A 68069-nucleotide genomic window follows, 5' to 3' on the forward strand; every position below is an offset into this window, starting at 1 on the left:
ATATGGGATCTGATGGAGCTTTTGCAATCCAAGGGCCTGAAGATTCAAACGAATATTCACAGCCACAGTTTGGCAACGTGTCACCCCGTGCGTAGGGAGCAGAGGGAGGTGATACGGGTTTTACTCCTGCCTCTCTCACGTACTTCCTGCCTGCGGGACAGTTTATCTCTAAAATACCACATACAGTTTTCTGTTTTCCTTTGTTGTTTTTCTTCCTTAGGAGCATTTATTGGGCAACAGATTTGTTTGGACAGCTTTGATTTTGCAAAAGATCTTGGAATTTGTAATTGGGACCAGAGGTTGTGGAGCAGCTTTGTTCCCGTGTAGTCACCAGGGTGAAGATGGTTATTTATGTTGTGGTAGCTATTAAGAAACCCAGTCATTGTCCACAATTACGTTGCGCCAAGGGCTGTACAAATACGGGTGAATTAGGGTGGCTGACATTTTGGATGCTTAGTACTTTGGGGGAAGTAAGACCTTAATCCATCCTGGAATTGGAGAGGGAGGATCAGTTGCTGTGAAGCGGCATCGTGCCGTTGACTCTGCCCGAGCTGTGTCGGATGAAGCACAATTTTGATAAGAGCATTTCTCGTTGATGACTGTGCTAGATTGTTCCTCTCCTTCCTTGCTCTATTCACTTTGTGGTGTTATCCTTTAACCTAGGCATGAATCAGGCCCTCAAACTCCTGAAATAATGCTGAGTGCTGTTGCACTAGTTTTATTTCAGCTCCTATAAACTGGTGGTGTTCCCTTGACTGGAGTGAAATGAGCTCACGGTTTCCATCTGCTCTGAATGGGGCACGTTAGTTTGCAATTGAGTTAATTAAAACAGGAACACGGGAGGATCTTCTCATGCCACGTGCAATCTCATTGCCGCAGGCTGTAGCGAGCAGCACAAATTTAACCGAGGAGTGGAACAGTAATGGGGAGAGAGGACCAGCAGCAGCGGTTAAACGTGCTGGTCAAGATGCAACCTCCAACTTGGGAAGGGTTAAACACCTGATGGCTGGAGGCTGGAGAAATGGCCAGAGGAAGGATCACTTTATAATTGCCCTGTATTTTGGGGCTGGCCAACGTGTATTACTGGCTCAAGATAGATGGACTCTGATCTGACCCGGCTTGCCTGCTCTGTACCGTGTGAGCATCCGCAGAGGTTAGATCAGATCAGCTGTCAGGAACTGGAACAGCCCAACAGATTCAATGGGCAGGACTCAGAAGTTGCCTGTGATTTCGTGGGGACAGAACATGGATTTTCCATTCTCTTCCGAGATGTGCCGTTTCCAGAAAAACTGAGCTCAGCGTTACCAGGCCTTTCACCTCGGCTCTCAGAAATGTAGTGGTTTTTTGTTTGTTTGTTTGTTTTTCCTTAAGGCTTTAGCTGTGGGAGTGACTCTCAACTTTCATGTAAAAATTATCCATGTAATGATGATTATACATAATTATAACTATATTTATAGTTATTCCTTCATGATTTCTTGTAATCATAAGATCTTGTAATTTGGGGGAGAGGGGAAAAAAACAGCTTTAGGTGCATGTAAAATAGGCTGGAGGGGGGGAAAGTCCGTAGCTTGAATGCCTGCACCGTGCGTCAGGCAGAGAGCTCTTCTGATGAGCTGGTGCCCCGCCACGTGCTGTGTCCCCAGGAAGGATCCCCGCGGCCCATCTGCGTGCGCTGGGTTTGCTTGTTTGTCCAGGAGCTCCTGGCAACGTGTGGAGGTTCCCACTGCTGCAGCGTGGGGTGTAAACGCTCCTTCTGCAAAGAGGACGGGGGGCACATGGGGCTCTGTCCGTGGGGCATCGCTGTGCTGAGCAGCTGGAAAATGTTGGAGGGGGAGAGACTCCAGCGGCAGCAATTCCTTTGGGGGGTTCAGGTTGTTCCTGGAGTGGTTTTGTGCTGTCATCTAAACACCTTGAGGTTTAGCCCGATGCTCTTCGGGGATTTCAGCTAACAGAACAAGCGTGGCCAATTCTGAGCTCGAGGCGTTTCTCAGCGGTGGATTACAGAGCCAGCAGCAGGAAGCTTCCCAGGAGTGGCCAGGCAGCAAGGAGCCGAGCTGAGAGCTTCCCAGCCTCAGAGGGGTGGGCAGAGGGAGGAGGGAAGGTGAGAGGCAGCTCCTGGAGGGACAGAAGCTTGCTGGAAGCCTTAACAGGGAGCTGGCTCTGGTCCCCAGCAGGGCTCTGTCACCCCAGGTAAGCTGTGTCCAGCTATTCCTACTGGTCCCAGGGGTGCCCCCTTAGGCTGTTCTGCTTTGTTGTAAAAAGGAGAGGTGGAGCTGGAAGACAGTGTAGTTCAGGTGAGACCCATCATACCAGCCTCTAGCACTGATTGAGACCTGGGGCTGTTACAGCTGCCGGGCTCTAAGAGAAAAATGTGGTTTCCACGTGTGAAACCACATGAAGTTGCAGCGCGAACAACACCGATGCATGTGTCAAGGGCACTGGAGCAGAGAGAGGCCACAGAAGTGATTTCAAGTCCTCAGAAAAGTCACCTGTCTATGAAAGATGTGAGGATTTCAGCCCATTCAGTTTATCCAATGTAAGATGAAAAGGGTGGTGGCTTAACACTAATAGGGGAATGACACCAGGTTCAGGGGAGCCACTGAAGTGCTTTGGCAGTGGGCAGTGGCAGAAAACTAAAGACACCAATTAAACAACTTCAAATAGACATGAGGCCCTGAGTTACAGCAGGAGGATTCCTGTTGCAAGGCAATGAACTGTACCGAGGTACCAACCTTTGGAACAAATGAATCCTTCAAATCAGCCAGCCGTCGCCTTTCTGGAGAAGCCGCTCGTCTGTCGTTGAGATACAAGGCTGAAGAGCTGCGTCATTATATTGAGCTTTATAGCCTGACACAGGAAGTAGGACTAAACCAGTCAATAAAACTTCACGATAGATAGTCACCTCATCCTAACACGCTCTTTTGCGCATCAACTTGTTGACATATGGCGGCTGCATTTGGGACAGTAAGAGAACAAGTTCCCTCTGGAGCAATCGCTCAATATTTGCAGGAATTATTGATGAGCTGGAAATTTTTATTGATGAGCTGGGAATTTTTATTAATGAGGCTGCTTAGATCCTGAAAAGGGAAGGTGTGATCGCAGCGTGGGGAGAATCTTCAGCAGGGCAGTTTTATGGCTGCAGGTGCTGGTGGAAGTGTTGCTGTGTTGGCGTTGCATTTGGGTGTTAACAAGAGTAACAGCTTGACAGTGTTGTTACGACAGCCCCATGAGCGCCCCGTTGTGCTCTTGCGATACCCCAATCATGCGACCACCAAAATACTGCTTATCGTTAGGACACTAATTAATTTATGACTCATCACCAAAGCACTTGGGAGCAGTAATCACAAACTAGGACTGCACTGTGCAAACACAGAACCTAAGGGCACTCCCTGCTCCAGAAAGCTTTCAATCCAAACATCGCAATCTAAGCACACAGCAAGAGACGGCCCGTGGGGTGCGGAGAGAAGATGTGGAAACAACAGGCCGACATCGATCAGCAGAATAACATGTTCTTAACACGCAGTTTCGCTGGCCTGCAAAGATTTCTTCCTTTTCCATTAGGTCATGACGTATTTGATTATTTTTGGTTTTTGCAGCACCACTTTCTGGGCTGGAATTGAGAGCTTGGTTCATTTTCCCAAGGGCTTATGGAGGGATTTATCATTTGTGACTCTTTCATCAGCTTTGTGAGCGTCGGTGCCCAGCAGCGGGCTGTTCCTGGGTGTGCAGGGACTGGGCTGGCTTGTTGTGACACCAAGCACAGCAGTCGCAATGTCAAAGCATTCCCTTCCCCAAGAGGGGTTTTAACCAGTCAATAGTGTCTTCTGTGTTACCAAACCTGAATCCCTGGGGTCATTCTCATGGGCTTGGAAGTATTTACCAGTCCGTGCGGTTGTGAAACTATGCAGTGTTGCCATGGCATCCCAACAACACAAGCAAACTCTGCTCAAGATGTTTCTGGATCACCGGATCCTGCGCTGACTTAACCTGAATTGAAACCGGATTTAAATGGGGAACGTTCGTTTGCAGGATGGGTGCGAGGGATCTAAACTGCCCGGCTGCCACACTGGGAGCTGGGGAGCATATAGCAGCAAGGTAAATGAGGCCTTCCTGAGCCTCTCCTGCAGTGGCTGCGTTGCTGATGGTACAGAAAACTTGAGCTTTGAATGGAAAACAGACTCATCCTTCCCTAAAATCAGTGGTGTTGCATGGCGGTAATTAAGATTAGAGAATGGCTTTTCATTGATCTGGCCTGTGATAGTGCAAGCCAGGGTGAGGTTCAGTTCTCTTACTGCTGAACTGGTGTTTCTGCCAAGGCTGCTGAGAACAGCTTTGCCTTTGTGATAGTTTATCTGTCGGCAGGCTTGTATTTTACCTGGCTGGATTGTTTTCTGCTTTGCGTGTTGTGTTGTGCAAAAAAATCCCTGTCTGCTGATACGAAGGAGTTGAGGCTGGAACGCAGCCGAATAAAATCCAGCGGCCGGGGCTTACTTTGGTGGGAGTTATTCTTGCCTGACTGTAGGACTCTAAATCACGCTTTCAGATTCCATCCCTGTCTTCTCAAGGCAACCCAGAGGAGTTGAAAGAGTGCAGCCTGACTCTGTCTGTGAACTCGGAAGGACCTGGAGCTACACAAAGCAGCTGGAGGCTTCTGCCTTGTTGCTGGCTTTGTACAGATGAAACGAACCCTGGCCTGCCTGCATCAGCCGTCGGGTCAAGCACAGCTGGGTGTGCACAACACGCCAGTTTGCTTTACACTCAACGGATTATTTTTTTCACTGGTGGAAGCCGAGCCAGCTTGAAGGGGAGGAAGGAATCTTGCCTCATATGTCTCTGTCTGGCTCAATCTCCCCCTTTCCCTCCCTCAAAAAGAGAATTTCCTTTTAGTAGCTGGGATCTCCAGCCAACTTGTATTCTTCCCGCAAAGACGGAAGTACATATTTTGAATAGGCTGTGGCCAGAGTACGTAGGCAGTTCTATCTTGCTGTCCTGATGAGGGGAAGAGCTGAAGGGTGACACATTCAGGCCAGACTTTGAAATCTCATGGAGGATTTATGACCTGATAGTAAGGAGACCTGTCCCTTCAAGGATATTTGAAAACGCAGAAAGCCCGTAAAACTAATTTTTGTCTCCGCCTCTTCTGCATAGGAACTTAGAAATTTAATCAGAAACTTGTCCTGTCTCCTTTCGAGTGTGGACTAGCACTGTTGGGTATTTCCATGTGCAGGGTCCAGCCCACCTAATCCACCTTTATTTTAGCACTAACAGGAGAGAGAAGGCAAACCCGAGGTGTCCAGTGATAGCTGTGGCATCTCTCATCTGCTGCCCTCATTCCCCTGCATGGCACAGACTCACTGGGAGAGTAAAGTGCTGGCAGAGCACAGGGTGTGTGTCCAAGGCTTCAGCTGGCTTTGGTTTATATTAAACTAGGCTGGACCTGGCGTTAAGCTGAGGCCTCTCATCTCCTTCCTACTGTTGCACAGGGGAGCTACCTGCTCTGCAATAGAGTTAAAAAATCGATGCGTATTCCCCCTCTTCTCATTTCAGCATCTAAGCGGGGAGGAATGGAGAAGCCTTGAGGAAATGGGATTGGACCTGTCCTGTTAGAACTCTCTGCCCGGGGAGCCCAGAAGAGCCTGTGCTTCATGTCCCTTGGCTGCACATGTGGCAGAGGCAAAGGGAGGTGTGGAACAAAGCCAGGTCTGAGCATGGGGACACGGCGCCAGGTGTGTCCTGGCCCTTCCTGGCCCTTCCCTTCTTGCCTGCTCGAATTCAGGAGGTTGACAGAGGGTGGGAAAGCAGCCAGGCACACCCAGCTCTCCGAGGCAGTAAAATGATCCCTCTTTTGCCCTTGGGCCAAGCCCAGCTTTTCTAACGGATAAAAGGAGAAGCAGTCAGGAGAACTCTCTCACTTCCCTGGTCTCCAGCACAGCTTCCCTGAGCTTTTGAAGGGTGGGGGTACTGCAAACACCCTCGGAGCAGCCATGTCCCGGTCTGTGAGTTTCAGCTCTCGCTCTGCAGCCGTCCCAGGGATCAGCCAAGTGCGGGTCAGCACCGTCTCCTCGACCCGTGGACTAGGAGGGGGTGCCGGCTTAAGCAGGGCAGGTGGCTTTGGCAGCTCCAGCCTCTACAACCTTGGCTCTGCCAACAAGCGGATCTCCCTTGGAGGTGGCAGCTCCTACAGCGTTCGCTCTGGATATGGCTATGGCGGCATGGGGTTCGGTGGGGCGCTCGGCCCTGCAGGCATTCAGGAGGTCACCATCAACCAGAGCCTCCTGACGCCCCTGAATCTGGAGATTGACCCCAATATCCAGCGGGTGCGCAAGGAGGAGAAGGAGCAAATCAAGACACTCAACAACAGATTCGCCTCCTTCATTGACAAGGTGAGGTGTTGGAAAGACTGATAGCTCTGTGGACACTGCTTCAAAGCACGTCTGACCCCAAGCTCGCTTAACCCAGTGGGGGATTCACAAACGTGCTCAGGGTCAGGTGCTCAAGAGCATGGTGTGATTTGCCTACTGCAATCCAATAACTCTTATTGAAGCCCCACTTGCATTGCTGTCAGTAGAGGGTTGTGCCCTGCTGTAGGTCAGCTTTGCACCCCCCTTATTTAGCTGGTTTTGCCCATAATGTGGGTTCAGGCTTTAAAGCTCAAATCTGCACCCAAGCACACCACCACCAAACCCAGGGAAGAGGGGGCCTCTTGGAGAGGAATCGTCCCAATAGAACAGATCTTGACGTGGGTCAGAGTTTGCTGTGTTTGTTTGCTGCCCTGTACCCCTGTGGCTTTACTGTCTTGCACTAATTGATCCCACGTCCTGTGTAAACTTCAGCTCTGGCATCCTGAAAATGCAAGGAATCCAGACCTGGAGTTTGAGTAATTGGCTGACTTTGAGGTCTGTGGATAGCCTCTGTCAAGTGTCAGGCAAGAAGAATCTGCTTATCTTTAATTCATACAAAGCCTTAAAGTCATAAACCAAGCCCCAGAGTAGCAGTGCTCCCTCATGGTCTTTATCACCCTCCAGAGTTTAGGTGCTTCATATGAGCAATCTGAATTCTTCAGATACCGTCGGAAGCCGTCCTTCCCCGGGATCCAAACTCTGGCGTGTCAGCTCCCCCTTCCTCCCGCTTTCACAAATGACCCCTTGGTTGCTTTCCAGGTCCGATTCCTGGAGCAGCAAAACAAAATGCTGGAGACCAAATGGAGCCTCCTCCAGGACCAGAAGACTGCCCGCAGTAACATTGCTCCCCTGTTTGAGACCTACATCAGCAACCTGCGACGTCAGCTGGATGGGTTGCTGAATGACAAAGGGCGTTTGGAGGGCGAACTGAAGAACATGCAGGATCTTGTTGAGGATTTCAAGACCAAGTAACGTATAATCTTCCCATCTAACGGTGTAGTTGAGCTGGCAGGTTGGTCCGTAGCTTGGCAGAGACTTCCCCAGGTTTTCTGCTGGGGAGGGTGATTTTTTCCCAGCCGTGAGTTAGGTGTCTACTCCAGGGAAGCTGCCTGGATTCTTCTTGCCTCAACTGCTCGTTGTTCCTGGCACCTTGTTCCCGTGTGCTCTTCAGTGACTCCATCCTCCTGGCTTTGCTCTGGGGCCTCCTCAGGGCTGGCTTCGTACTTGGGGTTGGACGGGCCAGTTTGGGTCTGTAAGAGCCCCACGGGAGCTCAGCAGGTTGGCAGGCGGTGGGGGAACTGCTGCTTGTTTTGTGGGTGGGTAATGGAGCAGGTGACCTGCAATTTTTAAGCAACTTTTCAGTCCGAATTGTGTCACTTGGGAGGAGTCCCGTGAAGAAAGTAGCCTTTGTCCCAGCCTTGCCCAACCCAGCTCTACAGGGGAATGCCTCTAATAAAAAAAAAAAAAAAAAAAAAAAAGGAAAGAAAGAAAAGAGGGAGCTGGCAAACTGGATCAAGCAGGAACTAAAACCAAATAGATCTGATAATCCCCAGGGTGTGTTTAGGGAAAGTCAATAGCCAGTGATTCCCAAGGAGGTACATGGGAATGATGTTTCCCCCAACCCTGCTCAGTTCTTTCCACTCGGTGCTCACCCACAGTTGTACTGTGCATCTCTGCGAGGCAGCAGCAAGGAGCTGGTTGACCCCAGAGGAATTACAGCCCTAATTTTAGTTGCATGTCACGTGAATACAGGGTGCACAGGGGCATATTTATTCCTCCAGCTTACAGGTCCATGTAAAACCATAAGCCTCCATGTGCTAAGAGAAGGAAGCAGGAATTAGGAGCCTAAGATGCTAGTGCAGCAGCGGGGGGAGGATGTCGTGACTGGATTTCAGAACCTGCTTTTCCCCATTTAAATGAAGAAAATCTCAACTTCTAAGTTGAGTATCTTAAGTAGATATATCTAAAGTAGAATATTTAAGTAGAATATCTAAAAGAAGACCAGTTCTTTATGTGTCTGTTGCCTCTTTTTTGTATGTCCGATTGACAGGGTAATTCTCTCTGGGGTAGGAGAGGAGATGTGTCTGCACGAGGCTCCAGGGCATGAGATTCAGTCCTTGATTCAGTAACTGCATTGACTAAGGGCGCGGTTCAGGGCGAGCAGGGGTAGGAGCAGACTGTTCTGTCCGTGTGGCTTGGTGCAGGGCGTGCCGAGGTGTGATAGTGCACTGGGCTTCCCGAGGCGCCTCAGGAGTTAATGGAGAACATCCAATGATTTGTCAGTTTGTTGACCAGCTTGGTGGAGCTTCCCCCAGGAAATGAGGAGTTTGACAAACCACTCTGAATAATTCAGTCTTTTTACCTACCTCTGATTATCCATTCTGCACTGCAGGCTGTGCGTACGCAGCACGATCGTGTCATTTCCAGGTCATATATTACTCTGCAATAGCAACAAAATCAATTCATTGACCTTGAAAAGGACGTCCATTTATGCCAGCGTGGGTGGGCAAGCTTCCAGTGTGGAGCAGAAGGGGAGGAACATGAAGGCCATTGAAAGTGAAGTAGCTCACGCTTTGGAAGGCAAATTACAGCACTAGCCATGCGGGAACTGTGTAAATAAACAGAGCAGTGCTCTAACTTTGGCAACGGCAATTCCGAAACAGCCAGAGAAAGTGGTTCCTGCTCTGTTCCTTGGATGACTTTCAGGATTCATACAGTAGATTCTGACTTTGTTGCAGCAGGTTGGCTTCTGTAGAATGGTGTAAGGCAGGCTCTGAGATCCAGGCTTGCAAGTGGTGCAAATCTGTGAAGTCCCCTAAAGTCAACAGAGCATGATTGTTACCTGCTGAGGATCCAGCTCATTACATCTAAAGATGAACACCCGAGGAAGGGATGTAGCCAATATTAGAAGTTTGTGTGACTTTGTGCAGAATGAGAATAATTATACTCCGCTCTTACCAGGACAGTGGCGTGGGATTGACACCTGCAAAATGTTCTCAGATGTCTCTCATAAGGAAGTGCACAGTGAAAGTAGTGTCAGCAGGTGCTTTGATCAGCAGAGAGGAATTTGTTGAATCTCCTTGCACCTCTCTGCATTTGTATTTGCTCTCTCAAGGGGCAGGTGACAAAGCTGAGAGCCGCAGGACATACACTGCCATCCTGCAGCTGTCCGTGACGGGGCATAAGGAGCAGAAATCTTAAGTGCAGTGAGTTTTGATGAATGTGGGAAATGCTTTCCAGGTTAGTGGTCATGGTGGCGTGGACCAGGACAGCTTTTAGGTGTCAGCTCATCCAAACTGTACCCTGGTACCTCTTGTGTAAATACTGCACACGCCGCGGCGGTACGGCAAACCTCTGCCGGGGCTGGCCTGCTCGGGGAACTCACAGGCTCTGCTGAGGTGGTTCACAAAGAGGGAAATGAGGGAAAGAGAAGGGATTCAGGGTAGCTCTTCACTGGGACATTTTTTCCTTTTACCCAGGCTCTAACTTCGCTCCAATCCCTTTTTTTCTGGCAGATATGAAGATGAAATCAACAAGCGCACGGCAGCAGAGAACGAGTTTGTGGTGCTCAAGAAGGTGCGTGCCGTGGGTATTAGCTGTGTGTTTGCAGCCCTCCTCCCCCTTTAGCCCCTGCACTGCCTTTGCTACAGCTGTGCCTAGAGACCTGCAGGTGAAGAATTACAGCTCTCATTTCTGGGTAAAGGCTGCCTCAGTGTAGGCACTGAAGCCTCTATGGATATCATCGATTACAGCTAGATCTTTCTTTGGGAAATTTCCAAAGACCTTCCCCGAGTGTCTGAACTGACAGTGGACTTGCAAACCCAGGTCCAGGGGACCCTACAGAACATGCAGGATCCTGCACACCAATATTTAGTACACTGGTAGATAATTTTTAGGACGTGGTGGGTCGTTGGGCAGACGGACATGGAGAGCAGACAGCCTGGGGAATGTGATGGGCTCACGGCTGCTTTTGAAGCCATCAAAGGCTAGGTGGACTTAATTATCAAAGCTATGGCAATCTCAGTGGATTATCACTCTTTTTTAGGATGTGGATGCCGCCTACATGAACAAAGTGGAGCTGGAGGCCAAGGTGGATGCGTTGACGGATGAGATTGACTTCCTGAGGGGTCTCTATGAAGCGGTAAGGTCCTTTCTGCTTCTCGTGGCTGCTGCAGTGCAGCTCCACCCGTGGGTGAAGAGAAAATTAATGTGCTGGTGCCAGAGACAGGGAAGGTGATGGAGACGTGGAGTCTTCCCTTGCAGAAGCAGAAATAAGCCTGCAAGTAAAGTGCACGTCCTGTGAGTTGTCACAGTGATTTCTCCCTATCTGGGATGTGAGATGGATTTGTTGCAAACGTAGCCAGGACATGCATTATTTTTTTGATGCTGTTAGTGTGAAAACAAAGAAAACCGGGGTATTGTAGCCAGTGCTGTAGTGCTGGTGTGTGCTTGTGTGTGTGCGGTGTGAGAGAAAGGAAGGAAAGCTCCTTGTCCCAGAGGCCTTTGTCTTACCCATTATTTACAAGAGAAGAGTTTGATTGAACTGGACACTTGCATCCTTGGGTGAGGTGGTGGAATTTGGCCCTCGCTTTGTTGTGAAGCTGATGCTCAAGTTTCTTGGACTGGGATTTCATGCAGGGTTCTTATCTCAGGATAAACTAACCTGGCTGTCAGAACGTGGGTGATAAGAAGTAGCTCCATTTCTGCTGTTTGTTACTTTGTGCTTTGCAAGTTGATGTGATTCAGTTGGTTTCCTTCGAGTTAATGACTGTTTTGATCGAATTCTTATCTGCCTCCCTTTCTCTTTTCTTCTCAGATTCTCTCTTTAATTGGCTTCCAGAAGAAAGGCCCTTACAAGTCAGTGATTAATGGTATTGTTTTTAATGCAACTGGCAGGAACTTCGTGAGCTGCAGGCCCAGATCTCTGACACCTCTGTGGTGCTGTCCATGGATAACAGTCGGAACCTGGACCTGGACAGCATCATCGCAGAGGTCAAAGCGCAGTACGAGGAGATCGCCAACAGGAGCCGGGCAGAGGCCGAGTCCTGGTACCAAACCAAGGTGAGTTATGGGAGAGATAAAGGCAGTTACAGCTTCTGTTAGTAGGTGTATCTTGTGTGTCATGAGTGGGAGAGATTTTAGCCAGCTAATTGACTGCCAGCCTGACTCCATCCTTTTCTCTTACACTGTCTGATGTCGCAGTATGAGGCACTGCAGCTCACTGCTGGGAAGCACGGAGATGATCTGCGCAACACAAAGAATGAGATCTCGGAGATAAACCGGGTGATCCAGAGGCTGCAGGGTGAAATCGAAAATGCCAAGGCCCAGGTGAGGAGCTGCTCTTGTTCTCCTGCTGCAGAGCAGTGGGTTTAGCAGCAGCACATGTGCCAGGGATCTGGGTGTAACACAACATCTGCAGAAGCAGTTTGGGGGCGGCTGCACAGTGCTCACCTCAAAAACTCTCTGTTCTACTGGAGGGAGAAACTGTTGTGAACAACATAATGCTGAGAGGCGGCTGAAGTAGGTGAGAGCCAGCCCGGCCGCGACCCCAGAGCACAGGGGGGAAGCAATGCAGAGCCCTTTCCAAAGGGCGAGGCTGCCTGTGGCCTCCCTCCCAGCCACACACATTCCTCGTGCCCTCTTGCTTCTGGGCTCTTTGTCCACTCCCTTTTTGCAGAAGGCAACACCACGTTGGGGCACATAAAAGAATTTTTCAGCTATAGGGGAGTTCTGTTTGCTTTCTCCAGGGACCGTTATCACTTTATCAAATGGCTGGTGAAAGCCAGACCAGTGAGTGCTTCAGACCTTGTTCATTTGGGGCTGGAAACTGGCTGTGAATAACCAGAGTGCACAAAGCTGGAGATAAGCCATTGTAATTCATCTGTTTGTGTTTATTTGGTTTCAGGGCAGGGAGGCTTCAACACACACTTACAAGCAAAGAGCTGACCCGGTGCAGCTCCCTTGAATAATGAACGAGAGTATAAAGGACATGTGTTCACTGTGAGCCCTTTCTGCCAAACGTGGGGCATTTTGGAGGTGCAGGGGGCACAGTTGTGGGTGCCTTAGATTGCCAGCTTGGTGTGGCCCCACAGGGATGCTTTTGGGTTAGGTCTGCATTGTTTGTTAACTGCAGGTCTGCTCGAGTCCACGCTTGCCTCACATCAAAGCTTGTTGGAGCCCAACTGGCACTGAACAAGCTCTGGGGCATAATAGGAGGGAAAACCTGAGCTTGCATTAACCCTGAGTGTTGTGTTGTTGTGTGTGGTGTGGGTGGGCTGAGAAGCGGAGGATCACCTGAAGAAAGCCTTCCAAAACTGTAGCTGGTGGAGAGAAATAGGGTCTTCCTTTTGGAATAACATGTCTTGAGATGGAAATGAGTTTCCTTCACAGGCTGATTTCCATCCGGCACCCAAAAAAATGTGTAGGTATGAACTTCTGGGGATCTAAGTTGAGCAGATGGCTCCAGAACTCTGCAGATGCACAGAGATGGACTGGCCAGTAGATATCAGAGGTCCATGGGTTGTAGTGACCCCACCAAGGGGGGAGATGCCCACTGACATACCTCGCTCCGTCCCTGCAGCGTGCCAAGCTGGAGGCAGCCATTGCTGAAGCTGAGGAACGTGGCGAGTTGGCTGTCAAAGATGCCAAGGCAAAGCTGGAGGAGCTGGAGGCCGCTCTGCAGAAGGCGAAGCAGGACATGGCCAGGCAGCTCCGCGAGTACCAGGAGCTCATGAACGTCAAGCTGGCTCTGGACATCGAGATCGCGACCTACAGGAAGCTGCTGGAGGGCGAGGAGAGCAGGTGGGGGCAGCCTGTGGGTTTTACGTGAGGAAGGGTCCAGCCCTTCATTCCCTTTGCTTGGGGACATTGTGAGGGCCCAGTTCCAATTTCTGCAAGGAAATGCAGAAGAGAAAACCTTGCATTTTAAACTGATTTTTGGTCCTGAAAATGCTTTGGCTGAAGAGCCAAACTGGCAAGTTCCGGGGAAAATTTTATACTTCTGGTGAAAACATGCAAAGAAGAAAAAAGTTGTTTTCCATCATATGTTCAGAAAATTTCCAAGTGGCTCAAAGCTGCGTGGAATTAGGGCAGAGCGCCTGTGTTTTTTCAGCCCCCCCAGGTGATAACAGACCTTGTAAATGTAGGGCCAGAACAAAGCGCTGGATGGCACACTTATCTTGTCTGAATTATTTACAACAGCAGTAATAACTCACTGCCATTGTCTTCATCCTCAGCGCTGAGGCCCTGGGGGAACACTGAGTAATGCAGAGTCTAACCCGTCCTCTTCCTTTTTGCCTTTGTGTTTTTCTCCTCCAACAGGTTGGCTGGCGATGGGGTTGGCAACGTCAACATCTGTGAGTTGATTTTCTAATTTATAATAGTTACACATAGCCATGTGCCTCTAGAAAATGGAGGTGAGCACCAGCTGGGTCTGCGTGCAGAAGCCTCGTAGCACCCTGCCGTAGCTTCTGCCACCCAGTTAAGCCCCTTCTTAAATGGGAGCCCCCCGAGAGAGAAGTTTAGAGTGCTGTTGGCTCCATGGCAGCCTTCAGCTCAAACTCACCTGTATGAAATTTAACTTGGGGGAATATTGATCTTTCTTTCCTCCCATTTTTGTATGGAGAAGAAGGTACTAATGAGAAAAGGCATTGCCTGGGTTAGAAGTTAGTGCAAGGGTGACGTTTGAGGGTGTCTCCAGCGTGGGAAGCACTGGGTGCTCACCGTGCCTGGGCCTCAGGCAAATGCTGGTGTCTACAGCTCTAAACCAGTGGCTCTACTTTTCATTGACTTAATTGCCACTGGTGGCTGGTGACCCCCATGCCCACAGCCTCTTTGGTGCCCCAAGGGATGAGCTGGATGTGGTTGTGATACCATGCTGCAGGGGGTCCTGAGCCAGACTGAGTGGTGGAGAAGCAGATGGGCTGCTCAACCCTCACATGCAGCTGGCTTGGCACAGAGAATAAATGCTCTGGGCCAAAATGTAACAAGAGATTAGTGTCCCAGGCCCTGTGTTCTGCAGGAGATCGGAGAGAGTTTTCATCTGGTTACTGCAGACTAAAAACGCCCTTTGTGAGGGTGCCTTCGAGGGTTGGAAGTTTGCTGGCGCTTACGTTGGGTTTGCTTCTCTCTGTGCCGCAGCCGTGGTCAGCTCCAGCGGTGCAGGCGGCTATGGTGGCTCTGGTGGGTTCCTGGGAGGAGGAATCGGCGGAGGCCTCAGCCTGGGAGCGGGCATGGGCAGCGGGGCGCTCGGCTTCTCCTCGGGGGGCGGCTCCAAATCCTACACCGTCACCACAACCTCGTCCAGCAGGAGAAGCTTCAGGAAGTAACTCGAGGAGCGGAGATCAGCGGTACCCATTACGTGGGAGCAGGGAAACCATAGAAAGAAAAGTCTTGTTGCCTTTTATAGGACAAATTGGCTGCAAAACTTCTGCAGTGATGAATGAATTGGAATAAGACATACCAGAGTACCTGACCCTGCCACATCACGCCTAAGGCTTGATCCTGCACTGCTGAACTTAGTGGGAACCATTCCACTGAGAGCAGGTTCAAGCCTGTAGGGTGAAATTCATCCGGTGAAGCAGGCGGGATAACGCTTTTGTTACTTGTGCTTGGTACCCCCTGCTCAGGGCTGGATTTCACCCTTTGAAGGGCAAAGCAATCATTTGAGTGGCAAACTATTCCACGTTTCTGCTGTGGTTTTGCAAAAGAGACCAGAAGATTATCTCCCTCTTAATATGATTTGGAAGACTTAATTCCCTTAGGCTCCTCAGAAAATGCCAACCCTTGTTAAGATTTCAGCCTGGGTTTATTTTCTTAAAGTATACCAAGAAGAAAACAGTGAAACTGTTTTGGGTTTCTCCTTATTTTCTTTGGAAATGGGCTCAGAAATGGAATTCAACAATTCTCCTCTGAATGAAGCTGATTTCTTACCGAAGGCAACGCAGACAGATTTACTTTCAGCTTCTTTATAGCGAAGTGACTCATAAACAAGCTCCCCCACCCATTCCCTCTCCTTGAAAGAAGCCCAAAGCTTAAGGGATATGAAGTTGCTTAAAATTCTAAATAGCACACTAAAATGGGAGATAACATTCCCCATCCCTGCGTGTCTCTGTTTACCACCCCACATTTCAAAGCGTATCTAGTGATATCTGGTGTCATTACTACAGCTAGGGGGAAAAACGTGTTTTGTTGATGCATCATTACAATAACTACTTGTTCCTGCCAAAATGTGTCTTCAACTTAAACATGCCAGGGAAAATAGTTAGGTCATTACTGCAGTAGGAAGAATTATTAGATAAATAACTCGGAGAAGCTGCACAGAATTGTTGTACTGCATGCTCAGCCATGTCCTAGCCGTGTATCTTCGGTTGACGTTTTATGCCTTTGTGGTCTGAGACCTTGTCATGAGGCCATTAATAAAGTTTCCCTGTTGCGTGCTTCTTCAGTCCCAGCTGAGTTCCTTGTCTGTGCCACCCTGGATGCTCAGGAGCTCTGGAAAACGACCAGCGTTGTCACCTTCCTCCTGTCTCCAGAGCCTGCTCGGGGCTGTGTCCCCTGGAGCGGTGCCACACTGTGCTTGGGGTCAGGATTTAGGGTTCGCTGCCTGCCCAGGCTCCGTTCCTGGGGGAGTTTCCCCTGCCCGCTTTGCACCCAGTCTGGGCAGTGGGATGACACGACTGGTTTTGTTCAAGCACTTGGCTTCAGCCCCGCCCCTGATCGGGACTGAAACTGAGACCAATCCCTCTCCGAGCACCATCTTCCTCCGCTGAGCTGAGAGGAGCTAAACATTGGAGGAAACTCCTCTCTTGCAGATGGCCGAAGCTTGGGGAGGTGAATCTGGGCCTTGCTGCGTGTGGGCAACTCCTTCCCGCTCCTGTTGGGGCGGCGTGGGGTGAGAAGGGCTCACCCCAGGGTGGTTTGTGCTTGTTCCCGTTCTTGCAGGGCCACGGTGCAGAAGCTGGAGCTGCTGGTGCAGAAGGCATCGCGCCGGGGGGGATGGGACCAGGCAGAGCTTTTGTACTCACTGAGAAAAGCTGTTTCCTGCAGGGTGAGGATGGTGACGAGGCTGCCAGGGCCTTGAAGGGTGCTTGACCCACCTCTGCACTACCCAGACCTCGTCACGCCAGCCCCGACACAGCCCAGCACCTCGCGCAGCGCTGAGCCCGTGTGTAGTTTCACTACAGAGGCGGCACTAAAGGCAGGGAGGGAGGAAGCCGAGGTGCCCAGCAGAGCCGTTATCGGTGGCCCAGCACACCCAGCTCACCGCTTTTATGTCATGGCCAAAAAGTAGAATGAAAAAAATCCCCTGAAGTTAATTGTAATGAAAAGCTCAAAGACGGACCTTGCCCAGATGTTTTTGGCAGGAGGTGCTGCTGTTTGCTGTCACGATGAATTGTGGGTCTCTTAGCCTTACAGGAGATTAGCAGGGCTCCGTTGCTGTTTCTGCAATTTTCAGGACTGGCCTGGGAAGGGGGAATCTGCAGTCTGTGTGGCTGCAGCTTTCCCACATTAGCAGAACCACGAACACTGCACAGTGCTGATGGGGAAAAGGGGATCTGTGCGCACCAGGAAATGCCGTGACATAGAGACAGATGCCCTTTGTGCTTGTTCTTTGGATCCGATCTTGGCTCAGTTTGGGGTCATAAGTGGAGCTGGTCGAAATTCAGTCTCTGCTCAGAGGGGTTGCTGATATTATCACAGAATCAGAATCATCTAGGTTGGAAAAGACCTTGAAGATCATCCAGTCCAACCATTGACCTAACACTGACAGTTCCCAACTACACCAGATCCCTAAGCACTAAGTCAACTTTACTCTTCAACACCTCCAGGGATGGGGACTCCCCCCCTGCCCTGGGCAGCCCATTCCAACGCCCAACAACCCCTTCTGCAAAGAAATCCTTCCTAAGAGCCAGTCTGACCCTGCCCTGGCGCAGCTTGAGGCCATTCCCTCTTGGCCTGCCGCTGGCTCCTTGGCTCAAGAGACTCCTCCCCCCTCTCTGCACCCTCCTTTCAGTGTAGTTTCAGCCTTCCACATCACTGTAGGTTGGACTGGATGATCTTCAAGGTCTTTTCCAACCTAGACGATTCTGTGATTCTGTCACATCTTGATAGCTCTGCCCTGGCCAGGGCGTTAACGGCTGGGGAGGTCGCTCCATGCGTGCGCTTTACTCACAGAATCGAAGATGCCCAGTTGGTTTCATTTGATGGTCACTAGTATTTCCTCTTTCCAAGCCAACTCTCAAGGAAATCTTGCTGCTTCCTGACCTCATAAAAGCTGTGAAACTGATTTTTTTCCTTCTTACAGTGTTGCTGGTTTCCATGGAGGTGCAAAGCCCAGCTACCCCTGCCAAGGCTCAGAGCACTTCAGCTTCACCCTCTTGCTCTCTGCAGGGTAAAATGCACAATAATTATACATCATAATACTTATTTAAGTATACTTTGTAAGTTTTTATCTAATACTTTAAGCAATACTTCTTTGAGTGTTTCTGCCCTCTGCTTGCTCTTAGCCTCTGTATTTCTCCCCTCCTAGTGAGCTGTCCTGATTTTCTCTCTCCAGTTTGGTGCCCCAGCTGAACGCTCTCTACTTGCTGACTGTCCCTGGTGGTTTCTTCTGGGCAGCGTTGCAGGATGCGGTCGCTCCGCTGCATCCACCTGCCCCTGCGGCACTGCTGTACCGGCAGCTGCCAGCGCTGGGGTGCGAGGTGGACACACGTTATTGTAATAACAGGACTGAGGTCACTGGCAACGCGGTTCTGTCCACAGATGTCAGAGGGTTTTATAAAGGAGGTAAGTTCTGTTCTCTAGGGAAACTGAGGCAGGGGAAGGGTGAGGACTTGGATGCAAGCAGGCTGGGGAAGACAGCTGCAGAAGGTGGGGAGCTTTCTTCTGTTCCACAGTGTTTAAACTGAATTTGCTTCATTTTCCATCATTTTTTGAGTAACTACTAAGGCTAAAACCCTGCTCTGGGGTGGATTGAGATTTTCATCTTATGTTTAAAAGGAATTAAATGGCATGAAACCAGTGTGGACTGGGGGCAGGTAGCATGGGCTGGGAGTTGGGTCTGCTTTGCCTGGGGGGTTACTGCAATGAGCTGAGCGGGGCCTGGTCTGGTGCTGGGATGAGAGGAAGGACAAGGGGGTGTAAAACCATCCAGCAGCTCCTGGTGTCTGACTTTGAGGAGTCCCCAGGCAACTCGAGGCAGTCGGTGATGGTTTTAAGGGAATTTAGCAGTCAGTAATAGTAATAAAAAGTTTCAGTTAGCTTTATGCCAATTGCTAGAGCATCTTTGCTTAGTCAGTGCCCTCTAAATGCTTTTGTTTGTTTGTTTTTCCTGGGGGAAAAATCATTTGGGGCTCCACCCTCTCCTAATGAAGACATCTAACTGAGAAGCACCTGTTTCTCCTGCCTTCTTGGCAGCCATCTGTGTCGTAAACACCCGGCATTGAGTGGAATGGATCCTGCTCCTCGTGTGCGGGTGTGAGGAAGAAGAGAGCTGTGCCTTCAGCTCAGTGGTGCTCTGGAGAGAGGTTATAAGCCCTCTCCTTGCTTAGCTGCTCATGTGCACGGAGGATAGATGCGCTGGGGGGTATGGGAGACCGCTGAGGTGTGGTGTCAGGGTTGGGAAGGAAGAGCTCCCAGCGGATGGAGGGCTTGACCCGGGCCTGGTTTAGACCCCTGTGGGCTTTGGCATTTGAGATCCTGGAGCAGAGACAAGAATTAACCCTCCTTTCCCCAGATGAAGGTAACTAAGTTGCTCTGTCAATGTATTGGAGAAGCAAGACTGAAGTTAGAAGAAAAGCCACTGGCAAAATACATGGTCATTAGAAGTAAATCACTACTTCCCCTTTTCCTTCAAATAGGGGTCATGTACTTAATTAGCAGTTCAGTGTGTTGGGTCCTGGACGACTGGGAAGGGAATTGATGCTGGTCCCACATATTTAAGGTTGGGTTTGGATCCCTTGAACAAGATCACAGAGGAGCTTTGTGTCTTAGGGCCAGACACGCTGATGGATCATTCCCCTCCATACCCAACAGTGGGCTCTGGCCCCCGGACCCTTCAGTTATGACGGCATTTATGGTAACAGAGGAGCCAGGCCGTTAAAAAGCCAGAAGAAAAAGGGAAGTTGAGGATCAGTTTCAAAACAGATAATGCAAGTACATAAGCAAACTGCCTTCAAACAGCAACAGCCCTTGAAATCTGTCCTTAGGTGAGTTCAGCTCGTGCCACGAGTATATATGTAATCTAAAAAACTGACAAAACTAGGTTGATCTGGGGTGGGAGCTGCTAAGACAACTGGGCCAGATAAAGCTCTAGGCAGAAGGTGCCCTCTCTCTCATTTCATTTTAATCCTTGAATGTGTAGGAGTGGGAAGACCAGGGAACTACACCCAAGGCATCTTGTTTTAACTGCATAATGGGAGCGATGAAGGGGATTTTAGCCCTCCCAGCTCCTAGATTCCCTAGCAGAAATAACAAAACTCTTGAGCATAGAAGAGACCTCTTTGCCTTTTGTATCCCCATGTAATAGGACAAGAGGGAATGGCCTCAAGCTGCGCCAGGGCAGGGTCAGACTGGCTCTTAGGAAGGATTTCTTTGCAGAAGGGGCTGTTGGGCGTTGGAATGGGCTGCCCAGGGCAGGGGGGGAGTCCCCATCCCTGGAGGGGTTGAAGAGTCGGGTTGACCCAGCGCTGAGGGATCTGGTGGAGTTGGGAACGGTCAGGGGGAGGTTCATGGTGGGGCTGGAGGAGCTTCAAGGGCTTTTCCAACCCGGATGATTCTGGGATTCTGTAATGGAAAATGGGCATGCAGTCTGGGGTTGCTGAGGGCACACTGGCTCTGGCTTGGCTGTTGCTGTGTGTTGTCAAAAAGGGACGCATGTGGCTTTGTTTTCAGCCTTGCCATTTATCTACAGCTCTTTACATGTTGCTCCTGGCTGACTTGGGCATGGACACCACCTTCATGTGGGAGCTCCTCATGCTCCTGCTGCTAACACCGTCACCGCAGCTCACCGCTGTGCCTCGGGCCCCCACGCTGCTGGTCCAGCATGAGTTTCTGTTGGCTGATGCATGGGCACTTGCAAAGCCAGGCTCTGGGCTGTAGGTGAGAAAGGCAAGAAGCTGCAAAAGGCAGAGCAGAGATGAGTTTTGGCTTCAGGAATTCCCTGGAAAAAAGTCAGAAGATGCCTCAGCTTGGTAGAAGGTGAATACCTCAAGTTCCAGATGTTGATGGCGAAGCGTTCTTCTGCACAGAGCCTGTAGAGCATGGGAGGAGCTTGCACATTATCAATCTACCTTCACATGCAAAGCCCTTTAGCCTCAGATGTGAGCCTGACTCTCTCCAGCCCGTCTCTTGCTGTTTGGAGGCACCAGGGCTGGCTGTTTGGGTGGGTTTGCACCAGTGGAGCTCTGTTAGGACTGATGGCAGGAACTGATCTGCATCAGGACTGTGTGGTTGATTTACAGCATGGCAGCTCTGAAATAGCACTGTTCAGTCGTTTTCCCTTCCAACAAATGCATCTAAAGTAGCTTGTTTATCACCCACCTGCTCTCCTTGCCCTCCAGCATCTTCCTGTAGGTGACAATCTTGACATCCAGGGCCAGCTTGATGTTCATGAGTTCCTGGTACTCACGGAGCTGCTGGGCCAGGTCCGCCTTGGTCTGCTGCAGGGCTGTCTCCAGCTCGGAGAGTTTGTGCTTTGCATCCTTGGCAGTCGTTTCCCCACGCTGCTCAGTGTCAGCCACGGCAGCTTCCAGCTTGCGGCGCTGCAAGGAGCACGACACGGTCAGTCCTAGCTGTCTCTTGCTGTCTTCAAATGTGATGAATTATCAAGAGATGGGTTTAAAGTCTGGTTGCTCATTCAGCCCAGCGGTAAGATGGACACACAGTCCCCTCCAGCAGGGGTTTGAGGGAGCTGGATATGTAGTTTCAGTGCTCCCTTGTGTTGCTCGCAGGGATTGGGATGCTGTAACTGCATCCGCCTTCAGGTACTGCATGAGTTTGGCTTTAACACAGCCCTAGTTGGAGCAGCAGAGTCCCAGCTCGTGAACACCCTTTGTAAGGTGCTACAGCACCATTTAATTTAGTTGTGGGAGCTTGCAGGAACAGCAATTCACTCTGCCCTGCTGAAATAACCAGACCTGGCTGTGCTCACCTGGGCCTTGGCACTCCTCACTCCTCCGTTCAGTCTCTGGACTGTCCGTGTCAGCTCAGCTATCTCGGTTTTTGTCTCTCACAGGCTGTCAGCGCTTCTGCCTGCAGTGACTCGCAACTCCTCGAGCTAAAAAAAACCCAAAAGACATTGTTGCCTATCCCCAAAACTTGAGTTGAATCACAGCAAATCAGGAGAGTGGGGGGTGTTTCTCTAGGCTTGAAGTTGGTCTGAAGAGAGAAACTGCACCCAAACCCTCCCTCTGCCAGGTTTTCTCACCTTCCTTTCATACCAGGCCTGCGCTTCTGCCCGGCCCCTGTGGGCAACGTCCTCGTACTGAGCCTCGACATCCGCAGTGATGCCCTCCGAGCCAAGATCTCGGCTGTTGTCCATCCGCATGAGCACCGAAGTATCTGAGATCTGCGCCCACAGCTGGTGGATTTCCTGCTGGCGACATGGGGTTGAGCTGGGCAGGAGGATGCTGGTCCCGCTGTGCTCCCAGTCCAGCCCCAGACTGGTGTGTCACCCACACTGGGCGCCTTGGTCCCCCTTTGTGGTGACCATGCAGAGACGAATCGCTGATTCTCACCATTCACCCTCGTTACCACCTTTTCCCCTGTCCTTTGGGATAAGCAGCTTCAAAATCCAGCTGGGAAATGTAAGCGATGGCTGGAGCCATAGGGAGGCTTCTTACCTCTTCATAGAACATTCTCAGGAATTCAGCCTCTTCTTTCAGGCTTTCTACCTTGGCTTCCAGCTCTGCTTTGTTTAAGAAAAAACAGTCCGCGCGTCCTACAGACGCGTTGGGGATAGAAGAAGGAAGTTTGTTAGCGAGAGCGGACTCAGGGCTGCCCTTGGGGTGAGGGACTTTCAGTGCTGGTACCGTGACCATGCGCCAGCTCCCAATTACGCCGTTGCTGCTGATTTGAGTTCAAGCAAACCCAAGCACCGGCTCCTGCTTGTACTTGTTTTGTGTGCTGCTTTGGGAAATAAATCACCGCGTGCACCCCAAAGACCTCAACCTGGAGAGGAGAGTTCAAACAGCCCCTTGCTCACCTTCTTCAGGGCAATAAACTCACTCTCAGTGCACGTCCGCTGGCTGCATTCGTCCTTGTACCTGCGTGGGAAAATGGGAGATGTTGTTTGAGTTCGGCTCAATTACATCTTTGTCTGGGTTTCTGCAGGCCTTCTTTCAAGAAGTGAAACTCTTAATTTTTTTCCTTCTCCCCAAACAGTGTTTTGGGATGCTTTGGTCTTGTTTCATAGCCCATGGGAAAGCAAACATTTTCAGAGAGGTTTCTGCATCTTTACAAAATTGCAGCAGAACTGTTTTCATTTGACCTTGGCGACAGCAAATAGCTGCTGAACATTTCTAAATGTTAATTCTTTGAATTAGGAAGGAGAGAAGGAGAACCCGGAAGAGGAACATCCTCTGTTTCCTCCATCTCTCTGTAAATTGGGACCTTGTTTTATATACTGAGATCCTGGTAGATCTCTCCATCTACTTACTAGTTCTCTGGGAACCATTTACTACCACAAAAAGTTCATGGTCTCTGCCTGTTTACACACCTTGAACAACATTTTGAACCCTGCACTCACATTTCTCTGTTTTTTACTTACATTTTCTTGTTGGTTTCCAAAGCCTGCTGTGCTGCTTTCAGGTCTGTTTCTAACTGGGCTCTGTTGCACCCCAGTGCTTCCAGCAACTTCTTCAGGTTACCAATATGAGCCTCCAACCTGGGTGTGAGGGTGTTCCTGCAGTGGTTTTGTCCCTGCAGAAGGTTCCACTTAGTCTCTAGCACCTTGTTCTGCTGTTCCAGGAATCGAACCTGAATCCCAGAAAACAAAATAGGAAACGAGATGAGGATTAAGAGCTCGTGAGAGCCAGTGTCCATGTAACAGCAGTGAAATGTGCTCCTGCTCTTGGTACACGTGAATGCAGTATTTCCTCATCCAGTGTGCTTTTGTTCTCGGGCACCCATGTGGAAATGCACAAAAAAACTAAGCACTTCTAGAAAGGACAGAGTTCCAATAAATTCAGGATGTGCATAGAGGAATGGGAAGGAACTGGAAGGCTGATGAAACTGGTTTTAGCTTGTTCCCTCCCTGTAGTCAGGCCTAGAGGCAATAGTGCCTGTACACTGAAGCTTCCCCAGTGGCTCATAAACACCTCGATGCTCAACCGGCACCCTTATGCGAGTTGCCCTCAATGTCTTACACGGGTTTCCTGCCCTTTCCATGCTAGACACCTCACTTGGACTCTAGTGCCTGCAAACTGGACCTGGGGAGGGTGTTCTCAGCTCACCTTCTCAATGGAAGAAGCAAATTTGTTGTTGAGGGTCTTGATCTGCTCCTTCTCTTGGTACTTCACCGTTTGCATATTGGGATCGAGTCCCAGTCTGAGCGGTTGGAGCAGTCGCTTGTTGATGGTGATGGGTGTGATGGTGCATGGCCTGGAGACTCCACCAACTCCGTAGCCAAATCCAGCACCTCTGTAGCCGAACCCCGTGCCAGCTGCACCAAAGCCATATCCACGTCTCGGAGGAGAACATCTTCCAACAACTGTTCTGGGCCTGGAACACACCAGGCCATCAAGACTTCTGCTGCTGAAGGAACCCAAACCACGGTAGCCCATGCCACCACCCCAGTGACACCAGGCAGCGCTGAAATTACATCAGCTCCTGGGAAGAGCTACAGAGGAAGAGCTGAATTTCCTGACGGCGTGGCCAGAGCTGATGCTGTAGGAGCAGCAGGACATGGCTGCTGGTCGGAGAGGGCTTGAGACAGGCGACGAGCTGGGTGCAGTTCCCTCTGACCACAGTGGAGCACCTTCTTCCTTTTATTTGCCTGGAAAATGGGGCGAGGCTGCATGAAACTTCCACAAAATGTTTATGATGCAAAGAATGTCAACTACTTAACATATATTCTGCTTACCAGCAGAGAAAGCATCAGCATATTTGCCCCATTTACCAGCAGAGAAAGCAGGAGCATATTTGCCCCATAAAGGGTTGAAGAATGCTGTTAAGTCAGAGGGGTCGTATTTAGATCTTGTGTAATAGCAACAAAAATTAGGGCAGTTGGGCTGGGTGAATTGTTTTCAGGACATGGTAAAAATTGCATGTTCCCCTTTTTATAGGTTGGATGGAGCGGCACTGAGACTTTGAAAATGTAAAACACTTTTCTATCAAAGGAGATCGTTATGTTTTGTTGATACCTCAGCTTGTGAGTAAGAGCTTTGAAGGAGAACGTGATTCAACCTCCTGTTTAATAAAAACTATCAGTAATAAATGTGGATTTACTGAGAATTAATGAACGAAGTCTTGCAGGCAGGTTTCTGGTAAATGACCAGGTTTTGTTGGTTCTGCCTGTAAAAGGCAACGAGTTTTAATGATGGCATCTGCAGGGCCAAATCTATTTCTCAAGGTGATTTTGCACAGGTTGCTGATACGTGTTTTCCAATGTGTTAATTTATTGGGGGGGAATTGCTGATTAGTTGAAGTTGAAACCGATACTTGGAACATGGTTGCAGACACTCTTATTGGCCAAACCCTCAGAAAACTGGTGTGTCCTCATCCCTCAGCTTGAAGTTTGGGTTCCCACCTGGTTTGGGGCAGGGCCAGGCTTGGTCCTTCGCCTCCTACGCTGGGCAGGTGCCCTCATTGCGGTGTCAGGGCTCCAACTCTTCCTGGCTTTGCTGTTCACACGCGTGTGTGTCCGGGTCCCTGGAAGGACAGGGATAGCGTTGGCGCCCGCGTCGCTGTGTGGGAGGGTGGCATGGTTTGTAGGGGCAGGGTGGATGTTTCAAACTAATGATTTTGTTTTGTTCACTGCATTTCTTTCCCCTTCCTTATTCCGTGGTTGGTTACAATTGCAAGCTGAAATTACCAGCGTTGCTGTAGGGATCTGGGAGCTCTTGGACACTTTGGCTCCAGGACTCACGGACATCCTTAGGGGAATGGGGCATGAGAAGATCTAGAGCTGATCTTGGGGTTGTCCTCAATCCTGGTGTCAGATCATGTATGTTCTGGCTCTGGCTGCATCTCTTCTCTCCACATTGTCCTCCTAGGAAACACTTTCTGCTTTTGATGAGACAACTGACACCAAATGCAACTGTCCAGCTTTTGGAGAGAGATCTGAGGACAGGGGTTGCAGGAGGCCGAGCTTGGAGGGAGCCTGACCCAAAAGGAGAGAGGGACAGTGGATAAAGCTGAAGGGTCTCCGATGCAACAGGGAAAGGCAGTTGAATATGTTGTTGAACTGACTCCAAAAAACCCCAAAATGTTTTGAGCTAGCTTAATTAAACCAAATAGTTCAAATTGGGTTGAGCATGTTGGGAGTGAGACCTTTTGGTGCTACATTTTATTTTAATGGAAAAATCTTAATTTAAAAAAAAAAAAAAAAAAAAAAAGGTTTCAGAAAAACTTTTTGATGCAAGAATTCCTCTTCTTCCAGCCTACCACAGGCTTCAGAGCAGGAAAATATCCCATGGTTTTGTTCCTGTTCTTGTGATCTCTCGCATCCCAGCTGCATTCCGCACTCTGGCTGTAGCCACTTTTAGCACGTCTGTCATACTGTGGTGATTTTCAGCCCCCAGGGAGTTTCCCCTCCTCTTTCATCCTGGTTTTAGGGGATTAGGTCCAGGGGTGTGATGGTCACTGCGTGATGGACATGGGAGGAGTGTGGTGGGGGAGATGTGCTGTGACCCGATCTCCTCACCCCCTCCCTGTTCCCATGGACCAGCTCTGCACCCACATTTTCCAACAGCCAGTGGGTCTCTTGGGGGCTCTGAGAGATGGTCTCGACCTTGATTTGAGTTTGAGTTTGTTGATTATTTGGTTTTTTTCAATTGTCTCCTGAATGTGTGTTTTGTGACTCTGAAAAGAGGAGCTATATCGTGTGATCTCAGATTTGCTGTGTCAGTTTATTGGGGAGAAATAGAGAAAAAACAAGATAAAGGCAAGATCCAGGCAAGACTCCTCTCTACCCTTTGATTTTTAACTTTTCATTGCAATCATGTCCACGCACTGGAGGAGCAGAAACTTCTATTACTTGGTATTTTTAACCCAGTTATCTTCCCAGGCAAATGGTTCCTTAATACCTATGCTGTGCTAACTATTCACTGCCGTGTTAAAACAGCATTGCTGCCAGGCTTTGCTAGACCTACTCAACCCAGGAGGAACAGGTAAACTTTGGGAAGAGCCAGTTTGTAAGCCTACAGCATAAGGTAATGAAAAGAGCAAGTTTCATACCAGTACTGAATGTTGCAGGGAATAAGCAACGCGGACTGGACTGAAAGCTTTAAAATCCCCCCCATGTTTTCTGTGTGTGTGCTGCTAGCAGGCTGCTGCTGATAGGAACTGGGGGAGTGAGGACCCTCCTTTCAAATGCTTGTTGGTTTTTTAGTATTTTGACATGTAGGAGGTTGTAGAGGACACAAGTTTGACACTGGAGCTCTTCCCACTCCCAGCACTGTATCCTGTGGTGGTACAAGGAGCACGGATGTCTCCAGAGCCAGCGATGCTTTTGCCACAGACGCCTTCTCCGGTCACTAGGCCTCTGCTTCTGAATAGGGATCTGCTGCTGGAAGAGTAGCTGCCACCAAAGCATGGGTCAGTATTGCATGTGATTCTTCCTGGGGATCGGCACACAGCTGCAAAGAAAACATTCCAGCTCAGGATTTCTGTCCTACAGATTAGATCTGGGGGGATTAGTAGGAATAGGGATTTGTCTGGTACTTACAAATACTCACAGGGCAGCCATCATCTGCCTTAGGGGAAAACGGAGATGTGTAAAAACCAGAGTCTGTATTTAGTGTGTGTCCCCGTAACTGGCCAATAACTGGGAAGTCTGGGGGTGTGGGAAGCTGCCGACAGGCCAGGCAAGTGCTTTGGACCTACCATGACTCGACTGCTCAGCTCATGCCTGGGAGGAAGATTTCCCGAGTTCGGTGTCGTGCCCAAGGAGGGAAAGGGGTTTGCTTTGGCTCCATGTGTGTAAGTGCGAGCAAGTCCTCGCCAAGGGCTTTCTCTGTCCCCTCAATTAGCTTGCGTGTGAGTAGGTACCCAGACATTTTGGCTGGAGTGGCAAAGGTGGCCAGGCACGACTGTGGCTGAGCCTTTGGCTTGATGAAACCTGAGGCTACACAAGACGTCATCTTTATTCATGCAAAGTCTTCCATTTGGGGGAAAACCTGAGCGTCTGAGCGCATTAGAAGCTTTTGACGTTGTAAGGCATTTGGGTCCATAAATGCTGTGAGGTGCTTTGGAACACGTCGCTCCCTAGGACGTGGGGTCTCGGTGGGATTTACTACCACTGGGTGGTGGCTCAGCGGGTGGTTGTGGGGTTAGATGTGTTACTGCTGCTTCCTTGCAAACATCCTGCAGGGTTGTACCAGCACCCACCTGCTCTCCCCTCCATCCTGCAGCTTCCTGTAGGTCGCCATCTCAATGTCCAGGGCCAGCTTGACGTTCATCAGCTCCTGGTACTCACAGGCCGTGTCTTGCTTTGCCAGCTGCAGGGATGCCTCCAGCTCAGAGAGTCTGCACTTCGCATCCTCGCCAACCACTGCCCCGAGCTCCTCAGCAATAGCTCCTTCCAGTTTGTATCTCTGCCACTTATTTACATGCGCTTTGAATAGTTCAGAGCTCTTGAATCTGCCTGTCTGTGTGTTCATCCTCCTGCACTTTGTTATATTTTCAGACTCTGTAGGTAAACCTCAAACTCTAGGACGATTCTCTGCCTAGCTGAGACTTTGGTGTATGTGTTGTCTTCTCACTGCAGTCTCTATTGATGGTAGTTCAGTTATCAGTCATAATAGACCATTTTACTCTGTACTTTGGATTACAGGCAAGTCTTAGAGTTGAGCATCTGACATGTATTCCATCAAAACTGGCTTTATTGCTCCCTTGCTCTAGCAGAGGAGTTTTGGAAAGCCACAACCTGGGAATTGCGATGAAGACATTATTGCCCCTGAGTCATCCTAACCTGGACTTTGGTGTTTTCACATTCTCCCGTGAGTCTCTGAATCACCCAATTCAGCTCCACAATTTGATTCTTTGTGTTATGCAAGCTGTCATCATGTTTGCTAGTGGTTTCTCTCAGTTCCTCATACTGAGGAGAGAGAAAACGCAATGAAAATAAATACCAGAGTGAGGAGATGAGTCAGTAATTAAACCTGCTGTGTGGTTCTGGGGCCACAGTCCCGGATCTTCAGCTTTAAGGCAAAAACCTTTGTCACTGGGGGACACGAATGACTCATTTACACAGCTCTGTGTGTGAAGACGTTAACAGAGGATGTATCACACGTAGGGAGAACATAGCAGGTGGCTAAGAAAGCAGACCTTTAAAAAGCCTGTTCAACCCAAATTAGGACATATGAAGAAGCAGAGCCTGTAGCAGAAGTGGGGCATGACTACTTCTGTGAGAGTCCATCATGACTCACCTGGCTGTAGTACCAGGACTCTGCATCAGCCCATTGGCAATGTCGTCGTGTTGAGCTTTGACATCAGCAATGATGTCATCCATGTCCAGGCTCCAGCCGTTGTCCATTTGCACAATAAAAGAGGTGTCTGAAACAGATGCTTGGAGCTGAGTGGTTTCCCAGAGGCAGCAGCAAGATTGTCAGTTGTCTGCACTGGAGGCGTTTTCCCTGTGGATCACCGTGGCGTGAGACAAGGAGATGCGGTGGGCTCCACGTACCATGACCTCAGGCTCGCTGCAGAAAACTCAAAGAGGGATTTTCTGGTTTAATCTCTCTGGCTTCTACCTTCACCATCAAGTTGAAACAGATTCCTTAAGATATCACCTGTGTGGTGCAAGAGTAACTCCTCTGAAATCCGGAGCAATCAACAGAGGTACACATGAAACACCAAAAATCTCTGTGATCTTTAGTGATGGGTTGTGGGAGCCTAATTGCACAGAGCCCCTGAAGAGTCATGGGGTGGAGGGAGAGGGAGTGGAAAAGGAAAAGCCGTTACCACTTTATACAGCCTCCTCAGGGACGAGGGACTCCACCTTGGCTTCCAGTTCAACTTTGTTCACATAGGCGCAATCCGTGTCCTGAAGCGCATCAAGGGTTTATGAAATGAAAGAGCAAACTGCTTAATGCCAGTGAGTGATGAGATTGCAAACTCTTAGGGCTACTCTTTTCAAGGACATAGATTTTACCATGCTATTAAATTGTTTTGCTCTCCTGTCCTCTTAGGCAGAAGACAAAAAATCACTATACACAGAGAAGGAAAGGTTTTGACCAGTTGGGGTACACAAACATCCCAAGTGAACAAGCTCAGCTAAAACTGACCCATTTTAGAGTGGGATTCAACTCTTTTAATTAAATCTTCCCAAAAGTTGGCCTTTAGGTGCCTCCAGAGTCTCTGGAGAGTGAGAGGCAGTCTCACCCTCTTTCCAGGAATATTGGCTGCTGTTCATACTAAAAACCCAGAATAAGTGTTTGAGTTGGTTTGAAGTGTTCTTACCTTTTTGAACTTAACAAACTCATTCTCTGCACGTTTGCCAGTGGGTTTCCTCTTCATACCTGTGAGGAGAAGAAAAAAGATCACTTCGCTCCTCATTATTCAGCTTAAGCAAGAATATGAATCTAGTCTTCCTCTACCACCTCCAAATGCTCAACCTCAGCATGGAAACCAACAGCTGATGCCAGTCATAGACGTGTACATCTGGAGGAGATCCTGCAGCCTTTGCCATCCAAAAATTAAATGAGGGTCAGTTCTAGCCCTAGTTTTGGAGCTTTCATAGTTTTTAACCTTACTTTTTCTTGTAATCTTCCATGATACCCTGCATGGTCCCCAGTTCTGTTTCCAGCTTGGCTCTGTTTCTTCCCAGAACATGCAGCTGCCTCTTCAAGTTGCCAATATAAGTTTCAAACATTGGCTCAGTGTTGCTCCTGTAACACTTCTGTTCCTGTAGAAATCCCTGTTTGGTCTCCAGCACCTTGTTCTGTTGCTCCAGGAACTGGACTTGAAACCCAGAAGTAAGGCATTCAAAGTACAGTGATTTGTTATACTGGTGGCACAGAAATGAACATTACAGTCCCAGAACTGAAAAATTGAAAGATAAAATCTGAGTTATTCAGGATAGGCATGCATTTATGTGTCTCCTTATAAGAAGGTTCTTTAGAAAAATGTCTTGGTTGTTACTATGCAAAGAGGACCAAAGCAGAGTGGGGTAACTCAGAGGTAATTCTACTAAAGTTAGGGTTCAAGAGATGTAAAAATGGGGCATTAGAGAACCAGTTTCTCTGCATGTAACAGCAAAGCTTGATTGTCATTTGCAATAAGACTTTACACCACTCTTGGAGCATGAAAATACCTTCTTGCCCCTACTGAAGGCTCCTTTTCACTCTGAGGTGGTGCAAAATATCCTCCTCGTAAAACCCGAACAGGCCGTTACTGCAAAGCCAGGCTGCGAGTTTTGGCTGCTGTTGCTAGTTAGCCGTTTGGCAAATGCATTCCTTGTCTCGGCCGCGCTGTACGGCAGCTTGTTACAGCTCAGCAGCTGCGGTGCCCGCTGAGCCGGGCATCTCTCCTCTTGCCTTGTCAATGAAAAATGCAAATTTGTTATTGAGGATCTTGATCTGCTCCTTTTCCTGGTACTTCATGGACTGAAGGTTTGGGTCCATCTCCAGCCTGAGTGGCCAGAGCAGATGCTCATTGACTGACCTTGGCAGTGGGTGTTGGGCTTGCAGCCCACGTTGCCACCAAGGCTTCTGCTGCCGAAGCATCCCACCCTGGGGTACCCCACAAAACCCCTCCTCAACACGAGATGGTGCTGACAGTACAGCTCTTCACACTTCTCGGGGTTGCAGCAGAGCAAGAGCTGAAGCTCCTCATGCCCCCGACTCCGGAGCAGACAAGGTGGGATTGGCAGGATGTCAAGACCAGCTCGGAGGGGAATGAAGGTGGAGGGAGAAGCTGAACGCAGGAGCAGGAGGCAGTGCAACCTGGCCAGAAACCCTCTGCAATGGGAAGCAGAGCTTCCACCTTTTTGTGCCCCAGGAAAACAGGCTTCAGGTGCACAACCAGCCCTAAAAGACAATTCTTAAAGATGTTTATGAACTTAGGTTGTTTGGTAATATCCCACACATCTCTTTTGCTGAATAGTGACATGAACCGCTTTTAAGCACACACCTATCGTTGAGTTATAGCCTGCATCTCTAATTTGAATGGGAGGGAATCCCTGGTCCCATAAAACCTGCATTTGCAAACCTCCCTTTTTTTATAGTAAGCATGAAAGAGCAACACAGAACCAATCTTTTGATGTTTGCACGGCACTGGGAGCGAGGGAAGGAGTGTTGCTTTGGTTTACATGTGGGAAAAGAAGAATCTGAGTTAAACTCTTGGGAATATTCTAGGGACCCAAACACAGGGGCTGATTTGGTTTGATATTACATCAGCCTTTAGCCAGAGTTGCTCCTTTTGCTCCTATAATTTACACTTTTCTTTCTTTCATTTGACCTCTGTCATTTTGTTGGCCTCAGGAACAATCTTTTAATTCCCTGGGACTGGAGATGGACCCATGCAAGCATATTTCTTGGTGATAGGGCTCTGCTGATCTGTAACTACTAGCAGAACACTGGTGCAACAAGGCGGGGTGTGAGAGCAGGAGAAAGCAGTGAAAGACTTTCCAGCCCAGACCTTTGCACCAGCTGGGAAAAAAACAAAAGGCAAATGTTGAATAGATCGAGGTGATCACTCAAGCTACCTGTGTGCTTCTGTCCTCCACTGAGTGCCCTGAAGAGGGAGTCTCTTGTTTTCCCTAGTTTCGGGGGGAGTGTGACAGATACTGATCAGATGGTCTCATCTTATTGCTTGCAGAAGTGTTGTCTGTGGGGAATAGTTTACAGGAGAACTGGGCTTGGTCATTTCTTTCTGGTGAAATTGTTTGGCAAATCCCTGTGAATGTAAGTTTGGACTATATATACATTTATTTTTCAGCAAAGGACGTGGGTTCAGAGTGACAAAGATGCAGGAAAGGCAGATAGGTCTTTTCTAGAGAAGGAAATAGGTGATTTTCAGTCCCACCTTTGCTGAAAGATCGAAAGGGCTCTGTGTCATGGGTGGGAACCCTCTTAATTCTTTTGCCTCCAGTGGGATAATACATAGGGCTTAGCCCTGAAAATCTCAGCCTTTTCTAAAGCTTTCATGTGATTTTCTTGGCATCCATCATGGCCTGAGAACATGTTCTGCTCCATGAAGAGGATCAGAGAGAAGCTCATGCACGCAAGCCTGAAAGCTGGCCCGCCTCATTTAGCTGCGCAACGTTTTAGGGTAAAGCTGTGTGGGAGTTGTATGTGCTAAGCACTTTTTGGGACACAGCCTAAAAGGAGTTCAGAGAGCTCAGCATCTTTCGTGATTGGGCCCTGGATGCTGGAGAACAGCTGCTACAAGTTGGCATCTTCCGTGAAATGGAAGAAGTCATGTTGGCTTCTTTTCTCGCTTTCTCTCTCTTGGGTTTTTAATTACAGACCTGAGCAGAGCTCAGTACCGCCAGCTTGTCTGAGCCAGCCCGGCTTCGATCTGCTGACCCAAGAGAAACCTCAGCTCGGGAGCATCCCACTGCCCTGGGATCGCATCCCTGTCTAGCACTTGGCCTGACAGCTCTGTTGGCCTCTCCAGAGAGGGGATGGAGATAAATCCCTCCTGTTTTCCTTGCACAGGCTGCAGGTCTGGAACAAGCCTTTCCAGAAGTTTATCTCTGATGCGTGGGATCCATCTTTCCTGACTTTAAAACACCTTTTGGAGTGCTCCTGCAGTGCAGATATCTTCAGCCAACTTCCTGGAGCGCTTTCAGTCCCACAGAGGGAGGGAGGTGTTACTGGACAACAAATCATTTGACCCAAAATTGTCCTTTTTCTGGCTCAGATGTAGGCGTTTATGGCCAGGTGAAACCATCCCCACCTTCTGGGCTGGCTCTGTTGGCTTTGCAACTTGGAAAACCTCCCAAAGTGCTCGGGTATTGCTGCTCTGTGACCCCTGTCACCAAGACACTTAATGTTCCCCCTCCTCTCTGGGACAGATGGGGAGGAGGAGGAGGAGATGGGAAGGCTCTGAGTGACAACAAGTGCCTGTGGCAAATCTTCTAAACCTTACTCTAAAATTACACTTTCAGGTGAATTTCATAATGACACAGAAAACCCACATTGTTCATGGTAAGTTTGATTGCAGTTTATTGAAGAAATTTCATAAAACCCAACAGGAGCATTTCATACAGCTCAACAGGAGCAGAAGATGAGAGGAAATGAGCTATTTACATTTTGGCACATAATTCTCCAACCCTCCTCTTTGCCTCCCTCCTTCTTCTGTAAAAAGAGAAGGGAAAAAAAAAAAAAAAAAAAAACCAAACCAAAACAAAAAGGCAGCTAAGAACAAAGGCACTAAACCAGAGATGTTTTTCCAGGTTATGTAAAATTTATACCAAAGCCTGCTGTTCCTCCTTTTTGTTTTTCCTTTATTTTTAACCCTTGTCTCTACTTTAAGCTTACTTGACTGGTGGAAAGGAGAATGATTTGCTGCTGAGACGAGGTCTAGCAACCTGTTGGTTACATGGTCTTTTGGCCTAAATTAGACATACTGGGTGGGCGAGGAATTAAACATTATAGAGAGCCAACTCCTTTTACCTATGGAAAATGAAGGCTGCATTTTTGGATGTAGGTAGAGCTAGAGAGCCTGGAGTGAAACAACAGCAGTGCAAGAGGAATTGGGAAACAGAGCAACTGCCTCTATAATGAAAGACGCTTTGTTTTCAAATTTTCAAGCCTTTGGGGAGAGCAAGCCCGGCGGTGGGGAGCAGGGTTGATTAGGAGGGAGCACAGGAGACTCTGTCTCAACACACCTCCTGGTTTCTACCATGAGTGGGTGAAGGGACACGTTCTGCTTTCACGTGCACGGATCTAAGTCCTGCATCTACTCCGGATTTGCACGAGGGAGCCCTGGGAAGCTGCGAGCTGAGCTCTAACGATAGCACCCATTAACGGGAAGGCTGATTACTCATTGACAATCAGCACTGGGCTTCTGGTAAGCTGAGTGAGCCTTTATGCAGAGGGATTAATTGGACTTGAAGAGGCACCTCTCCCAAGCCAATAAGTAGCGCTGGGAATATGTTTTCCCCTAGTGGGAAAGTGATAAGTGTGGCTCTTTGGATGGTGCTAATAAGCTTTGTGCTGGCAGCAGGAGGTGATACTCAACTTCTTCTGCTCCGGGTGAGCTGGGTGCTGCCATGATTTATCTCCAATAGCTCTTCTTGGTGGTGCTTTTTGATACAAGCGTCATGCTTGAGCTTCTTCCCGTGCCAGAGCTGAATTCCCCAGCCAGGCAGCCCCCGCTGCTGGAGCTGGCACCGCTTCCCCCCATGCTGAGCCTGTTGCTGAAGCCTGACCCCAGCCTCAGCGCATTCCCACCTCCGTAGCTGCTCCCAGATGAGACCACAGCTGTGATGGGAAACCACGGGCAGAGGGTTAGTTTGTTTGGAATAGTATGGAGGAATTTCAGCCTTTAGTTGCACATGTTCATGGTTTTTCTTGGACAGTCTACCACTGCCTGTACTTCACACATCTTATTCTCTGGCTTTTCTTCCTATCCTGTAGCAGAGTTGGCCTTAGACCTCTGAGTCTCCTAGGGACAATCTCAAAGTACAAAATCTTTCAAGTTCAGAGCTGGTCAGAGAAAGGGTGTGTCAGGCTCTCTGGCCTCCCCAGTCTCAGAGCCCTGCAAAACCCCAAGTATACTCCATTTTTGTGCTGGTAACTACTGGCTGCATAGAGCTAATTTTCATTGTCTTATCCTCAATTCCAGGTACATTTAAGGAATAACTCAATGAAAATTCAATCTATTGCTTATGAACCAGATTACTTACAAATATTCACTGCACCAACGCCTTCTCCAGCCAACCTGGAAGAAAGAGAGGACAGAGAAGTAAGGGCTTATTATTTAGGACAATTTAAGCATAAATTTGGCACCAGGGACACTGAGGAACAGAATGGTCTGGGGTGTTACGGTCTAATGATGAGCGTCTGATAGGAACTGAAATAACACCTCTAACTGTGTAGGACAGGGGTGTGTCTTCTTGCAAGATTTGTGGCCCTTTCCTCTCTTGTTGCAAGGCAAATGTGAAAACATCCATGGGTTTGGACACTGTTTGGTTTGCAGCGGGAGCCACCCACCTGCTCTCCTCGCCCTCCAGCAGCTTCCTGTAGGTCGCGATCTCGATGTCGAGAGCCAGCTTGACGTTCATGAGCTCCTGGTACTCGCGGAGCTGCCGGGCCAGGTCTGCCTTGGCCTTCTGCAGAGCATCTTCCAGGCCAGCCAGTTTGGCCCTGGCATCCTTGACAGCCATCTCCCCGCGATGCTCAGCATCTGCAATGGCCGTCTGCAAACTGGAGCACTGCAAGAAGTGGAAATAGGTCTGGTGACTGCTCCGTGAGTTTGGACCCCGATTCCCAGGCATCCTTGCAAGGGTACAGCAAGGTAGTGGGGATGGAGGTGCCCCCATGTTTGGAGGGGTCCTGTGCACCATACCTGTTTCTTTACACTATCGATTTCTGAGTGGAGCCGCTGGATCATGCGGTTCATCTCTGAGATCTCCATCTTGGTGTTGTGGAGGTCATCCCCGTGCCGGCCAGCTGTGAGCTGCAGCTCCTCATACTGAGGTGGGCAGAGAGATGAGACACCAGGGCACAGTCAGAGCTGGGCAGGAGCTTGAACTCATTGGTAGAGACTGACCCTGCTCTGATCCTCTCTTGACCGGGTCTTCTGACTCTTTCTGTACTCAATTCAAGCTCTTCCTCGTGAGCTTTAGCATATTTCCTTCCTCCCTCTATCTCCTTATGCTCCTCTATCTCTAGTTGTCAAAATGGCATTTTCACATGTCCAGGAAACTAAAATGAAATCCTATCCAAATCGATTTGATTTTACACCCTACTCCCCTGTCCTCTCTGCGTGCACTCTCCAGTATAAAATAGCCTTTGGGTAATGCTAAACAAAAATTTTCCTAGCTCGGCTGGTTAATTTTCACATCCTCACCTTGCTCTGGTACCAGGACTCAGCCTCTGCCCGGCTCCGGTTGGCGATGTCCTCGTACTGCGCTTTGACCTCTGCGATGATGCTGTCCAGGTCCAAGTTTCGGTTGTTGTCCATGGACAGGACCACGGAGGTGTCGGAGATCTGTGACTGCATCTGAGACAGCTCCTGTAAGTCAAACAAATTAATTCTCAGTCCCAAATGTTTCACTGTTGTGCTTGTCTCGGGTAGGAATGGGGAGGAACCGCAGCTCTGAACAGCTCTCCTAGGCTGGTTCTATCCTGTCGATACCAGGAAAATGGGGAAATGGCAGAACTGGGAAATTTGGGAGATTCTTACTGCTTCGTAGAGGGCTCGCAGGAAGTTAATCTCCTCTGTCAGTGCATCCACCTTAGTCCCGAGGTCCACCTTGTTCACGTAGGCAGCATCCGCGTCCTGGAACCACAACAATAGAGGCAGCGAACCAAACCTTGCCTATCTTGTCATTTAATATGAACCTTTGGAGACAAAGCAGAACTGAAGACTTTCTTGACCTCTGTACCTTTTAAACAGATCCAAGAGTGAACTGGTTTCTTCCCTCCACCTTTTTTCTTGGGGGAGGGATGCTGTCCCATAGGTCTAAGCAATTTTTGACATGTCAGAAGCCACTGAATTTCCATTTTTTTTTTTGCCAGTGCACAGACAGATATTTTGGACAACGCTTGAAATAGTGGAAGTTTCCTGTTTTGTCTCCTGCAGGGGGGACCGGGGGGCTGTGGAGGGTGGGATTGGATACAGAAAGGCTGCAGAACTCGCAGAGCTCTAGTGGAGTGACTAGAAGTTACAGATGACCCAGATCTGATCTGGTACCTGGAGGACCAGAACTCACCTGAATTTTGGATGAGGGGCCTGAAACAAGAAGGAGCTATTGCCAAGGACTGACACACTGGCACAACTGGGTGTTTCTGCTTCAAGGAGGGATGACTACACCTTTGCTAAGTGCTTTGCCCAGCTTGGCACTGCCGGATAAAAAGGGTTTATTTGCATTCAAATGTGTTTTGCCTTTAAAAAGTGTGTCCCTTCTTTGTTGTTGGCGCCTCACCTTCTTGAGCAAAACAAAGTCATTCTCTGCAGTCGTGCGCTTGTTGATCTCCTCTTCATACCTGTTGGGAAGGGGAGATGAGCATCCCTTTACAGCTTCCGTACTGCAACCCACCCCAGGGTGCTTGTGGGGAGACCAAAGAGTCTGTTCCCAGGGGCATTTACCACCGATGCATAGATCTTTGGAGAAAACAATAAAAACAGCTGCTAACAACACTTATGTCCTTGCTAGGTCAGTGCATATATTATATGTAGTGTTATTAGATAGATATATCTCACCGATTATGATAGAAAGACAGCACCCTTGGGCTAGGGGGTGGGAGGAGGCCATCTAGAAAAGCTGCAGGCCTTCATTAAAGGCACATTTTATCCTCCCAGAAGTTTTCGCTGTGAATGGAAGCCTTGTACTCTCTAAATTTTCTCAGGCTGGGAGGGCTGGGTGGAGCTGTGGCTGAGCTCATCACTGCCACACCTGGGTTAGTCAGAAGAGCTGGGATCTCTGACGCCAGCTCCCGTGGTGGCTTTGGGAGGGCTGGGGATGGCCAGGGAGGAGGGAGGATGATGGCCTGGGCAAGGAAAGCCAAGGTCTGGATTAGCAGCAGCGCACAGTCCCACTCTTGGTAAAGGATAAAAACCAGCAACAGCTGTGGACTGATGCCCAGCTCAAATGAAATGATTAAATGGGGGAGATGAAAGACAGGAGTTCAAAGCAGAGAGTCCATGCAGCTAATAAAACGTTAAGCTTTCATGGGGGAATATTTCTTCACATCAGGAATATCCAAGCCTTAAAATCATTGCCATTAAGTAAAGTCCTAGCCTGTATATAGATTTGTGGGTCTGTAAGCTCTTAGGCACATAGAAGAGGAAAACTAATTTGGCATATGTCTAATTCCTAATTGCCGTTTGGATTAGTATTTGACTCAGAAGAGCAAAGCATTAGAAAGAATACTTTGGGATCCACAAAGTTTACAATGCATAAAGGTAAGAAGAACAAATTCCTAGGAAATGGGGACAGGAGCAGTGACGTCCTTTTGGAAGGTGTAGGCACTGTTGCCACAATGCAAGAGGATGGTCCCTGCCCAGCAATGTGTATGACGTAACTGAGCTTTTGCCCAAAGATTCCCTGATCTGGAGCCAGAAGGAATATTTGCCACTTTGTCAGGTGCAGGCAGAGTATTAAAGTCTGAACCTCTTCTGTGATGTGACCGTTGGTTGTCAAAGGATTTCTTGTCTGAAGTCATGATGCGCCCAAAGGTCTATTCTCAGCTGGGCGATCTCTTGCTGCTTTGCTGCTCCAGACTGTGCTGATGTTAGACATTGCTTTTCAAAATTTAAAACTGTTTTCACCGTGGGCCTGTGACGAGAACAGGAGGAGGACACTCTCTGACCCACTTAATTGAGAGCAGTATTGTGCTTAAAGCTGGGATTCATCTCAAGTCAGCTACCTCGAACTTGCCTATTTTGGCTAAGTTCTGTTCTTTGGGGTCTCTTCTGTAGCTGATGGAGGATATTTATCTCTGGAATGTCATTTGTCGCATCCTAAAATGAATTAAGGAAATCCACATGGCTGATTTGTAGCAGACCGTGAGGTCTTACATGGCCAAACTGACACAGGACAGATTAGTTTCTGTTAAACATTTCTTTGCTGAAGGCACAGAGAACCATTAAAAAAAGTCTCAAAGTAGACTGTGGATGAGGATTTCTCTTCCCCAAGGCAGTTGTTTCTGTTCTGAGGCTACTTTTGGGCTAGAGGCACTGTTGGTAAAGGTGGCAGAAAGTGTCAGACACATGATCTCCCGAGAAAGGGAGAGCAGAGGGTTTTCGGCAGAACGCGCGTGTCCTTGCTTTGAATTGCAGCCTGCACCCAGCTCTCATCTCTCGTTTTTCTGGTTCCAGATTGACAATTTAATCTTCTTACTTATTCACATCCATTAAGCAGTGTATCCCTCGTGGGCATGGTAGCAGACACTAAGGCTTGATAGATGTTTGTCCAAAGTGCAAAGAGTGGGTGAGAGAGGGAACACCTCCTCCTACCAGCCTAAAGAGTTAATGAGCTGAGCTGAAACATTCGCCCAAGATTACAGTGACTTTCCATGGGGTGGAAGCTTACTCTGACTTTCAGAAGTGCTAAAACTATCCAGTACATTGATATTAAGGGACATTATAATATTTTTTTTTAAAAAAAAAAAAAAGAAAGGAAGAAAAAGAAAAACGCTTAAGCACACACTTAAAATTAATCTTTCATTTTAGACAATTTTTCTGTCCTGGAAAGGAACCCACATTAGTAAGAAATGTGAGCGTTCAGAGCGCCTAATAGTCTTGTTGAGATTCAGGTTTCATCCTAGATTGTATTAAAATGACTACATGGGAGCTGAAACCATTTGGAAAGCTTAAGCTCTGGACAGACTAAGCTTTTGAGAAGCTGCTCCTGAACTCCTGTGGATGTCTGACCATCTGAGCCTTTTGCAGCATTTAAAAATTTCACCTGTCCCTGCAAAAAACTTGTCTTGCAGTGGGTAGAGTGCTGCTGCTGATGTGTATCCAGCAGGTAAAGTGAGGGGAGCTGAGTCACTTTAGTCCTCTGAGGTCTCACAGTTTTAGGGTTGCCTTGGGTCTTTTAGCTCGTTCAGGAAGAAGATAAAGTGAAAAACTAGACAGGTTTCTTTCTGTGTGTGTTCCTTACCTGATCTTGAAGTCTTCAACAGCATCCTGCATAGCCTTCAGCTCTGAGCTGAGCCGCAGCCTGTCCCCTCCTAGAGCCTCGAGCTGTCTCCTCATGTTGCTGATGTACGCGTCAAACATAGGTTCAAGGTTATTTTTCGCAATTTTTTGGTCCTTCAAGAGGCTCCATTTAGTCTCCAGTACTTTATTTTGTTGCTCCAGGAACCGCACCTGAAACCCATCAGAACAATTTAAATCACTGGGGATCATCAACTCAAAACCTGCCTCACTTTTCATGAGATGGGGGCTTTAATGTGAGGGGTTTTTTGGTTTTGTTTTGTATAATTTAAAGTGGGCTTTAGATGGGTGTGTCATCAAAAGATCGTTGGTAGGAAGATTTGGACACCAGGAGCAATATTCAACTGCAAAGAAACCTGGAAAAATAATTTGCACCGTATCTAGACTGTCTATAGAGCTCTGACAAAATGAGCTGTATAGACAGTCTGGAGTCAGCGGTAACAAGCTGAACAAAATCCTTAACTCTGTGCATTAAAGATTTAGAAGTAAATTTATAATGTTGAGAGCAATCCTGATTCTACTCTACAGGCAATGACAAACATGCCAGGCTGGATTAAGTGGAACGTGTCTTACCTTGTCGATGAAGGAGGCAAATTTGTTGTTGAGGGATTTGATCTGGTCCTTCTCCTCCTGCCGCACTCTCTGCATGTTGGGGTCAATCTCCAATTTAAGAGGTACCAAGAGGTGTTGGTTGACTGTGACCTCTTGAATACCTCCAGGGCCACATCCTCCTCCAAACCCAAACCCAGCTCCACCAACCCTATATGCCAACCCGCCATGACCTGACCCATAACTGTATCCTGGTCTAGCAGAACAATACCCTCCGCTCATGGAAATCCTCTTGCTTGCCCCTAGATTGTGAAGGCTCCTGCTGCCAAAACCACTGCTGATCTGTCCCACGCCTCCACTGCTGCTGCGGGACATGGACACGGAGCTGAAGCTGCTTCGGTGAACAGGCATAGTGGCAGAAGCAGCACTGGAACTCTTAGTGAGTCCTCCTGACCTCATGTCGAATAACTGCTGTGTAAACATTTGCCGGTGGTGAGAGCAGAGGACAAGGAGGTGAGATGGCAGATGAGTAGAAATTTTTGGGAGTTTGGATCAGGAGTCCCCTCTGCCTTTTATCCTTTTGGAGAGCTGGGCTTGTCCGCAGAGGACCGCAGCTCCATTGGCTGAGCTAATCGGTTTGGTATGCTGGCACATGGCCACCCTCCCTAACCCGTTAATCACCAGACTCGCTAATGCAACGGGCTGGCAACCTTCAGGCTCATAAAACTAACCAAATTTTCTAACCTGTATTTTTCAGAGGAGGGATTACTGGTGGGGAAAAATAAAAAATATTTACATCTGGAAGTTCCCTTTCGGCTTGCTTTTAACTTGGTTGGTGTTGGTGCCCATTTAGTTTAAAGCTGATGGGACTGAAGTTGCCACAAGAGGGAATCTAGAGATGTTGAAAATGCCAGTTGGACATGTTTTGCTAAAGAAAAAAATGACTTTTCTCTCTGATAGCTAGCTGTCTTGGGGTAGGAGCAACCTGTCCTGACTGAGGCAAGAAGTTAGATGTCTTGGTCTGCACTCCTCATCTTTGCAGGCAACACTTCATCTGCACAGAGGTACTTCTGGTAAAGTTGATAATTTGGGAGGCACCTGTGCCTTTCCGTTGACTAAAGGGAGTGTGGGTGCTTTGCTTAGCCGAAATGCTGAATGATGAGATAGCTAAAAGTACATGGTCCCCCAGAGAGGAAACAGCCTGACTTGTAAAAGTCCAGGTCATTGGATGGCTGTTTGATGCTGGACAGTGTTTAAATAACAAACCAAATACCAGTTCTGCTGGTGTCAATGGAAACATGGTGCAGAGATGCCAGAGGAAGATGAGCAGGTGTTGAAGAGGACGAGCCACTTCCTTTCCAGTAGTGTGTTACTGTGTTTAGGTCTAGAGGACTAATGAAAAGCTGGGGTTTATTATATCGCCTTCTCTTTAGGCTAGGAGTCAGCGTGCACTTAACGTGCGTCACGTTTTCTTCTAGTGCTTTAGTCACTCAGCAAGGTTGTGTCAGAGACTGAACCAGCACAATCCACTGTGGTAATCTCAGAACATTTTTTTTTTTCTTAAGATGAGCTTTGGTGCTTTTGTAGTTTGTTTCTCGTTACTGCTGTTCAGGAGATCAGAGAAGGGGAACTAAACCTTCCTTACCCTCAGGGTCTTTAACTATCTCACAGCCTATGTCTGGCGATGTTATTCTTCCCAAAGAGGGTGAGTTTGGGGGGTTAATGGGTCTTTTCCATTTCTAATTATGGTAATGGCAGTGACGGCATTTTACTAGCCCCTGCAGCTAGTGCATGTACAGAACAGCATGAGCTGAAGTACTTGTTTTCTTGGGAAAAACTAGTTTTAATCCCTACATGACTCATCGCGTAAAACCTTGAAAGATTACAGGGGTTTGGGCACTATCAAGGCAGCATGAAAATGCTGAGATGCTGCAATGTAGAAATGAAGGACATTTTCTCTAGTGCCTACTAAGAAGAGTAGATATTTTCCCATCCTGTGGATGCTAAAAAACTTTGCTCACACAAATGGGAATGGAACATCCAGCTTCCTGTTGGATATAAGAGGTGTCCATGGAGTTGCAGTGAGTGCAGGGGAAGGAAAGGTCTCAGCTCTTTTGTGTATGACTTTGATTTACCTTCAGCTGTACTCTGTTATGTCAGCCACTCTTTTCCCCAAGGTCCTATGAAGTAATTGGAATTAAAAGGAGGATGCGACAGAATTAATTCCACGTGCCTTTTATTAGACGAACACTGGGAAATGAGGATTTCAGAGAGTCAAAGAACAAACAGGAGCATGGCATGTTTTATATAAATAAGGACAGACAGCTTTGACTTCCAAATTTTTTGCAAGTAACAGGGTAAGGATTGCACACAAGACGAGAGGAAACTCGGCACACGCTAGCTAACAGTGCTGGTGTCTGACTTTAATAGCATCTCTTGGTTGAAGAGGTGGTGGAGACGTACTTTATGCTGGAACTGCTTCCACCGACCACACATGACCCGGCTGCGCCTTGTCCGCTTCCAGAGCTGAAGCCCATTCCTCCAGCACAGACCCCACCTCCAACACCGCTGCTGCCTCCAAAGCTGACACAGTTTCCAGTTCCATAGCCCGTTCCTACAGGGGTTCTGGTCACAGCTGCAAGAGGAGAACACCCGCTTTAGAGGCATCCACAAACAGTGGGCTCTGAGTGGCAGGGAGACAAATGTAAAAGTTGGCAAACTATGTTTAAAAGTTACTTACAGATATTCACTGTGCCGGCACCTTCTCCAGAGAGCCTGTTAGGGAGCAAAATAAACCAGTAAGAATTCAAGGGGAACCCATGACCAGGAGCTGGTTGAAAAGGCAGGAGAATCTTCTTGGAATATTTTTGGTGGAAGTTGGAAAGTTTGCACGAAGGCTACCATCTTCCCAAATAGCTCATCTTCCTGGGCAATTGCTTGCCTTTAAACAGCTTTCAGGTCTTCTGAACGTGGGAAGACTAAACGCAACAAGGGTCTGTGACTCCACTGCACTTCTGGAAATTGGGATATAAAATTGCACCCACCTGCACTCCTCTCCCTCCAGCAGCTTCCTGTAGGTCGCAATCTCAATGTCCAGGGCCAGCTTGACGTTCATGAGCTCCTGGTACTCACGGAGCTGCTGGGCGAGGTCTGTCTTGGCCTTCTGCAGAGCTGTCTCCAGTTCGGCCAGTTTGGCCCTGGCATCCTTGAGGGCCATCTCCCCACGCTGCTCAGTATCTGCAATAGCTGTCTGCAAATTGGCGCACTGTGGAGGAAAAGTAGTCGTTGTGTTCCTTATCTAGAGCATAGACCAGTTCTTTGTACCCTGAGGTCATGACCATAGGTGTGATCCATGTTCTGAGCCAGGTCACAACCTGGATTTAATCTAACTCCACACCTCGTAACATCATCTTAGGTTTACTCATGTTGCATTGTTACTCTTAGTGGTGTTACAGCACTGAAATAAATGGTGTCATACTCATTCCTTATCCAGCAGAACTCACTGACATACATTTATTTTTATTCCCTGGAGTTGACTGGACAATCAAGAAGTTAGACCGCAGCAAGAGTTTAGTCTTATGCATTTACACTGCTTTTTACCTGTTTCTTCACACTGTCGATTTCAGAGCGCAGTCGCTGGACGTGGCGGTTGAGCTCGGAGATCTCCTGCTTGGTGTTACGGAGGTCGTCCCCGTGCCTGCCTGCTGCAGCCTGCAGCTCTTCGTACTGTCACAGAGAGAGGAACAGCCAGTCAAGGTAAAATATATTGATTTTGGAGCCAAGCAGAATGTGGGTACGTGGGTGTTTGCACTCAGAAGTGTGCATATGTTCTCAATCCCAAATTAGCACTTCAAACTTTATAGGATTATTAAATCTGGAGACATCCTGTGTTATAAAAATCACAGTGGCACCCACCTCCCCATGGGAAACTGGGGGAGGGAGTGTGGTTTTCCCATTGCAGAAGCCTTCCTAGGCACTCACCCTGGACTGGTACCAGGACTCAGCCTCCGCCCGGCTCCGGTTGGCGATGTCCTCATACTGTGCCTTGACCTCTGCGATGATGCTGTCCATGTCCAGGCTGCGGTTGTTGTCCATGGTCAGGATGACAGAGGTGTCGGAGATCTGGGTCTGCATCTGAGACAGTTCCTGTAAAAGCAGCGGGTATTTCGGTGAGTCGCAGGCGTGAGACACGAATGTTGCTGAGAGGAAGGAAACTCCCAAGTTAGAGGGTAGACCTGGATGGACAAAGTGTTTTTTCTAGGATGGTTTCAGGCAGGGTTAAGACAGCAGGTGAAATGGAAAAAGCATTGAATTATTTAGCGGAATAGAGTGGAAAATAAACAGTCCTGAGCCTCTGAAGTGGGAAAGGAAGGCTGGAAACTGGGAGAAGGATGTAAATGCTGGTGCTTACGGCTTCATAGAGAGCTCTGAGGAAATCTATCTCCTCCATAAGGGAGTCCAGCCTGGCTTGCAGCTCTGTCTTGTTCATGTAGGCAGCGTCCACCTCCTAGAAGAGGAAACACATCACAAAAATGAAGTGGTTTTCGGAGAAGCAGAGGAAAAGCTGAAGAACGTGTTTCTTGCTATGCTCGTGCAGAGCTGGGAGGGAGAGCGTGCGTGCACCCACCTTCTTCAGGATCACAAATTCATTCTCGACAGCTGTGTGCTTGTTGATCTCTTCTTCGTATCTGCAGGATGGAAATGGAGGGTTAGCCTAGCCTTGTACAAAAGTTATTTCATATTTTCAGGACCAGCCTCTTATTTTTTTTTGTATGCGTGTATGTACGTACCTTGGTCTCTTAGCCCTATCATTTTCTGCCTGTGACTTTCAGCCATGGGGAAGTGAGGCTGAATATGTCTCGTATTAAACTTAACCTGGGCCTTACTCAGAAGATTATATCAGCAAAAAGGCCTTCTTTCCTCATTTGACTGCACAGATGCAACAGCGAGCTGGCCTCTGTTGCAGACCACAGATGGGCAGACTTACTTGTTCTTGAAGTCCTCAGCAAGGCCTTGCACCTTGTTCAGCTCCACTCCCAAGTTCTCCTTGTCTGTCAGCAAGCCGTTCAGCTGTCTCTTGAGGTTGTTGATGTAGGTCTCAAAGAGGGGCTCAATGTTGTTTCTGACTGTTTTGTTCCCCTGTTCTTGCAGAAGGGCCCACTTGGTCTCCAGGACCTTGTTTTGTTGTTCAAGGAATCGGACCTGTATAGAGAAAGAAGGTGTTTCAGAAACAGTGATTTTAGGACAGTTTTTCTTAGAGACAAGGTACAATCCTGCAAGGATTCACTTGCTGGAAGGTGGGAGCTCTCAGCCCTTGTGGAACAACTGACAGTTTATACAAACATTGCACATCTGATGTTAACATTCCTGCTCTTTTTGCAAACTCTGCTTCCTTACACCCTATATCACCATTTTCTCCCTGTTGACTGGTCTCAGCATTAATGCGAGGGATGAATGGTCTCAAAGCTAGAACCCCTCAGGTTTTATTCCCAGGCTGCTGATGTTAGAAATGGCAGTACAAGAGCAGCAAAATTGCTGATAAAGATACAACTTGCCCTTGTTTGTGCTTCCCCACTGAAGAATCAACACAGCATAAGCGAGAAATCCTATGTCTCACCTTGTCGATGAAGGAGGCAAATTTATTGTTGAGGGTTTGAATCTGATCCTTCTCATCCTTACGGATACTCTGGATGTTGGGGTCAATCTCCAGATTGAGAGGTTTCAGAAGGCTCTGGTTGACTGAGACTTCATGGATGCCCCCAGCTGGGAGAGCAGGGAATCCAGGACCACCCATGCCACCACCAAACCCAAAGGCACCACCAACTGCACCACCAAAACCACAGGAGATCACAGGGACAGCACCAAAACCTGCAGGTCCGTAGAAGCCACCACCTCTTCCAGCTACAGAGATCCTCTTGCATCCACCAAGGCTGTAGAGGCTCCTGCTTCCAAAACCTCCAGCAAATCTTCCATACCCAGGGGCGATACTGCAGCTCCCACCTTGGGATGCAGAACGTAAGCAGAAGCTGGCGCTGCTGGCATTTGGGATGAAGGCAGAAGCAGCACTGAAGCCAGTATTGCTCTGGTTCCTTGCAGCGCACTGGCGAGACATGGCAGCTGATGTGAGCAGGGTGAGAGCGATAGAAAGAATAAAGCAGCGAGGAAGTGGATGAAGGCAGGAAGGTGAAGTTGTGCTCCCCCAGGCTGGGACTGGCCCTTTTATACCCTTACTAGCTGGGGATGGGTCTGGCGTGGTGCTCATCTTACTGATTAACTGGGCTCGGCACACCCAGCAGCAAAGCGGACGGTGAGTTCACGGTGAGCACTCACAAAGTGCAGAAGTTGCATTTTTTTGTGACAGTCATGATCTGGCTGTTGAAATATCTGAGAAAACACTAAATACTGCCTGCTCAACTCTTGTTCGCAGCCATCCTTTTCCCACTCCCTCCTTTCACCTCTGCAGTAGATGGTTCCCCTTGTTGGGCAAGCGCTCGCTCATCTCTATTTCATGGGTGAATCAATCCCTCTGTTGCGTAAAGGCACATTATTTCACGGTGCAGTGGTCCGAGATCTGAGAAATCTGTTATTGTGGGTCTGTGTTTTCCTGCTGCTGTGGTTTTGAGTAAACCCCAGCGGGGCATCAGCACCTCAGGCCCCGACTTGTCAGAAATTCTGGACTCTTGTTCTCATGTCCAAACAAGAGTCATTTAAAGCAGAACTGATACAGAAGGGAGAAAGAGGTGATGGAGGGAAAGCCAGGGTGGTGATGGGTCATTAGTGGAAGTCCCGGACCATCAGCTATCAAAAACCAGCTGGGGAGCGGGAAGGACATGGAAGGTAATTTTATGAATGGCATTTTCAGACCTTTTCTTTCTGCGAAAAGTGTCTACACTTCATCCTGATTCAGACTGACAACAAATGATGAAATATCAGAATATGACCTGGGAGGGAGTTACTGTTGTCTGTGACGACACAAAACCTGAGTTGGCGATTTCTCAGGGCTTCACCTTCACATATTTTAGGGCTGTTTCCTGACTCATGGGGTGACCTTGTCTCTACACGGTGTGAAGCCTGTTCCCAGGCTGCCCTCCCCATGTCTGTTGTCTTCCCCCTCTGATATCTCTTACTCACAAGGAAATCCAGTGCTTGGGCTCCGGGCTTACAACATTGTTCTCAGACAACTCCCTTATTCCACGTAGCACCCAGGAAAAGTCAAATAGTGCATTTCTCTAGTGAAAGACACATGGTGTCCTGACTCGCCCTGTGCGCGCTGTGTGGCAGCACCGTACGCATGGACACTTATCCTGGAGCAGGCAGGATGCTCAGAAGTCACTCCCAGCGTCTGGTCTGAGTGCCCAGGGACAGACACGCTTCTCTTGGACCCTGCAGCCCTTCGGTTTGCCAAGGTACATCTCTCTCGTGGATGCCCATGCCCGAGCTGAACACCTGCTCATCAGAGGAGGTAGCAGCCCACCTGCAGAGTGTTGCTGGAAGTCGTAGCTTTCCCCAGCCATTAAAAAGACACGTGCAGGCACCGGGGCATGGAGCAGGTGTTTGCAGATGCATCTTTCAAGTGCGCGCTTGTGCTTGCCATTTCACATATGGAAGCCGGGCAGTCAAGTGAGTTTGACCAGGAAGTCCCAGGAGGGTAATTTGCAGGTGCCTGCCATCTCTTTTTGCCTTTCAGCCATGCTTTTTTTTTTTTCTTTTCTGTTTTATTCTCTAGTCAACTAATGTTTCCATTACACACCTTGGAATAAAACTAAAATAACTGTTCTGGGAGTGTTTCAGCTACTGTGCGTTACAACAAGCAGCAGTTTTTAAGAGAGCAGAGCTTCTGTGACTAAGCTACTGACTGTCTTAAAAAACTCTGTAAAAATGTAATGGGTAGCAATTAGCAATCAGTTCCCTCCATGCATTGCAAATTCAAGCCCCTGAGTACAAGCACCATTCATTTTATTATGACTAAGGTTTTAATCTGGGCTGTGCTAGAATTAACGAGGGCTGTCCTCTCCCACTGAAATATAAGCCCCAGGTCATCGCTACGACTGTTTAACTTGACCAGCAGGGCTGGATGCAGAAGGTTACGTACACGGTGACCAGAACCAGGACAGCTGTACATTGGTCATGTATCCAGAGGTGCGGACTTTTGCCAGGGTGGTTTTGTATCTTGCTTAAAAAGGAATGCCCTGGGAGAACAAATAGTCTGGCCCCAACCTTTCCCGTGCTCGATGAAGGGCTTTGTAATCTCTGTTATGGCCCAGGTGTTGATGCAATGGATGGCACCCGTCTGACGTGCCTGTTGCCTATACACGTTCTATCCTCTTTGGTTGGAGAGTGTGTCCGGGCAGCAGTGAGGAAAACCATTACTTGACCTTGCCTGGGCTGCTGCTCAGAGTGAGGCGATTGCTCCTTCCCAGGAGGCTGCTGTATTCAGGAGTGAGTATTTGGGAGGGAGAAGTGGTGGAGCAGGAGTGGAGAGCTGCAGCAGACCCATCACTGAGCCTGCAAGTTTTTGGGAAGGAGATTTCCAGAGGGGTACAGAGAGGAACATGCAGAGTTCACAGGATCCTTGAAAATTATGGGAAGCTGCTGGTCTCTATATTATTCAGGCACTGCCAATTCCGCTCTATTTGCCCATCATTTTGAGTATTTTCCTAAGAGTTCTTCTCTACCCATTACTGGAACTTATTGAAATACATGGGGTGAGGGTTGGGACCTTTTTTCTAATCACATCTGTTTGTTCAATTGATGTTCCAGCAATGAGATCTGTCACTCTGTAGCATTCAGCCAGATGATGCTCTGCTTTTACTTCTCAATTAATTTCTCCCAATTAGTCAGAACCACATCTAGAATTGCCACACCTCCTCTGGTTTTTCTTCACCCTCTCAAAACAAGATCTTGTCTCCAGTGTGTTCTAGAAACGTGAAGAAACTTTGCCTCTTGAAGACTTTCACTTTCCAACAGGTATCCCATTGGATATTTTTTATAGCTATTGCATGAGTGACATCTAATTAAACACAGCACGTGAATGCGTATGGACCAGATCCTCCACCTGCTGATAGTCAAAGGGGAGGGAACATCAGCATCAAGACCCAAGATAAACACCTAAACCAGTGTGGCCAGTGCTCTGAACAGAAAGGGAGCTCTTTCAACCTGCTCGGGCAGATGTTTGCACCGCTGGCACCTACGCTGAGGTGAGACAGCTCAGTAAAAGGGGTTTTGAGATGGACTGATATACTTGCGGGTGGTTGCTCTGACTCCCCTAGTAATTAGTTCCCTATTGTTAGAAGTTTATGCAGGTACATCACACGCTTGGCACTGCCCTTTGTACCCCCTGGGAGCCAGGCTGCTGGATGTTGCATTGCCTGGAAGCTGCACAGTAAATGAATCTTAGACCTTTTCCCCTGTGCCCGGCTCTTGCCTTGGCGTGCCCTGTGTTTAGCTTCCAGGTGTTTTACTCGCACAGTGGGGAGAACATTGAAATCAACGGCAAACCTCCCTTTGGTGCTACGCTGTGCTTGTGTGTTTTGGCTGCTAAGGGAGAGATTCAGGAAATGTGAATGACGAGCAAAAATCTGAGCCTTTAACTGGGCAGGGCCCTAGGAAAAGTGCTTGTTATCTGCATTTGCATTTGCTGTTCCATGTCTTTAATTAAAAGGTCCACAAAATAGAATAAATTACGTATGCATTTTTATTAGACAAACACCAGAAAGTGAAGAGAGACAAACAGTCATGGGACACGTTTTATATACAAAATCCGGCCAAAAAATGCTGAGCTGTAACAAGCAAGTTGCAAATTTAAAACAGTTAAAACAGTTGGACTCATGTTCAATAGCAGAGCCCTACACGACACGTGCTAGACAACACAGCGGAGGGAGAGTTCCTAGAGTGAGGCTCCTGTGCGACAAGACATAGGGTTTGGGTGGCCCTCATTCTGTTGACCCCAACTATGCTTTAGTAAAGGACCAGCATTAAGGTGTTTTCTGGCAAGTGAAGGGGTCTGAAAGGAAACATTTAGCTTCTGTAACTTCTTCTGGTGGAGGAGGTTGAGACGAACTTCACGCTGGAGCTGCTGCCGCCTCCGAGGGTGGTGCTGGTAACCCCGGGACCGCTTCCACAGCTGAAGCTGTTCCCCATGTTGCAGATTCCCCCTCCCATGCTGAGGTTGCTTCCTCCTCCATATCCCGTTCCCACAGTTGTTCTGGTCACAGCTGCAGGAAGGAGAAAGAAAAGCTTTCAGTTTCTCTGGGCATTGCTTCTTGGTGCAGAGACACACTGATGCTTAAATAAGGTAATGGCATATATTTGAGAGACTTACAGATATTCACTGGGACGCCATCTCCAGCCAGCCTGTTAGGGGACAGACAGAACAAGGTAAGAGGATAAGAGTTCTGTTGATAGTGGGGGGAAAAAATAGGGTACATTTCCTAGAGACCTTTTGGGATAAAAATAAAAACTTGGCGTAATTTGGGGATCATTCCCACAATGTTATTTCCATTAACTAGGACAATCTTCCTCCCTCCCTGCCCCCTAATGCCCAGTTTGGCATTTCAAAAATGCTGAGCATCTCCAGCGCTCGCATTGCTTTGCTCCTCCAACATCAGGACTAGAAGGGTTGTCTCCCACCCACCTGCACTCCTCGCCCTCCAGCAGCTTCCTGTAGGTCGCGATCTCGATGTCCAGGGCCAGCTTGACGTTCATGAGCTCCTGGTACTCACGGAGCTGCCGGGCCAGGTCAGCCTTGGCCTGTTGCAAAGCATCTTCTAGCTCGGCCAGTTTGGCCTTAGCATCTTTGAGGGCCAGCTCCCCGCGCTCCTCAGCATCCGCAATGGCCGCTTTCAGATTTGCGCACTACAGAAGAGAAACCCCCAGTCAGATTCCCCGTACAAGACCCAGACTTGATCTTTATCTACCCTGAAATCACAATGTCTTATTCCAGCACCATCAGCTTTACCTTTTTTAGTGACAGCTCTCCTTTTGAAAGAAAAAGTATCAAACTGAGCAGAACTTGTCTAGGTTGCCTCTAACATTTTCCTTCCTCTCCCTTGCAAGTCAGGGGGTAAAATGGTTAAAAGTGTGGGATTTGCTGCTTTTTACCTGTTTCTTCACACTGTCGATTTCAGAGCGCAGTCGCTGGACGTGGCGGTTGAGCTCGGAGATCTCCTGCTTGGTGTTACGGAGGTCGTCCCCGTGCCTGCCTGCTGTAGCCTGCAGCTCTTCGTACTGTCACAGAGAGAGGAACAATCACCCAAGGTAAAATCCATCGTTTTTGGAGTAACCCAGGTGCCTGAAGGCATGGGTCCCTCCTCAAGCCCAGACTAGCAGCTGGAGCGCTGCTGTGCAAGATACAGTTTTCTAGAAGGTTTTCTTGGAAGAGATGGTCTTTATCTGTTCAAGACAAGACATGAAGATAACAGCACGGAAACCCCCAGTTTCTTCACCTTGGTTTGGTACCAGGACTCTGCTTCAGCCCGGCTTCTGTTGGCGATATCCTCGTACTGCGCCTTGACCTCCGAGATGATGCTGTCCAGGTCCAGGTTTCGGTTGTTGTCCATGGTGAGAACGACAGAGGTGTCGGAGATCTGTGTCTGCATCTGAGACAGCTCCTGCGAAGTGCACAGGGGATTAGGTGAGCTAATTCACTTGAGAGATGCCTTTTCATCCTTTCAGATGAGTGTGCAGACCTGGGAGAGGCTACAGATTGTTATCTAAACAGCTAAATCGGTTGGTATATCTCTAAAGAGGTAAAGGATTTAGCATCTCCCCGGGGAAGAAATTACAGGCTTTCAGAGAAAAGGAGGGAGGGAGGCTCTTAGCTGAGGGTTGAAATGTCTTGGGAGGTGGTTGTACTCACTGCTTCATAGAGGGCTCTCAGGAAATTAATTTCTTCAGTCAGCGCATCTACCTTGGCTTGTAGTTCCACCTTGTTCATATAGGCAGCATCTACATCCTGGAGGATGAGAGATTTAGGTAATGTGTTTTAAACTCTAATTAGCAAGTCAGGAACACACGTACATCTGCAATAACAGTCCCGGGAAGAAATTGTAAAAAAAAGCTTTTGGAATATGGATGGACGGATTTGTGAATTAACAGGTGATTAGAGTTCTACAAGTAGTCATCAGATGGTGTTCTGTAATTTGCTCTCACCTTCTTGAGTGTCACAAATTCATTCTCTGCAACTGTACGCCTGTTGATTTCATCTTCATACCTAATGGAGGGAAGCAGAAGGAGCATTTGTTTAGGCAAGTAACAGATGGAGGTGATTTTGGTTTGCTGGAATGAACTTCCTTAAGAGCATTTTGCATACAATGTTCTTTTCTCCTACAGAGCATCTGAATAAGAGACCATGAGCGTGTTCCTAGGCTAAACTAGTTAAAACAAGTACATCAAAAAAATTTTAAAGAATCTATTCTTTTTTCCTATTTCTGGCCATTAGTCATACTCCTTCTGCCTGTCTTACGCAAATTAAGCACGCTGTCCTGAAACTCTCAGACCTACCATGTAATTTTTTCTCTCAGTAGGTAATTTAGTTAATAAGTCTTTGATCATATTCTAAATTATTCCCTAAATGTTTGTGTATTTGGATCTGTTACTCCGTTACCGTTTATCCTGAGAAAATGTCACAGCCTTCACTGTCAGGAACTCCCGTGTCTCAGACTCTCCTGGATCTCCCAGTTGGTTTAAGGATGTTGAATGGAGAAAGGCTGCACCTACCTAGGTAAGTGGACCACTAACTCGATAGACTTACTTCTTCTTGAAATCCTCAACCAGGTACTGCGTGTTGACGAGCTCTCCCTCCAGCCTTCCCTTGTCGCTCAGCAGATTGTTCAGCTGCATCCTGAGGTTGTTGATGTAAGTCTCAAAAAGCGGCTCCAAGTTGTTCCTAACTGTTTTCATCCCCTGCTCCTGAAGCAGGCTCCACTTGGTTTCCAACACTTTATTTTGTTGCTCAAGGAATCGGACCTGCAAGCAGAAATATCCTGAAGATGTTTTGAAAGAGCAGAGATTATGGAGAGCTTTCCTTGCACAAGTAGGAGCTCAGTACTAGCTGAGGCAGTGAAGTACTCTTTCCAGCTGGTTTTCACAGCCAAATTCTCATCTGTTAGAAGAAGGAATTTGCTATTTAACTGCACGGACCCTGCTCAGTATTGTGAACAAACTCTGGAATGACTACTGATTTTCTTGCACCAGGCTTCCCCTTCATTGCTTTGCTAACTCACAAGGTGCATGCATTTCCTGTGAGGAGTGCATGTAAAACCAGATAAGGAACAAAACGGGGTTTGCACTCTTATTAAGAAAACAGTAGTAAAGTGCCATTTCTCCTTCCCTTCAGTATAGCTTCCCCACCCCATAAAAGCTCCAAAATAATGTAGTATTTTCCTTGAAACCAAAGAGGAGCTGCTCAGCCAGAGCAGAAATCAAGCAGATGCTTTTGTGCACTTAATACAGTTAACAAGGAAATGAAGTGGACAGACAGTGCCAGATTAGATTTTCCTATTTTGATCTAACAGTCCAAACATGCTGGTACTGTTGCAGTGATTAGCTTTAAATGCCTTTAAGGAAATTCAAGCAATGAGACGCTTACTTCTCCCTAGTGCCAATTCATGGGATTCCTTTCTTGGCCATTTTAGATGGGTTGCTTGCATTTCACTTTAACTATCTAAAAAACTGTTATCAAGGCTCCTATAATGCTCAACGGAGAGAGCCCAGCATCTCCAGAAGGATGGGATTGTCTTCTAGAGCTCTCTTTCTCCACTGCCTATGAGATGTCAAGCAGCAAATGAGGAACTCGAAAACTGGATGATTAATTCATAGCAGCCACTATGTAGCAGGTACCATTCCCTAGAGTTTCCAGGGACTGGGCATCTTCCAGTCTCATTCCTCACTTCTATTCATTCTTGATCAGCTTATGTGCTCATAGAGCAGCTAAGAAAATTGTTCCCATCAAAAAAATCAGGAGAAGATACTTAGGGAAGCTCATGTCTCACCTTGTCAATGAAAGAGGCAAATTTGTTGTTGAGGGTTTTGATTTGCTCCTTCTCCTCCTTTCGGATCCTTTGGATGCTGGGGTCAATCTCCAAGTTGAGAGGTTTCAGAAGGCTCTGGTTGACGGAGACTTCGTGGATGCCCCCAGCTGGGAATCCAGGGCCACCCATGCCACCACCAAATGCACCATATCCAAAGCCACCACCGTACACGCTACCAACGCCACCACCAAAACCTGCGGATCCATAGAAGCTACCACCCCTTCCAGCCACAGAGATCCTCTTGCATCCACCAACATTGTAGAGGCTCTTGCTTCCAAAGCCACCACCAACCCTAGCAAACCCGCTGCCAGCATTGCAGTTTCCGACCCGGGTGACAGAGCACGAACTGAAGCTGGAGCGGCAGGTGTTTGGGATGATGGCCGAAGCAGCGCTGAAGCCACTTCTTCCCCTCTGAATCCTCACGGTGGACTGGCGAGACATTGCTGGCTTTTGGATTGGGATGGATGCTACAGCAAGAATAAAGGAGCAAAGGTGCTGGCCTGGAGCAAGGAGTAGGAGGGAAAGGAGAAAGATGAACCTGTGCTCTCCACGGGCTGAGGAGAGCCCTTTTATGCATGTATGAGACTGGGATGGGTTTGATGAGGTGGATCATCTTTCTGATTAATTAGGCTTGGCATGTCCAACAGCATTCTGGAGAGTGAACTCACTCCGCACACACGCCCTTCTGAAATAATATAGCCAGGTTCTGAGCAACAGTGGTATTGTTTGGGAATAACTGTCGCCTTCTGCCCTCTTTGTAGACAGCCAGACTCTTTGCCATATCAAAGCGTTTGAAAGTTGCAATGAGTCACCTTGGGCACAGGGAGGAAAACACCGTTCAGAATGCCTGTCACTCAACACCTCTCTCATTGGAAAACTTCATCCCTCGGGATTGCTTTCGCCCCTTTTCTGTTCACAGGCAGGGCTTTGAAAAGTTACAGTCCCTTGTGCTTTAGGAAGGGGGTCTGTGGTGGGCAGAGCAGGGCTTTACAGCAAGCCCTGCAGTAAATTGTTCTGTCCTGGGGTTTGGTGATGTGTGCTGCATGGTCCCCTCTATGCCGCCACGGTATACCTGCAGAAATAGTTTTGCTTCCATCCCTGTAAAGGCTCAGCTTCCTGAGCTGAGTCTTCCGAAGATCCTGCTTCTGCAGACTTATTCTTCTGTCACTGAAAAAAAAAAAAAAAGGAATGAAAATGAAATGTTTTGACAAGGTCTTTTGTTCATGTGAGGATTTTGACAGCTGCCATCGAGCTCCATCACAAATAGTTGTGCTAGTACCTCGGCTTTGAAGATTCGGACTTCTGTATTTTAGCAGGGTGTAAACAAACAAACCAAAAAAAAAAAAAGAATATAAAAGAGAGGAGGAAAGATTGTGGGAATGGGGACTGCTTTGAATCCACTGGCTCTATGGAAATGGAGTGCTCTGGCGCTGTTCCCACTTGCAGTTTATAAACACGATGTAGTTTCCTGAAGATTTAATCAGCTTTTTCAGCACTGCACATCTGAAAGTGTGATCCTGCCTGCTTGAATCCACTGGGAAAGTGCTCTACAGGATTGCCCCTGCCCAGATCCACAGCAATCAGTGAGACATCCTGGATCTTTCCTTTCTCAGCCGCAGGTGCCAATGCAGCCCTTTGCATTTAGCATGGCAGGCAGTTTGAGCAACAAGTCAAACAGAAAAATGTGAAAAATAATTCATTTTGGGTGACAGCAAGTGTTTCTGGCCCTCATTGTGTTTCAGGTTGTTCAGGAAAAGATGACTCATATATAATTTATTTATACAAGAGGATGAACTTGCAAAGCATCCCCCCCGAACAGCTTCCTCTCGTGTTTTCTGCGAGTCCGAGCAGCTGCTGGCTGCAGTACAGGAATAACGTAATGTTGAGGAATCACCACGGCAGAGGGGTGTTGTGCTTCCATCTGCCCCCGTCTTGCAGCGTAGCCGGGTAAAGGAAACTCCCAGAAATACTTTGTGTCCCCGTTGTTTCCCCAGCTGCTTTCTTTCAGATGGATTGCATCTGCAGTTGAGTTTTTAAAAGAAGGGGGGAATAAATAGCAATTGGTAGTTTATTTTGGTGTCTATTACAAGACTGAGCTTTTATTGTAAAGAAGAGCTTAATCTTGCAATTTTTGCCCATCGGGGCTGTATCATTGGGTCTGACTCTCTGCACATTTGCACCCACTGGAAGTAAATGGATTGCAACCAGCAGGTCTGCGTCTGAAAGGCAGTGGATTATTGATCAGCCTTAGAGGTTTGCCCACCAATTGACAGGTGTCATGACTTCAGTGCACGAGATTGATTCCCCCCACCCCCCACCCCCAGTGTGCTTAATTCATATTAGATGCAAGTCCCAGATAGCAAGATACTCAGAGGCAGATGCAAGTTGCCGGCCTCCTTAAATGCGCGTGGCTCCTTTGGGACTTGCTCTCTCGGGTGCTATCTATCTCCCATCACTCTGACTATCTGAAAGCTTTTCAGTATTCTCGTGCAGCCAGTGGGGATGACCACCAAATGGCAGATTCTCCATTCCACAGTAGATGGCCGGAGAGGCCCCTGAAGATGACTTTCCACCTTCACCAACACTATGTGGGTAGCCCAGATGGCTGACTCAGGATGTGCAGAGTTAGCCAGGCTGAAACCCACCCTTGGTTACTAACAGCGTGATGCGTCAGTACTTTCCTTTTTCCCCTCAGGCTCCTTTTACATATGAAACTTGTCTTTTTTGGCCAAAGAATACGCCAACTGCGTTGGAGTCCATTGTTAATAATAGTAATAATACAGCTCCTCCAACCAAGTAAAAAGAAATTAATTTCTTTCCATTTCACATTTGCACTAGGGTGGAGGTGATGCGGTTGTCACTCATCTGGAAGGAATTTGAGAGGTAATTACAAAAGGCAGAATTGTGAGCACAAGGAGCTGTAGCTACAGGTTTGGGGTATGGGGTGATGGCAAGGGGGGCCCCCACCCTGCTCTGTTGATGAAACACAGGGTTTCCAGGTAGCTCCTGGGGGAGTGTCTCCCATGCACCCTGCAGCTCCAGGCATGTAATTGCTGCTCTGATGCAGATAGCTCGCTCTGATACGGACTTTTTCTCCTCCACCAGAGGATCATGCTTGTGCTCACTCAAGCTGCCCTGTAGTTCTTCCTCCTAATCAAACAAAGGGAACTCTGTTTGGGCAGGTCCCGCCGTGTGAGAGCCCCCGCGACGTAGCAGAGGCCGCCTGCAAGGTTGAACAGGCTCCGAAGCCTTTTTCTTCCCTTCCCCTCCTTATTTCTTCCTACCAGGCTGAGCAGAGGAGACAGGCAGCAGCGGGTCCAAGTCCCAGACCAAGAGGCAGGAGATGCCTTTACACCACACTGCAAACCTGGGAGTAAAGTCTTGGCTGAGTTTGGTCCTGGCCTCATGCTGATATCAAGGTAATAACTCTCCTTTGAGATTAGGAAAGTGAGTTCTGACTCTGTCAGGGCAATAAAGGCAACTCCAGTCCCTTTAGTGAGAAATTTGAACCATTTTCTGTGTACCCAGCCAGTGAACTGGGGACACCTCCAACTTTTCATCACCTCCTCTCCATCTCTCTGCACCGCAGCTCCTCTCCAGCATCCACCTTGGAAGCCTTCGTCTGATGATGGATGCCCTTTCTCAGACAAGGCTGACATTTTTAGAAGTGCCTCTGTGTGTTTTGTTTGCAAAAAATACATATATTTGTAAAATAAGAGCGTGTCTTACTAACTCGGGTTCGTTCACCTGTGCTACCTAATCTCAGTTTAATTATCAGTAAAGTCAAGGCTGTAATTTAGGTTAATTGCTTAAATTAAAGCCTTTGGGTTAAACTTGGGCTGCTAACCTAAATTCAAACCCTACTCATTTTGACCATAATTTACTATTTCATCCTAAGTTAATGAAGTCCTGCTGGTCACCCTGAGCTTTTTCCACAGGGGACCACGCAACTCACAGCATCCCTGTGCTGCGGGGACGGGCACCTCTGAGAGACCTCCCGAGTGGGAGGCGGGTGTCCGTGAATCTCATTTCCTGAAGGGATGAATTAGGATGAACTCCTCAGAAGCTTTCCCATAGGTGTTGCCCCGTGATGGGTGTTGCAGTCCTTTGAGCCTGTTCCCAGCAGTATCTGGAGGCCAGTCAGCTATAACTACTAGATGACTTTGAAGTGTAGGTGTGACCTGCTTTCTCCAGATAATTGTTTTCTGGGCTAGCACAGAGACACTGATGCAGCCCAGGGTTTTGGAATAACTTTGCCTTCATTATTGCTGTTGTTGCCAGATGCTTTATGCAGAGCAGGGGGGGGTCTCTTTTTCCCCCTGTGGTTTGTTGCATCTTGAAAGAGTCTCTGACCTTAGGTGGGTATCAGGTGATACCTCCTTTATCCTATCCTGCATGCAACAGTGGTGCTTAGATAGTGGTACCCGAAGACACCTAAATATCCCAAATTGAGCTGTAATGCTTTCTGAGCCTGTCTTTAATCCCTGAGTAGGGCTGCTGGGGCTGTGATCTCCACTGAGCTCCAGGTGGAACACAAGATCTTTCAACACTGAAGGTTATCGCAGCAGTATTGTAGCATCTTGTCCTTTCTTATGGCCCCAGGGTACATTTTTTCTCCTGATAAAGAAAACTGAGCCCTGGAATCAGTGTTGCTGGAATGTCCCATTATTTTGGCTCATCTCTGTGCCTACATGCGGCGTGTGCCTCAGCTCCATCCTGCACCGAGCACTGCTCCTGGTTCAAGTTTCCTTGCAAAGAGCCGTAGCACGCGTGTGAAGTTTAATTTCTCCGTATTAAAGCAAACTGGATCCGCACAATGCTACTCCCAGAGCTGGTAAGATAAACAAGGATTATTCATGTGCCCTGGAAAGTGCATCCAGTCACGGTGCACCAATTTTATGGACCCTCATGTTTATTTACCGCGCAGTGCCATACTGCGCCGCACGTGAGCCCGGAGGTCCCCGCTGCTGTTCCGCGGCGCTTGGCATCGCGTGCAGCCGGACTCCGATCTCCAGCCGCTCTGGGCAGCGGGATGTTGCTGCCCTGTTTAAATAGCAACGCTCAGACTGAACATGCCTCGCAGATGGTAGCTGGGAATATTGTTCCACTGCTGGTTTTGCTGCGTCCTGTGTTACCTTCCCTGCAGCCATTTCATGTCTTATTTCATTTGCAGGCTGTGTAAACCATTTGCAAATTAAAACAAAATAATTTTCTTTGATGAAAAATCTGCTTTTGAGTCAAAAAGCTGCGAGGTTTCATTTGAGAAATGTTAAGGGCAGATGTTTCAGCATTCCAGAGACAGGATCATTCCCATACGAAACGTTGAAATTAAATGTCGGTTTTAAAAAAATATTTCACCTAATGTTTAAGTTGCCAGCTAAAATGACTTGTCAAATTTGACCTGAATGTGTGAGTTTTCCAGGTCTCTGCAAATCTGAAGGTAACTAGAAGGTGATTTTTTGCATCTGCTGTCTGCTTTCTCAGAGAAGAGGTCCCAGGGTGGGCTCTTAAAACACTTCCTATGGAAACAGAAGAGTCCGATAGCTGCTCAGTGCTTTTTTTGCCTTGAGAGCATCATCACCCTCAGACCACAGTAGAAGGACCCGACAGCAGCCTGTGGCAGCAGACTGGCGGGGGCTGCAGGGACGCCCAGGGGCTGCGAGGATGGGTGAGCCCTCGGCAGTGCGGCTCACAAACAAGTTTCATGGAGGGTCCAGCATTGGTAGTGGCCCACGTAACGTTGTGGCTGGTGGCACAGCAACATGTTGTGCACACTTCTATTGAAAAAACAAAACAAAACAAACCTATATTTGACAGTTTCAATAATTAAAAAAAAAAAAAAAAGGCACAACAAAATATAGTTTAGCAACAGTAGCCCAGTTGGGGCGCCCTGTCTGTTACAAATGCCTCCGCTTTTCAAGCTTCACTCTATTTCCTTAAAAGAGTCTAAGAATCATGGTCAGATGCTTGAAAACTGATGCAAACTATTAAATTAATGAAGCCCAACCCATTCACCCTCCACAAAACCTCCTCTGGTGCAAACAGCCTCCGACTTCCCAAAGCCATCGCTTCCTTGCCCTTTCCCGTGTGCGGGAGGGGAGACTCGTGGGTGTGACCCTCCCCAGCCCCACCATAGCACTGTTGGGGCTCCAAGCCCTTGCAGGGTGCTCCGAGCCTTTGTCTTGCTCTGGGCCCCCACCTGCTGGAGACACCATGCTGGGGTGTCGGGTGCTTGCACACCTCTGCACAGCACCGTGGGCTGTGGGTCCCAGCGCCTCAGGAGCTCAGAGGGATTTCCCTGCCGTCAGCGCTCCAGCACGCCGTGCACGAGGTGCCTTTGCCTTGCAGACATGGCTGATGCCCCCCTCTCCTCTCACTCTCTGGGGTCCTGCCTGGGTGCACCCCCAGCTGGAGTTTGCAAGGGATGAGGGGTGGGTTGGTAGACACCAACCAGTATCCTTTAGGGACCAGCATCCCCTGTGGGCTGTGGGCCCTTCCTCATCTGCTCCCCTCCTGCCCTGGCCCCTTGGTTCATGCTGTAGGTCCCACCTTTGGGGCTGGTTCCCCCCTCACACCGTGCTTCTCAACCGCCTCTGCCAGGATTCGCACCCGGCCCTGCAGCCTCGCAGGGTACAAGAGCCAGGGGATGCCCACAGAGCCGCGGGAGGGAGCCCGGGAACAGCACAGGAGCCTGGCTGAAACCTTCCATCCCCGCAGCTCTTTGAAACCTCCCCGGGGAGACTGAATGGGAATTGGGAGGCCGGCTGCTGTGGGCACCTTGGAAGACCTCCAGGTTCATTCAAAAGGAAGCTGAGGCCCCAAAACAGCCCCTCCAGAGGAGCAGCCAGGACATTTAGTGAGATATTGGCGCATGCATGGGAAACCTCGATGTGCAAGCACTGCATGTGCAGATATTGGGCACTTTGCCCTCTTTGCTAGTGCTGCCCTCCCTCCAATTCCTCTTTCTGGTCAGGGCGACGTTCAGCTGCTCCATTCCCTTCTGTTTGATGCTGTTCTCGCTGTGTCCCTGCTGTCCCAGCCTCTGCTGCTGCCCGAGCTGGGCTCCTCTGCCATAAGATTTGCTACTGGTTGTATTAACTAACAGGCGGGCTGAGCCAGGCCCCACTCATGAATCCCAGCTAAGCCTTTGGGAATCACCTTCCTTTTCCTACTCCCTTGTGCATTCTCACTCCTGCAGTGATGGGCAGAAAGGGCAGCTTTGCAGTTAACCACCACAGCGGGATTCACCCAGCTTTTGGCTCAGCCCTGAGGCAGCTTTTCTTCCCTGTGCCCCAGCTCTCCATCCATCCATCCCACCCTCCTTTCCACCCTCCCCAGCCTGTCCCAGAGCCTGAGCCTTTAAAACTGAGTTTTGTTTCCTCAAGGCAAGGATCGTTTCTCATGAACTGCCTCTGCAGAGTCCCCAGTGCAGCTGGGGCACAGGACGCATCAATGCCCACATCAGCAGAGAAGAAAAACCAAAAAGCAACAGATTTTAAAAATGACAAATGCTTTTTATTGGACCATACAGTATGGTAGGCCTGGAAGTGAAGAGGCTGTAGCCATGAGGGCAAGGCATTAGAAATCAGTGTGGCAATTCATATACATAGAAAGCAATAACCTTTCCCACAAGTGCCTGAGAAAACAAGGGGCTGGAAAAAATCTTTAGTTGCAGACACAACATTTGGAGGTTGTAACAAGTGTTGCAGGCAGAGGCTTTTAGAGCATCTTGGAGCTGTTTTCATTGCTGAGGACCCAGGACTGTCGTTTCATGAGGCTGTCACCATTGTTTTAGGACGAGTGAAATGAATGTGCGTGGCCGAGCGCAGCTGTCCCCGTTCAGCAAAGTGCTTCCACTTCGCTTTAAATGCGTGACTCCAGGAGGAGAACAAGGACTATGCTGGAAGAGGGCCACCACCGGGGTCCACGACGGCTCTCCAAAGCCCTGTCAGTGACCTGTTACAACCTATGCTTTAGCCAAAGGTGCTCCAGATTTTTGCGGTGGGGTCCTGGTCTCCCCCCGCTGCCCCAAAGGTGGAGGGTGAAGGACGGAGGAAGGAGAGGCTCTAGCGCAGCTATTTACACCATTGATTCGTAGGGCAGCACTTGCTTTTGGAAGGCAGGAAACACGCTGTCATCCGCGCGGGGGGCCCGCCGTGCTCGCCATCCTTATCTGATGGTCTTTTTGCTAGTGGTGGTCTTGGAAACGATCCTCACACTGCCTCCCGTGCTGGAGCTGACACCTCGGCTGCTCCCGGAGCTGAAGGTGCTGCCTCCGCCGTAGCTGAGCCCCCCGCCGAACCCTCCGCTCCCGCCTCCGAAGCCGCTGCTGCTGCTCATGCTGTAGCTGCCGCCGCCTCCACCGCCGCCCATGCTGAGACCTCCGCCCATGCCAAGACCTCCACCCATGCCGAGACCGCCGCCCATGCCCAGGCAGCTGCCACCGCCGCCATAGCCCATCCCGCTGGAGCTGCTGACCACAGCTGCAGGGAGACAGAGCACACACCCGCTTTGGGGTCCTGCCGGCTCCCCAGGATGGGGGGACCTGGCCCATCACCCCTGTGGTAGGAGCTGAGCGAGCAGGGGTGGAAGGGGGCAGATACTTACAGACGCTCACGGCTCCGACTCCCTCTCCGGCAAGCCTGGTGGGAAAGGGGAAAATAAGCAACAATGCCAAAGCACAGCCAAGATACAAAGTTAGCCACAGGGACCATCTAATTAGACTTTTGTGGCCATCAGTAGGGCTTGTCCGCTGGTGGGACATGTCTGTATGAAAGGTGACAATGCTCATTTTTGTTACTGCATCATGTGCCAAGAGGTGGAAAAACTAATCTTTTCCTACAAAGCTCACAATTTAAAACAATCCCTCTCTCTGCCCTTGCTTTACATCACTTGGTGCTCGAGCCTCTTGGGGTGAGCTGTCTCTTTGAGCCCAAGGAGATGTGCCCTGCTCTGAAGAGCAGCACACAACAGGTCCATGTGCTTGCCCTCACCTGCTCTCCTCGCCCTCCAGCAGCTTCCTGTAGGTCGCGATCTCAATGTCCAGGGCCAGCTTGACGTTCATCAGCTCCTGGTACTCACGGAGCTGCCGGGCCAGGTCAGCCTTGGCCTTCTGCAGAGCATCCTCCAGCTCAGCCAGTTTGGCCTTGGCATCCTTGAGGGCCAGCTCCCCGCGCTCCTCCGCCTCGGTGATGGCTGCTTGGAGGTTGGCACACTGAAAGTAAGGAAAACAAATAGTTGATTATCCTGGGCTACCCTAAATTGCTCTCCTGATATTACTATGGTATTGTAGATACTGGCTGGTGGCTCCCAGGATGGCACTGAGAGCTCCTGATGGGCCATCAGGACAGTGTCAGAGGGTGGGTGACTGGGGAGCTGCAGCCACACTCCTGTTCCCCAAGAAAAGCAGACATCAACATCTCTGCTTTGCTACACACCTTTGCTGAGGTAGCTTGGTAGCTCAGTTTGCTTCTACAGCAAGAAAGCGGCTATCACAGCACATCCTTGTACTGAGGGACCTTCTCTGGTGGGCAAAGACAGGAGTGGCCATGTCCTCCTTAATGCAGGGGGGAAGGCCTGGCCTTCCAGCCCTGCCCCGGTCCCAGGAGCTGGCTCTGCCACGCCTGGCCACCATCACCTCCCACCTGCCCTCCACCGTGCAGCAGCTGCTCTGCAGGAGAATCCCCCTCCTACCTGTTTCTTCACGCTCTCGATCTCATTCCGCAGCCTCTGGACCATCCGGTTGATCTCTGAAATTTCTATCTTGGTGTTACGCAGGTCATCACCGTGTCGCCCAGCAGAGACCTGGAGTTCCTCGTACTGGTATGTAGAAAGGAGGAGAGCACTGGTGAGGCACCACGGGGCTGAGGGAAGGGTGAGGGGACTTCAGGGCACAAAGTGCAGGTCTGGATGCAGGTTAAGGGTGGGGGACAACATTCCTCTGAGCAACCTGCCCATGGAATAGCAGCATTTGACTTTAGTTATCAGTATATGCTAAGGCAGCAGCTATTGCATTGCATAGAGCGCCTGTGCATTGTCACCTACTGTTAAGAACCTGGGAGGGAAAGAGGAGTGTGCTGTGTCTAAGGCCAGGCTACCAGTGACTCCTTGTGAGCCCAGGGTCAAGGCATTTAAGCATCTTGTCCCTTGGTTTCACTGCAAGGAATATAAGGCTGGTCAACAGTAGCGGTCCACAAGCGAATACTGGGGATCTGTATGCAAGAGCCTATTGCACGCAGAGAAAACAAATTAACCTCCAGTGTAATGCTGTGATCCTTCCACCGTTAGTCCTGTCCCCCCATCAGCTAGCGTGATGCCACATGAATCGCAGAAATCAGTCGGTCAATCTGGTTACCCACCTTGTTTTGGTACCAAGCCTCAGCCTCAGCCCGGCTCCGGTTGGCGATGTCCTCGTACTGCGCTTTGACCTCTGCAATGATGCTGTTGAGGTCCAAGTTACGGTTGTTGTCCATGGACAGGACCACAGAGGTGTCGGATACTTGCTGCTGCATCTGGGACAATTCCTGCAGAAGATACAAAAAATGAAGTTAATGCTCTGGCATTCATGGTGGAAACCATGCAGACAAGAGGTGGCTTGAGAGCTCTCTCCACCGAGACATTTTCTTGCATTTCCCCCTGCTCTGTCTCTATCTACCCTTTTCCATCTTATGCCTGTATTATAATTTCAAAAAGGCAGTGACCACCTTCTCTTTTACCACCGTACAGCACTGAGCGTGGTGACCGGAGCTCTGGGAGGTGGAGAACTGTACGGCAGGGAGCTGGGGAGGATGCTATCACAGGGGGGCTGACTGCTTACCGCTTCGTAAAGAGCTCTCAGGAAGTTAATTTCATCTGCCAGCGCATCTGCTTTGGCCTGCAGCTCGACCTTGTTCATATAAGCACCATCCACATCCTAAAGAAAAGAAAACCAAAGATGAAACCACAAGCCAAAGTGGCTTTAGGACACCAGTGGGACCATCTCTCTGCTTCCAGGTCTGTTATTCTTTAGGCTTCTTTTTATATTGCTATGATCAAGGTATTTCTTTTTTAATGTAATGTTGGACATTTACTGTGAACCAGATCCAGGCTCTTGGGCAGAAAACAAAGCTCTGACTCACGGGGATGTGACCAGGGACAGAGTTAAACAGAGCCACAAAAGGCCAGAAGGTTTGCAACTGCAACCAGAGGAGATATCTTCTGAAAACAGGGCAGCTCCATTGGCATGGCAAAGGTTAGGTCCATCCCTCGCCTCAGGAGCACCCAGCTCTTACTCCTCGATGTACTGGCATCGAAGCCTGACCCAACAGTGAGGCTTGGAGGACCCCAGCGCCCATCAGCTTTGCTTGAACTCTGTTCATGTGAGTTAATTTCAACATCTGTCCCAAAACTCCCAGTTCACTCACCTTCTTGAGGACCACGAACTCGTTCTCTGCACCAGTGCGCCGGTTGATCTCATCTTCATATCTGTTCAAATAAAAGAGTGAGAGGGTTTTGGTGGAAATGAGGAGCAAAACCAGCATGGGAGGAAGAGATGGGACCACTCCAGTCCCAAATCCTTAGTTGTGGCTCACAGATGTATTCTTTACTCCCATCTGTTTACAGTCCAGAGCAGATGCAGAGCAAATGATCACTGACTCTGAACCTGCAAGACTCCATGGTGTGAGTAGTCACAGCTAAAATTAATAGATTTTTATCACTGCCCTTAAAGTCAAGCTCATAGAGAAACGTGTGCAGGATCAGAGCCCATTTCAGTAGGAAGCAGGAACAGACATTCTCGGTGACCTTTGCCCAAAGGAAAGTTATGCAAAAGGTTTTCAACAAAGCTGCATTGCAATACCTACAAATATATAATAATGTAACAATTTGATATTTGATATTATAATAATGCTAATGGCTCTGAATAACCCGCTGCAGCATTTAATTAAAAAAAAAAAAAAAAAAGTCTGTGATTCTTTAGCCATGATTGTGCAAGAGGAGATCATTATGCCTCAGACTGTGTTTCTGTGGAACTTTTTATGGCTCTGAGCAACATCCTCTCATCAGATAATCAGGGCAGGGCTTAGCTAGAAAGTAGACAAAACATGTAGGCTCTTGAGGCAAAGGCCTGGATTTTAAAGGCAGGTTTGTGCCAGTCCTCTAACTAATATTGGCAGAAATATCCCTGCAGATGGATCTCCGAGTGGACATGGGAAGAAGTAGAAACCAACTGGAAACCAACCCCAGACTTGAAATAAAATGCACTCTCTTTCCCAGGCAGTAGCTCCGAAATCCAGCCAATATAATTTGTCATTTTTGGCCTGATCAGTATTTCTAAAAGCCTATAATACTTATCAAGACCTGAAATGCACCCAAGTACAACATACCAGAAGCTATGTCAGTTCACCCTGTCAGCTCTAAGCACCATCTCCCCATCCCCGCCCAAAAAATCACTCTTCACATGCTTAACTGTCTAATACAAACCTATTTCAGGCCTCCAAGGTGTTTTTCTCAAATTTGCTCTTGGCCAGATCTGGTTGAATAAGGGAGAGATTGTTCTCACCAGACTACAGTCAACTAAAAATGAATGGCCTCGCCCAAAAAAAAGCACCTAAATGTCCCTTATAGTCATCAGTTGCAGACTGGCATGTCCTTAAAATGACTCATCCCACCTCCGCTGGACACCTTATCTCAGGAGGGGATTAATTTGCTTCCCCAGGGAAATCATTTTCTTTGACAAGTCAGAGAAAAGAGCTGAGCATCTTTCACGTGGTCAGAGCTGAGCGAGGGTGAGCGCACGTGGGTCGCCTGGGGCCCTCTGGAAAGGCTGGCATTTCCTTCGCAAAAAGAGAAATGGGGGATTTTGGAGCTGGCAGTTTATGTCAATGTTTCATTCCCTTTTTGCATGTCCATACACTCATGCGTTATGAGTTTTTCTGTCTCCAGGTGTATTATTTTAGGAGACTCAAAGGATCAGACCATGACCTCCGTTACGCTGGAGCAGCTTCCCACGGGTGCATGAATGCTGTGCTAAACGCTGATCCCGCACGTAAGAAATCTGACATAGCTAGAGGTAATTCTAAGACCAAGTTTTGCTTTTATATGTTCATTTTGC

The 68069-nt window shown here is 48.7% G+C and overlaps 6 protein-coding genes and 1 pseudogene across 6 annotated transcripts in view; 1 reads left to right on the plus strand and 6 right to left on the minus strand.

Moving 5' to 3' along the window:
• Positions 1-5818: 5818 nt before the first annotated feature.
• Positions 5819-15846, plus strand: LOC141936673 (keratin, type II cytoskeletal cochleal-like). The gene is given in 11 exon segments (XM_074853822.1): positions 5819-5836; positions 5839-5944; positions 5947-6383; positions 7161-7369; positions 9917-9977; positions 10447-10542; positions 11298-11462; positions 11604-11729; positions 12982-13202; positions 13722-13756; positions 14541-15846. Coding segments are annotated over 11 exon segments (1647 nt in total). The 5' UTR covers positions 5819-5833; the 3' UTR covers positions 14729-15846.
• Positions 15847-18907: 3061 nt separating this feature from the next.
• Positions 18908-24307, minus strand: LOC141936543 (keratin, type II cytoskeletal cochleal-like; annotated as a pseudogene).
• A 2790-nt stretch (positions 24308-27097) lies between these two features.
• LOC141936545 (keratin, type II cytoskeletal cochleal-like) lies at positions 27098-31288 on the minus strand. Its single transcript, XM_074853593.1, is given in 12 exon segments — positions 27098-27199; positions 27299-27316; positions 27447-27471; positions 27951-28156; positions 28534-28659; positions 28991-29022; positions 29025-29143; positions 29534-29607; positions 30024-30054; positions 30056-30082; positions 30317-30527; positions 31102-31288. Coding segments are annotated over 12 exon segments (1158 nt in total).
• Positions 31289-34787: 3499 nt separating this feature from the next.
• Positions 34788-41408, minus strand: LOC141936546 (keratin, type II cytoskeletal 6A-like). Its single transcript, XM_074853594.1, has 9 exons — positions 40974-41408; positions 40345-40553; positions 37663-37723; positions 36921-37016; positions 36585-36749; positions 36081-36206; positions 35726-35946; positions 35419-35453; positions 34788-34993 (listed from the first exon to the last, which is right to left on the minus strand). Exons 1-9 carry the CDS (start codon positions 41406-41408, stop codon positions 34788-34790), a joined length of 1554 nt encoding a protein of 517 aa, XP_074709695.1.
• A 1964-nt stretch (positions 41409-43372) lies between these two features.
• On the minus strand, positions 43373-47061 carry LOC141936671 (keratin, type II cytoskeletal 5-like). Its single transcript, XM_074853820.1, has 9 exons — positions 46567-47061; positions 45937-46151; positions 45577-45637; positions 45361-45456; positions 44931-45095; positions 44550-44675; positions 43994-44214; positions 43690-43724; positions 43373-43584 (listed from the first exon to the last, which is right to left on the minus strand). Exons 1-9 carry the CDS (start codon positions 47059-47061, stop codon positions 43373-43375), a joined length of 1626 nt encoding a protein of 541 aa, XP_074709921.1.
• Positions 47062-50878: 3817 nt separating this feature from the next.
• Positions 50879-55420, minus strand: LOC141936670 (keratin, type II cytoskeletal 75-like). The gene is made up of 9 exons (XM_074853819.1): positions 54941-55420; positions 53701-53915; positions 53100-53160; positions 52807-52902; positions 52394-52558; positions 52050-52175; positions 51583-51803; positions 51271-51302; positions 50879-51163 (listed from the first exon to the last, which is right to left on the minus strand). Exons 1-9 carry the CDS (start codon positions 55418-55420, stop codon positions 50967-50969), a joined length of 1593 nt encoding a protein of 530 aa, XP_074709920.1. The 3' UTR covers positions 50879-50966.
• A 7550-nt stretch (positions 55421-62970) lies between these two features.
• The window catches only part of LOC141936528 (keratin, type II cytoskeletal cochleal-like), a 6603-nt gene continuing 1504 nt past the window's right edge, over positions 62971-68069 (minus strand). Inside the window, exons 3-9 of the mRNA XM_074853562.1 lie at positions 66382-66442; positions 65796-65891; positions 65338-65502; positions 64673-64798; positions 63973-64193; positions 63587-63621; positions 62971-63462 (exon numbers count right to left, since the gene is read on the minus strand). Coding sequence (XP_074709663.1) covers positions 63149-63462; positions 63587-63621; positions 63973-64193; positions 64673-64798; positions 65338-65502; positions 65796-65891; positions 66382-66442 — 1018 coding nt within the window. The 3' untranslated portion in view covers positions 62971-63148. The remainder of the gene's footprint in view (positions 63463-63586; positions 63622-63972; positions 64194-64672; positions 64799-65337; positions 65503-65795; positions 65892-66381; positions 66443-68069) is intronic.

The sequence above is a fragment of the Strix uralensis genome, chromosome 33 (genome assembly GCF_047716275.1).
Source record: "Strix uralensis isolate ZFMK-TIS-50842 chromosome 33, bStrUra1, whole genome shotgun sequence".
NCBI lineage: Eukaryota > Metazoa > Chordata > Aves > Strigiformes > Strigidae > Strix > Strix uralensis.

Bases quoted from the DNA above. Each gene is read 5' to 3' on its own strand.
- LOC141936671 (XM_074853820.1), bottom strand. From the start codon at position 47,061: ATGTCTCGCCAGTGCGCTGCAAGGAACCAGAGCAATACTGGCTTCAGT. The intron at 45,096-45,360 runs GTAAGCACCAGC...CTGCTTTTACAG, and splicing joins TCAGAGCTCTCTATGAAGCC to GAACTGTCTCAGATGCAGAC. The intron at 44,676-44,930 runs GTGAGTGCCTAG...TCTCTGTGACAG, and splicing joins AGTCCTGGTACCAGTCCAGG to TACGAAGAGCTGCAGGCTGC.
- LOC141936670 (XM_074853819.1), bottom strand. From the start codon at position 55,420: ATGTCTCGCCAGTCCACCGTGAGGATTCAGAGGGGAAGAAGTGGCTTC. The intron at 52,903-53,099 runs GTGAGAGCAAAT...CTCATCCTCCAG, and splicing joins AATTTGTGACACTCAAGAAG to GATGTAGATGCTGCCTATAT. The intron at 52,176-52,393 runs GTGAAGAAACTG...TCTCTGTGACAG, and splicing joins AGTCCTGGTACCAAACCAAG to TACGAAGAGCTGCAGGCTAC.
- LOC141936546 (XM_074853594.1), bottom strand. From the start codon at position 41,408: ATGAGGTCAGGAGGACTCACTAAGAGTTCCAGTGCTGCTTCTGCCACT. The intron at 37,724-40,344 runs GTAAGGAACACA...CCTTCCCAACAG, and splicing joins GTTGAAGACTTCAAGATCAG to GTATGAAGAGGAGATCAACA. The intron at 35,454-35,725 runs GTGGGTGGCTCC...TCTTTCTTCCAG, and splicing joins CTGGAGGGCGAGGAGAGCAG to GTTGGCTGGAGAAGGCGTTG.